The sequence below is a fragment of the Alexandromys fortis genome, unplaced genomic scaffold (genome assembly GCF_014885135.2).
Source record: "Alexandromys fortis isolate MF-2015 unplaced genomic scaffold, M_Fortis_MF-2015_v1.1 scaffold_44, whole genome shotgun sequence".
NCBI lineage: Eukaryota > Metazoa > Chordata > Mammalia > Rodentia > Cricetidae > Alexandromys > Alexandromys fortis.
This window is the reverse complement of record NW_026067921.1, coordinates 95,567-148,902: the sequence shown is the minus strand read 5'-3', so window position 1 is coordinate 148,902 and position 53,336 is coordinate 95,567. Positions and strand designations below refer to the sequence as shown.

The 53,336-nt window shown below is 38.8% G+C and overlaps 1 protein-coding gene across 3 annotated transcripts; it reads right to left on the bottom strand.

Moving 5' to 3' along the window:
* Positions 1–27,710: 27,710 nt before the first annotated feature.
* On the bottom strand, positions 27,711–46,215 carry LOC126501163 (zinc finger protein 431-like). 3 transcript variants are annotated; one of them, XM_050141686.1, is made up of 4 exons: positions 46,091–46,215; positions 32,701–32,827; positions 32,437–32,497; positions 27,711–31,272 (listed from the first exon to the last, which is right to left on the bottom strand). In XM_050141686.1, the coding sequence occupies exons 1-4, from the start codon at positions 46,115–46,117 to the stop codon at positions 29,979–29,981; spliced, it is 1,509 nt and encodes a 502-aa protein (XP_049997643.1). In that variant the 5' UTR covers positions 46,118–46,215; the 3' UTR covers positions 27,711–29,978. The 3 variants fall into 3 exon arrangements, with proteins under 3 accessions (XP_049997643.1, XP_049997644.1, XP_049997645.1); XM_050141687.1 differs by lacking the exon at positions 32,437–32,497 and having other exon boundaries at positions 30,518–31,272; XM_050141688.1 differs by having other exon boundaries at positions 31,130–32,497.
* Between the last annotated feature and the right edge of the window lie 7,121 nt (positions 46,216–53,336).

The following is a 53,336-nucleotide window of genomic DNA, read 5'->3' as shown; positions in this document are numbered from 1 at the left end:
TGTTATTCCTTGGAAACTACAGCTCCCAGACTTCTCCTGGATTACCGTCACCTGTGTGCGCGCTGGCCGCGCCCAGGTGAGGGTCATTCCTCCCAGATAACCTTGCGCCCCCTGTTAAAAGCGAGGGTCCACGAGGTTTCGCCCTCTTGGCCTTTTTCTCCCCCTACCCTTGTGTGTCTCGCACGTCCCATCCCTTATTGTGTTCCCCTCTCCCCATTAAAGCGCACCCATGTGGGAGCCGCGTGTCTCGTCTTTTCCTTTTGCGTCTCGTCTATCCTGTGTTTGTCCACACACCCACGCCACCGCCATTTTTAAAGGAATAATAGACATGAACAAAAGAATTTTTACAATTTCGAGGTAAAACTCAGATATAAATTGCCATTCTTTACCATTTCCATTAACTGAGTTTTTTAGTTACACTAGTGTTTATATTAAAGTCATTGTTCTTCCCTGGTGCTCCCTGATGGTGCTTACTGAGCTCTGCCCTTCCCCTGATACTGCCAGTTTCACATAGCAGGGATGGTGTGGAACAGAAAAGTCACTTACACCCCATCCCTTAATAGTTAACTCAACTCACATCAATTGCTGGTCATGAGTGATGGGGGTTATCTAAAAGCTGACCCTCATTTTGCAGAGGGAATCTGTTTGCAGAGGGCCACTACAGCCTTGCAGATAAAGCTGTGGGTTGTAAAGCAAAGTAACCCACTGTTAATAGTTAATCCTTAAGCTGCTGAGAAAACTACTGAAAGCCTACTCTCATTCTCCTAGGCTTTACAACTTTATATTCCTTTATTTCTACATTCTTTTTTCTGGAATCTACATTTCTATATTCTTATTCTTTGACTCTTCAAACTGTCCCCAGGGATAGCTAGTAGGAAGGAAGCAGAACTCCTTAAGTACTCAACGGGACTTAGAACCCAGGACAGGCCACTGAAACTGTAACACAAGCTGAAGCCCTTTCCCTGTACAACTAGAATGAATCATAATTTAATTTTATTAGAAGTACTATTGTAAAATGAGAAAGCTAATTTATTAATTTTAAAATATTGAAGCATAAATAAAACATTTTTATCTGAGTCTTTTCAAACCCCATCAATCTTGAGTGTCTAAATAGATGTCAAAGAGGAGGAAATAGAAGAGCTAGAAAAAATGGGGGTTGGGCAGATTTCTCAATTCCTCTCTGATCCTTCTGCTCACATTTTCGGGACAGATTGAAAAGCCAACCTAATGGTCTGTGGAGCAATAGATACCATGCCCTCAGTGGACATGTGGCTTCCTCTTTCAGGGTGATGTGTCCCTCTGTGGTTTTTACAGTCTTCCAAAACTATGGTTTTATGATTTTTAGTTTTCATTTCTTATTATTCAGAGTAAATAAGTTTTGCAAGAAATCCAGATCTCCTATCATCTATCTATCTATCTATCTATCTATCTATCTATCTATCTATCTATCATCTATCTATCTATCCATCATCTATCTATCTATCAATCTATCATCATCATCTATCTATCTATTTTGGCTATTGAAGACAGGGTTTCTCTATAGCTTTGGAGCCTGTCCTGGAACTTGCTCTGTAGACCAGGCTGACCTTGAACTCAAAAATCTGCCTGCCTCTGCTCCCAAGTGCTGGGATTAAAGGCTTGCCCCACCACTGCCCAGCCTAGATCTCCTTTTCTAATCATAAAGGATGTGGTAGGAACTGTCCAGGTACCCTCTTCAGGGTCAAGGCACCTGCCAACTCGCTTCATTACCAGCATGGGGCTTCTGAGACATGGAACTTCCTGTCCAGGTTATGCTATTTCTTATAGAGTGGCTGAATACAGGAACTGATGGAAAGGCTCAGTCCAACACCTAGATTTAGAACCCTCCTCAAAACCATTTTATCTCTACTGTTCCTTGTAGTATTAGCTGGATACTGGTTGTTACTACATTATGAGCCCTTCTCTTCTGCCTGATTTTTGCCTCATCCTGTCTCATACAGGGAAGTCTCTGACCAACAAGGTTTCCACTCACATACATTGCACCCTCTTGGAGCTCTAGTTTGCCAGGAATCTAAACTATCTGGATCGTCAGTTAAATTTTCTCTTTCTCTGAAAATAGATGATAAAAAATGTTAGCACTTGAACTTTTGTGATTTTTCCTTCCTTGTTTCATCTCTGGTATACCAGAAAATAATCCTCCAAAATTCACAACATGTGGGTATTTACTCCTGTTAACTACTATTCAATAACAAAGAGCCAAACCAACAGAAAAAAAGATTGTTTCCTAAAAGTAGTTTTTGTATTTTTTTTCCATTAAGGACTATATGACAATTAGAATAGATACTATTTGAAAGTTTTGCCATTATGCATTCTTTTTTATAAGCATTTAAAATTTCTATAATGTGATGTTTACTAATTAAAATTAGATGGCTAGAAAATCTATGAAAACAGATATTTTCAGAGGCAATTATAAGGAACAGATTCAATTATGGTAATTCCAAACAATCTAATAGCCATTCTGAGTGTCAAGTTAAAATCTTGATACCTGATACTGTCCATCACTCAGCATCCACATATTTTGCAACTGAGCTGAGAAAGAAACCACACTAGTAGCTTGAACAATAGGCACTAAATATAAGGAATTCTTAACTAGTAAAGAGTATGAACTACTAAAGAGAGTAAGAAGAACTGTAAAGGATATAGGAATAGTGCCATTGCCTCTAGATTGAGATAGAGTGCAAGGAAGGAATTGCCTTTGAACCTCCTCCCAGGTAGTTGAAGAGGGATTTGTTGTGAGCCTCTAAGTGGGCAAAAAGGGTGCTAAGTTACAGGAGGTTAACTTTGGAGAACATGAAGCTGCCTGAAATATACAAGTGAGGGTCACAGGACAGCATATTTCCATAGGTATCCTTCATGTCTCTTTGGTATTGCTTGAATATGAAAAGTCCCCATTAGGTCAACTGTGTTGAGTTCTTGGTGCCAGATGTTGATGATATTTGGGGAAGTGTTGGAAACCATTTGGGAGATGGGTCCTACTGGAGAAAGCAGGACACTAGAGGCATGCTTTTGAAGGTCTGTCCTCCCTCATTCTCTCTTTGTTCGCCATCTTCCATGAGGTGAAGAACCTCCTCTACCACGTTCTTCTGCCACCATAATGACACCAAGTTCATAAAGCTAAGCAACCATGAAATGAATACACTTGTTGTATGACATTCCCTGGGAAAAGGTGATAAAGTGTCTGCTTTATCCAAATAAGTCAGTGACAACAGACCAAGAAAATTATTCTACTTAACTGCAGCTTCATAAACCAGTGAATTTATGAAGGTTTAGCAGGCTACTTAGAGAAACTTGGGTGACTCAGGCATCCATATTACTGAAAATCCCACACAATCATGAGCAATAAAAGTTGCATCCCTGGAGCTTCCTGTACAATTTGTGGGAAGCTCCACTGAAGAGTTTTATTTCTCCCAGAAAATGTGTGCTGTTTGTGCTTTTTCAGGGAAGAACCACCAGCTTCATAGGCCTCTGAATATTGGGTTTCTTGTGAGTTTCATGAGTCTTCTGCCCCTCCCAAATGTTTCAATGTGTAGGAAGCAGCTATAAAATATCTTTGAAACGATAAACTAAAATAAGGAATTGTTTCATTCTGTTTCATGGCCATTTCCTTCATTAAAAAGGCCACATGTTAAGGATAACAGAAACTTTGAGAATTCTTAAGTGCCCATGACCAGCAGTATAAAATGGAGTAAACAATTTCTCATGGAGGAAACTCTGACCATCTCACTACAGCTTCTGACTAGCTTCCTCAAGATGTGCAGAAAGCTCCAGGATTGTAGTTTTATGAGTCACACAGCTGCTTTTGAGTCATCCCTGATTCTTGTAAGTGACTGCTCACCCTATTCCTGTTAGTAACTTTTTAAAAAAAAAAAAAGTGTTGGTTTAGCAAATTGTTCATTGTTGTAGTGTTTACTTTGGTCTGTAATACATTACTTTTTCTGGGGTGAATAAATGTGTTTGTATTGTGCCTCCCCAGGAAAATTCTGCCACATAACACCATAATGTTTTTGAAAAGGTGGCTAATATGCTTTGCCAGGAAATTGGTGTAGGAGGTCCTTCTGTTTGTGTGTTGCTTTCATTGGTTAATTAGTAAAGAAACTGCTTGGCCTAATAGGGCAGAACTTAGGTAGATGGAGAAGACAGAACTGAATTCTGGGAGGAAGAAAGCAGAGTGCCAGAACCACCATGGAGCTGCCAGAATCACACATGTGAAATCTTTCCTGGTAAGACACAACCTCGTGGTGACATACAGACTATTAAAAATGGGTTAAATCAAGATGTGAAAGCTAGCCAATAAGAGGATAGAACTAATGGGCCAGGCAGTGTTTAAATAAATACAGTTTCTGTGTGATTATTTCAGGGCTAAGCTATCCAGATGGCCAGAACAAGGGGCCCCACTCCCTGTAACAGGAAATATGTTCTCAGATGCCAGAAAAACTTACTGAGAGGTTGCCTATTCTAAGTGTCACAAAATTCAGTAGGTAGACACCCATGTGATGCATTGGTCCATTGTCTGTTGCTATAATAAAATGCTCAATGATGGGTACTTATTATAAGAAAAGGGTTCTGTTTAGCTCACTGTTTTGGATGTTTCCAGGAATAGATTCATATCAGCTCAGCTCTAGTGAGTACCTCAGGCTATTTTTTAAATAGGAGAATGAAGAAAAGAGTGATGTCACATAGTGAGATAGGAATATGGAAACCCAGGAGTTACCAGTCTTTTTTTATTTATATTAACTCACTCTTTCATAAACTTACTGGGACCCTGTGCAAACTGCATCAATGCCTTTCTAATAAACCCTCAAATTCTTCTTCCAACATCACATCACTGAAACCAGTCTTCAAACATATGAAATTCATGGAGACACAGACTATATCTAAATCACAAGATGGGTGCTTGCAAAACGGGTCACTACAGTCTCCATCTAATCCTGCAAAGGGTGGATTGTGATCTGATAGCAATATGATAGAGACAGTATATACTTATTTATAAAATTGAGTCACCATAATCTGAAGAATATTTCTGTTTATTTTAAACAATTACTGCTAAAATTATGACCTAGGATATGCTTTCAGTACCCTTGATATAAAAACTTTGCAGGAAAGAATGGAATAACTTGAAGGTGGACTTTTCTGTCCTGCTAGCCAGTTTTCAAATAACCACACAGAGATGTAATATTAATTATAAATGCTCAGCCGATAACATAGGCTCAGTTTTAGCTAACTCTTATAGTTAAATTAACCTATCTCTATTAATCTATGTGCTGTCCTGAGTCTTGTTTACCTCATGTATGTACTTTTCATCCTGCTTACTCTGTGTCTCATGGCATCTCCTCAGACTCCACCCTTTTTCTCCCCAGCATTCTCTCTGCCTGGAAAGTCCTGCCTAACCACTGCCTAGCCAATCAGCCTTTTATTAACAATGAGAACAGCACATATTCACAGTGTACAAAAGGATTATTCCACAGCAGCAACTGGTGTTATTCATTGGACTCGTTTTTTGCTGCTCCCTTGCCCATTCTCTCAACAAGGCTGTGTCTTGCTATGTAACCACCTGATTCTTTCATTGTCCTTCATGACTTTACTTTCCCTGAAAAATTTTGTTCCTACTACATACCATTGACTTGTTTTGTTTATTACTGTTGAGTGTGAGCTCCATGAAGGTCAGGAATTTTTCTTTTGTTCATTGTTATCTTCCCAGCATCTAGAAGAGGGCTGGGCACATTCTAGTAACCTAAGAATGTTTGTTGAATGAATAAGTGGTCTGCCATGAATGGAGTAGTAAGAGTACAAAATGACAGATTTTAGACTGAAGGTAGAATTTAACTACCACAATAAAGAGGAATCCAGACTTTTAAAGCTAAAATGTAGTGAGGAGGCAGCAGGCTGCATTCCTACTGCCTGGCTCCCAGCTGCCTGGCTAGCTTATGCCCTGAAATAACAACACACAAATTGTATTCATTTAAACACTGAATGGCCCATTATCCTCTTACTCACTGACTCTCACATCTAGATTAACCCATTTCTATTAATGTGTGTAGCACCACGAGGTGGTGGCTTGCTGGGAAGATTCTAACCTACGTCCATCTTGGGCCAGAGCTCATGGCATCTGCCTCATTGCCTTCTTCCCAGCATTCTCTCTGTCTACTCCACCCACCTAATTTTCTGCCCTATTAAAAGGCCAAGGCAGTCTATTTATTAACCAATGAACCAATGAAAGTAACACATAGACAGATGACAGAGATGTAATATTAATTATACATCACTAAAGTTTTCAGAAGTCGAAGAAACAGAACATTGTTTAGTGCCACCAAAATGCACAAATGTTGTGGTTTCAGTAAATGTCTCCCAAAGGCCTATTATTAAAGGCATGGTCCCCATTCATTGGCATTCTCTCTCTCTCTCTCTCTCTCTCTCTCTCTCTCTCTCTCTCTCTCTCTCGTGTGTGTGTATGTGTGTGTGCGTGTATGTATGTATGTGTGTGTTTGCATGAATGTTTGTATGTGTTTAGGTATATACATGTCAGGGTGCCTGTATGGAGGAGGTCAAAGGACAATTTTGAATGTCAGAAATCACTTTTTGTTATTTGCTGCTGTATATGCCAGTCTACCTGGCCTGTGAGCTTCTGGGGACTGTCCTGTCTCTTCTTCCAGTATCTCTAAAGAAACACTAGAATTATAGAACTGAACTGCACCTGTCTTTACATGGGTTCTGGACATTTGAACTCAATTCTTCATGATTACACACTGTAGTCTTTCATCCCAGGCTCAACTTTCCCTCTCTTTTTTGAATTATCTCATATATTCTTTCTGCTCTGAAAAGCTGAGTAGCACAATGGTATTTGTTTTTATATATTGGAATGATAAAGAGGACTTTCATTATGACTTGGGTTCAGACCTCTAAGCTTTATCTTCCTTTTAATTCAAAAGGTATTTAAAAATTGTCCTGGTCTGAGTACTATTAGGCAGAATTCCTGGATTCAAGGATAATAAAATAATACTGCAAGTCAAATGAGAAGTTGGAATGATCTTGGATTTACACAATGGTGCTTTTCTTTGGGAAACTAAGCTGCTGTGGAATAATCTTTGTATACTGTAAATATGTATTATTTTCATTGGTTAATAAAGAGCTGACTGGCTTATAGCTGGGCAGGAAGAGACTGCTCAGAAGAGCCAGATTAGGAGAATGCAGGGAAGAAGAAGGGCAGAATCCACGAAATCTGAAGCCAGACTCAGAGGAAGCTGTAGATAAACATGCCATGCTGGAAAAGGTACTGTCTTGTAGAGTGTAGATAAGAAATATGGATTAATTTAAGTGTAAGAGTTAGCTAGTAATAAGTCTCAGATATTGACTGAAGATTTGTAATTAATATTAAGTCTCCATGTTGGTTTTTTGAGAACTGGTGTGTGGGAAAAATGTCCACCAACACTAAGCTTTATATGTTTCTGTGACATACAGCACAAAAGTTTCTACAGTTATGTTAGGGTAGTGTGGGGTGACTTCTGTCTATGTGTTGATTTTATTGATTAATGAATAAAGAACTGCTTTGAGCCTATGACAGGGAAGAACAGAACTAGGCGGAGAAAGCTAGGCTGTATGTTGGGAGAAAGAAGGGCAGAGTCAGAGAGAGGCCATGAATCCCACCGAAGACAGACACTACGAATTCTAGATAGTAAGCCATAGTAACATGGCAATGGACAGATTACTAGAAATGGCTTAAATTAATATATAAGAGTTAGCAAATAAAAAGCTAGAGCTAGTGGGCCAAGTAGTGATTTAATTAATACAGTTTCTGTGTGATTATCTTAGTTCTGGGCAACTGGGACAAACAAGAAATCTCCACTGACAAATTGGCACACCAACATGGTGGACTAAATCCATGTAAAACCTGAGAGGGTTTGGGAAATGAACTCTAGGCACACACAAAAAGTGTGAAATGCATGGGTGGTTCAACATATACAAGTTAATAAATGTAAGAAACAAAATAAATGTACTTGAAGATTTAAAAACACATGGACATTTCCTATATAAATAAAAAGACTTGACGGACAATTAATAAAAACTCAGAGAGAGAAATTGGAATTCAATCTGAAGATCCAAAAAAAAAAAAAAAAAAAAAAAACCAAAAAAACAAAAAAAAAAAAAAAAACACCAGTCACTGACTGGCTCTATCTTGATCTCAGTCTGAAAATGGTTATTCTGCCTCCAGGAATCTCAGAATGAGACTGTATCTGAGAACTGTTTTCTCCCATTTTATAATCCGCTCTAGTTCTGGGGTTAAAGGTATACACCACTGGGAGAGTATGTGCCATCCAGTCTCTATGACAACTATGTGGCTACTTAGATTAAAGGTGTGTGTTACCACTGCTTACCAGAGGGGCTGTTTTATTATTCATCTTCAGGCAATCTTTATTTATTAAAATAAAATGGAATGCCACTACAGACTTTGACAAAATGCAACCAACATTTCTTCATGATGAATGTCCTATAAATCTAGAGGTAGAGTGTAGTAGGAGCTGCGGGCTGTCTTTCTGCCACCCGGCTCCCAGCCGCCTGGCTAGCTTATGCCCCAAAATAACAACACACAAACTGTATTCATATAAACACTGCTTGGCCCATTTCTATTAATGTTTGTAGCACCACAAGGTGGTTACTTATCTTGCCTAACCCATATTTAGTAATCTGTGTAGCACCAGTCTTACCGGGAAAGATTCAGCATGTTTGATCTGGCAGCTTGCTTCATTGCGTCTGCCCGGGAGAGGGGAGGCAGGGCGTCTGAGCTCACTTCCTCTTCCTCCCAGCATTCTGTTCTGTTTACTCCACCCACCTATGTTCTAACCTATCAGGCCAAGCAGTTTCTTTATTAATTAACCAATGACCTTCCTCCATCAGTAGAGAGAACATCCCTCAACATAATGAAAGCTATATATGAGAAACCCACAGCCAACATCATTCTAAATGGATAAATGCTGGAAATAACTCTACTGGAATAAGGAATGAGACAGGGATGTCCACTATCCCTACTCCTTTTCTCAAAATACTGACTGAAAAAATAAGGCAAGAGAAAGAAATCAGAGGATACAAATAATAAAATGAGCAGTCAAGCAATCCCTATTTGCAGATGTCATGGATCATATACATTAGAAACCTCTAAAATTCTTACAGAAAATTCCTTGAAATAAAAGCAGCATGAAGGAGCATACAGAATAAACTTTCATAAATCAGTAGTTTTCCCCATATAATGAGAGCAAAGATACACAGAAGATTATGAGTACAAAACCATTAAAAAATAACCTCAAAGAAAATGCAGTATCTAGGACTAAACCTAACCACAGAAATATAATACCATGATAATAAAAATTTTAAATTTCTGAAGAAAGAGAGAAAAACACTAGAAAAAGGAAAGACATTCTAGATGTATAGATTAATAAAATTAACATTGTGAAAATAACCATTCTACCAAAAGGTATGTACAGATTCAACACAATCCCAATGAAGAGCCTCTTTTATTATTCACAGAATAGAAAAAAGTGCCCTAAAATTCACATGAAACCACAAAAGACTCTAGATAACCAAAGTAATCCTGAACAAAAAGAACAATGTTGAGGAACTACAATTCCAGATCTTAAGATATATGACAGAACCATAGTAATAAAAAGAATATGGTACTGGCACAAAATATACATATAGTCCAACTGAACAAATTTGAAGAACCAAACATAGGTAAAGGAAACTATATCCACTTAATATTTGACAATGACACCAAAAACATAAGCTGGAAAAAATGAAAGCATCTACAACAAATTTGCTCAGAAAACTGGACATCCACACACAGAAAAGTAAAATTAGATCTTTATCTTTCACCTAGCACAAAAACTAGTTTTCAGTGGATCAAAGAACTAAGATAAAACCAAAATCATTCAAGCTGCTAGAAGAAAGCATAGGTAGCACCCCACATGGTATAGGCATAAAGTTCTGCACAGGACACCATTTACCAAGAATCAAGGCTAAGAATTGACAAGTGGGACTAATTGAAACAAAAAAAATTTCTGTACAGCAAAAGAAACAATCAATGTTGTGAAGAGGAAGCCAACAAATTGGAGACAATCTTTACTAGTTAGATTGTGAGGGATCACAAATATGAACCTATTCCACCTTGACTGGAAGTCAGAGAGTTTGAGCTTATTTTTGCTCTTTCAAAGTTGTTAACACACTCACCTAGGATGTGGTTATTTGGTGTTTTGGACATTAAGATGATCCATAGAGGTGGATCAGCTCCACCATGACCAAAGGTCAGACAATTCAAGCATATTCCTGTTCCTTCATCTAAATAGGAGGTTTGACATTGGGAGTGACTCCCTGCAGGATACTTGATCTAGGGTGCTCAAGACTCAAGAAATAATGGCTTGATGTCTCAAGTATTGAAGCAAGTACCTGTTCTGGTTGTCCTTTGTGTCATGTTAAAGCAGTCTTTTCACTTCTTCCCCCACCTTTGGAAAATAAAGGCATATAAAAATAAATGTGTATGAAAAGTAAATACAAACTAATTCAGTATTCACTGAGATGCCCTCCTGATAATATCCGGTGTCTCTGGATTTCTTTCATATCTCCATTCCTCCTACCTAACATTTCTAACCTACGTGTCTCTACCCTAGAATGTACAAACCCATCATGGCTGAACCATGGCAGAAGTCACCCCACAAAAGGTGGCTTATGACACTAGATACTGACAGAGGATGTATATCTAGAATATATAAACAACTAAAACACCAAAGCAATAAAAACAAGGAACAGAGGTGGAGAGATGGCTCAGATGTGAAGAGCACAGACTGCTCTTCCAGAGGTCCTAAATTCACTTCCCAGAAACTACATGGTGACTCACAACCATCTATAGTGGGATCTGGTGCCCTCTTCTGGCCTGCAGGCATATATTCAGGCAGAATACTATATACATAATAAGTAAACAAATCTAAAAAAATTAAAAGAACAAATGATTCATTACTTTTTTAATGGGCCTTGCACCTGAACATAGAGTTCTCAAAAGAAGAAAAACATTGGCTAAAAATTATCTCACAAAATATTCATTGTCCCTAAGAATTAGAAAAATAAAAATTAGAACAACCTTCATATTGCTTTTTACCACAAACAGAATGGCAAATATTAACAAAGCAACCAACAACAAATCCTTAAGGGGATTCAGGGAAACTCAGCACCCATTCAATGTTGGTGGGTATAATGGTTTGAATAAGAATGACCCCCATAAACCTATTTGAGTACTTAGTCATCAGGTAATCTGAAACTATGTTCCCTGGTCATGTTCAATAATAATTGCCCCCATAATATACTATTTTTATTCCCTTTAAGGAAAATTGTATTGTTTAATTTTGAGATGCTATAATTTTACTAACAATATAGCAAGAAGTCAGCCTGTTTATTTAGATATGGATCTGCAAGAAGAACTCATAAAATACCAAATAAATTCACCACAGATGCTGAGGACTTTGACTCATCCCTCTCAAGTGCAAAGACTCTCCTTTAAAATCTGTAATTACCATAGCATAGTGTATATAATTAATTCTCTACTTTTGCCTTCTTATTCTTTGGGTACCTTTGTTTATAGCCTACATGCTACTGACCCTGTTATCAGTGCCTATGAATGGCAATAGATAGACTTTGTCTTTGAAGGCCCTGTAAAAGAGGAAAATATTAGATATTTGGTGTGTGGCCTGGTGATGGAGGTGGGTCTTGTATCTTATCTGTTGCTTTCATTGATTAACTAATGAAGAAAACTGCTTGGCCTGATAGGACAGAAAATTAGGTAGGTAGAGTAGACAGAACAGAATGCTGGGAAAAAGAAGCCGAGTCAGGCAGTCGCCATGATTCTCCCACCCAACACAGATACAGGTTAAGATCTTCCCTGGTAAGCCACCTCATGGGCTACACAGATTATTAAAAATGGGTTAGATCAATATGTAAGAGCTAGCCAATAAGAGGCTGGAACTAATGGACAAGGCAGTGTTTAAAAGAATACAGTTTCTATGTAATTATTTCAGATAAAGCTAGCCATGTGGGCAGCTGGGTGCCAGGAACGTAGCCCGCCACTCCTACTTCAACAGCCTGGTATCTTAAAGATATTTTGAGATTATTTTCTAATTTGAAAGATCCATCTGTGTACATAGAGAATACTTTTCCTTCATAGGGCTTAGTAATAGGCAAGTATTTCTTCCTGTTAGCAAAGATAATTTGCAAGGTGTGTATTCCATCACAGCTATCCAATATTACTAATGTAGGGCAACCATGGGCAAAAGTAAACAAATAAGAGTGACTTTGTTTTAATAAACGTCCTTTAAGGCTCAAGAAATGGGCCAACTGGCCTTTCACTTTGGCAATGTTTTAACAAACTACCTAAGTAGTATATCCCATGAAAAATTTGACCATGGGCTCATGTAGTATACTTTCTGATGTTTCCAAAGTCAGTGGTTCTAACCTTGAGCAAAAAATTTGGACCTGGTTCAACAATATTAACAAAGAATAATAATCATAAAAGTAGCCACTTTTCATCTCCAGAAACACATTAGTAACTCCATAATAGTCCACTATCTCAGGGACACACTGACAATGTTAAAAGAACAGTAGTATTACAATGAAACTCGCTTTGAAAATGTGCCCTTAAAATATGTCTTAGGATTTCTATTGCAGAGAGCAAACACCATTACCAAAAAGCAAATCAGGGAGAAAAGGGTTTATTCAGCGTACACTTCCACATTGATGGTCATCACTGAAGTAAGTCAGGAACTCAAACAGAGCAGGCTCCTAAAGGCAGATGCAGAGGCCAGGGAAGAGTGCTGCTTACTGGCTTGCTTCTCTTGGCTTGCTCAGACTGCTTTCTTATAGAACCCAGGACCAGCAGCCCCGGAAATAGCACCACCAACAATGGGCTGGGCCCTCCTCCATTGATTACAAATTGAGAAAATTTCTTACAGCTGGATCTCATGGAGGTATTTCCTCAACTGAAACTCCTTCCTCTCAAATGACTCCAGCTTGTGTGAAGCTGACACACAAAACCAGCTAGTACAACTGATTCCTTGTCAACTTGACATACAAACACATCACTATTAAGCCACAACCCTTCCTTATTCATCCCCAAGATCTCACATAAAAATCATAAATACTTTTAAAAGTTACATGTTTTTACAAATTCAAACACATTAAAATTTCAATCCCTTTAAAATATTCAATCGCTTTTAAAAGTTCAAGTCTTTCATATGTGGGCTCCTTTAAAAATACTTTATTAATTCATGATGGAAAAAATCCTGGCACAGTCACATTCAAATCAAAACAAAACTAAATTCAAACCATCCAGTATCTGAGGTCTACTCACAATCTTCTGGACTCCTCCAATGCCTTGGGTCACTTTTTTTTTTTTTTTTTACAGTTCCTCCCTGTGCAGCATACACAGCTTGTCTTCTAGGCTCTGGCTGACTCCACAGGAAAACATTATGACAGATGTTAAAGAAAACTGGAACATTATAAGAAAATACTTAAGAATTCTATACTATCTATTATTAAGTTAGAAAATGTTAAAGAAAAGGAAAAATTCCTAACTTCATTCACTACTAATACTAAAATAAGAAGAGATCATTAAGTTAAACAGACCCAAAACAAATAAAAAATTTGAAACAATATTGACAATCTTCTGGAGTACAGGATATTCAGTACAAGACATTCATGTAGGATTCACAAGAGAATTCTACCAAACTTTTAAAGCACTACAACAAATACTTCTTAAATTATGCTAATAAAAGCAGAAATGGGAGGTGCACTTCCCTATGCATTCTTCAAAGTCAGTATTAATCTGAATGCACAAGCCAGCTAAAGACAAACACAAAAGAGAATACTATAGGCTGATATCCTTAAAAAGTATAGACGCAAAATTCTAAATGAAGCCAGGCGGTGATGGCACACACCTTTAATCCCAACACTCAGGAGGCAGAGGAAGGCAGATCTCTATGAGTTTGAGGCCAGCCTGGTCTACAAGAGCTAATTCCAGGACAGGCTCCAAAGTTACAGTGAATCCCTGTCTCAGAAAACCGAAAATAAGAATAAAATTCTAAATAAAATACTAGCAAAATGAATACAGGAATATATCAAAAATATTATCTAGTTGCCATAGTACCATAAAATAATGTGCAAACTGACAAGTAAGAGAAACAGTCATTAGTCTTAGCCAGTGATCATGCCTATGAAGTTTGTTGGGCAGTGCATCTACTGTGAATACATTTGCAATGCAACTCTTGCACCTAAACCTCTGGGAAAAAATGCCAAAGGGGCAGAAAGATAGCAAGAACCAGAGGACACGGACGTCTTCTCTGAGACTGTTTCTCCTATGAATATATGCTTAAACGAGATCTTAACGATTGCAGTATCAATAGAGATGCTGAAGCAGAAGGGAAGATTTTAACTATAGTAACCCTTAGATCAGTTAGTCTCAAGCTATGGTTGCAACCCCTTTGGGGGGCCAAATGCTCCTTTCACAAGAGTCTCCTAATAAATATCATGCATATCAGATATTTACATTATGATTCATAGCAGTAGCAAAATTGCAGTCATGGAGTAACAATGAAAATAATTTTATGGTTGCAGGTCACCAGAACATGAGGAATTAAGGGATTGTGGCATTAGGAAGAGCCCAGGAAAAAAACTAGGACAGACCAGGTGTGCGTTCTCTCTTGTGGCATGAGTTTCCCCTTATAACAATTAAAATATAATTGTTTATCTTTAAATAACAGTGTAAAAAACCACCTATGAGTGAGTACATGTGATAATTGTCTTTCTATGTCATATCTGTCTCTAGCTGTAATTCCATGGCTTCTCCCCTGACTCCACCTTCCTCATCCCAGCATTCAGTTTAGTTTTCCCCACCTAGCTCTGTTCTACCCTGTCAGGCCAAGTCAGTTTCTTTATTAACCAATGGTGTTCACAGCATACAGAGGGGAATCCCACATCAATAGGCCAACAAGTTTAGAATTGATATAAGCCTCTGTGTATTTATTTGGGAGTGAATGACTGTGGGATCAGGCAAGACAGAAATTTCTATCTACAGAATAGTTTTATTGTTGTTTTGGGGGGTAGTTCGAGAGAGAGTTTCTTTGTCTTTCCCTGATTATCCTGGAACTTGTTCTGTGGAACAGACTGGCCTCAAACTCCTAGAGATCCTCTTGTCTCTGCCTCCTGAGTTCCAGGATTGAAGGTGTGCACCATGATTCTTGGCCTTTGTTGTCATTTTAAAAATTTGCTTGTATAATATCGGTTGAGATTTTAAATTCTGAGGTCTTCTTCATAATACTCTTCATGGACTGGAAAGAGGATTCAGTGCACTTTCTCTCTCAGGTTTGGTCCTGGAGAGAACGACTGGAGAGATGACTCCAGGTTTGGTCTTAGAGAAAGGACCCTGGGGAAATGGCTCACTTCCCCAGCACTTGTTCTCACAGAGGACCAGGTTTGGTTTCTAACACCCACATAGTGGTTCACAACTCTCTATAACTTCAGTTTCTAGTGCTATGTGATGTCCTCTTCTGGCCTCCAAGGGCACCATATACACATGGTGGATTTACATACTTTTAGACAAAACGTGCATACACATAAAAACTTTTCAAAAAACACTCTTCAAAAGCCCTGCATGTATAAGAAGTATATGTCAGTGAGATATACTTTCTGTAGGGAGTGAAACTGTCAGATCTTGACATTAGAGCAAAGAATATTCCTTGTCTTCAAATCATTGCTTTTTAGTTGCTGGAGGCACTTGTGTGCATGTAATTGTGCGTTTTATTATCATCTCCTTTTTGTTTGTTTAACATTTATTCTTTGGCACAAGAAAAAGCACTCACAAAGTTCTGCTAGCATTGTCTAACTAGATTCAAGTTTCAGCTTTGGATTTATTAGATGTCCCTAAGATGATAGTGTGAGACTATGTTAATGAAATGAACTAAATGTCCAAGACTGTACCTGATCCATAGTGATGTATCTAAATGTAACAGGAAGAGCAGGCTGCTCGTCATCCCAGCCACCCAGATATTTTACACCCAAAATAACCATACAGAAACTGTATTAATTAAATTATTGTTTGACCCATTAGCTCCAGCCTCTTATTGGCTAACTCTCACATCTTGATTTAACCCATTTCTATTAATCTGTATATCACCATGAGGTGGTGGCTTACCAGGAAAGATTCAGCATGTCTGATCTGGCGGCTCCATGGCGGCCGTCTCACTCTGCTTTCTTTCTCCCAGAATTCAGTTCTGTTTTCTCTGCCTACCTAAGTTCTGCCCTATTAGGCCATGCAGTTTCTTTATTGATTAACCAATGAAAGCAACACATAAACAGAAGAACCTCCTACACCATCTATATATGGCTGTTTTGTACTTGTTTAAGTAACTAAATGATGGAGGTGGGTCTTGTATCTTATCTGTTGATTTCATTGGTTAATAATAAAGAAACTGCCTCGGCCCTCATAGGACAGAAAATTAGGTAGGCGGAGTAGACAGAGGAGAATGCTGGGAAAAAGAAGCTGAGTGAGTGAGTCGCCATGATGCTCCCACTCCAGACAGACGCAGGTTAAGATCCTCTCTGGTAAGCCAGCTCATGGGCTACACAGAATATTAGAAATGGGTTAGAACAATATGTAAGAGCTAGCCAATAAGAAACTGGACCTAGCCGGGCCAGACAGTGTTTGAAAGAATACAGTTTCCGTGTAATTATTTCTGGGTATAAACTAGCCATGCGGGCGGCCGGGTGCCGGGGACGCAGCCCTGCCGCTCCTATTTCAACAACTAAATAGATTCTGTAGGACAGTAGCTGTGGAAGGCTGCTTCTTCTAATGGTACTGAATATTTTTAATAAAATATGCTTGGTGTCCATGAATTTTTAAGAAGGCGTTTAAAATATTAGAATTTGGTCAGCACTCTGACTTAATATCTTATCTCTAAAATTTATTAGACTAATAATTTCTATATATGTAGTTAATAAGGGCTAAATATATTAACACTATTATGTAAGCAAACTCTCAAGCACTGGGCCTGCATGCAGGAGCCACCATGCCTGGCTTTTTTATGTGGGTTCTGGAAATTGAACACAGGTTGTCATGCTTTTACTTCAGGTGCTATATATGCCAGCCCTTTAGATACATGCCATTTTACTGGAAAAAGTGTTTTTCCAGTTCAAGGTGAATACACACAGGTACACTCTAATGGCATGAAACTGCACTTACCTATTCTGGTAGCTATAGCTTATCACGTTCCTTTTCAGTTGATAATTTTTTAATCTTCAGAACAGGATGCTTATTTTGTTTCTTAAAGATAGTGCATTTGGACTCTGTGTTGATAGGAAGTCAGACTACCAGTTACCTACAGTGTTTTCCAGATTTCAGAGTGGAGGCAAAGCCCAATTTTCAGTGTCTAATACTGACATCTAAATTTAGAACCATATGCTGTTGTTATGCAGAGCTTCTTGCATCTCTAGCTCTTTACATTTTAGCCCCCCATTTAAAATTGTATATTTTAGATTGTAGACCTAAAATCATATAAACATAGAGAAATTGAAACTTAGAGAAGAGTTATTTTTTCCCCTGAAGGGAAAACTTAGGTCTCAGTTCTCAGGTCCCAATGTTTTAATTTAATGTAGACTGAATAACATAGTGCCAAAATGAGTTCTGAGTCCCAAAGAGTAAAACAGTCGAATGTTCAGTCTGTGTTTCTATGTCTGGCTCCTAGGTAAACAGGATTCACTGTGTCTGGGGACTGACAGCCCCTTCTAACTCAGAAGGTGGTCGCCTGGCCCCTTTTGAAGTTAAAATGGCTTAGGCCATCCTGACAGGTCATCAGGATATACAAATGTCTTCTGCTTCTTCCATTGTAACTGTGAGGTCACCTGGGGAAGAGCTGTCTTTAAGGTAGTGACTCAATGTACGCGACTTGGGGCATCTCGCTACCTAGGCAACAGAATGCTGACATGGGAGGTCACAGAGTTGTCTGTGTGAGCTAATCTTTTGTATCATGTTAATGGAGCCTTTTGTTACCTTCTCCCCAAGTTTATGTTGGGTATAAAAGCTGTGGAAAATAAACACAGATGATTCCAGGGTCTGAGTGATTCCTGAAATACCCTCCTGATACTGTCTTATGTTTTCTGTCAACAGTTTATTTTATTCCAAGTTAATTATATTTATGTTTTTATTTTTCAGACTTATTTATTTTTATGTGCATTGCTGTTTTGCCTGCTTGTATGTCTGTGTGAGGGTGTCAGGTCACCTGGAGTTGGAGAAAAATCCATAGGGCTTGCTGGCTACCAGATAAAATTAAATCAAATTTAAAAAGTTGAGTAAAATAAAAAATAAGCTAAAGGCATAGGAATATGGAGTTTCCTCAGAAAACTGTAAAGGATCCACTTTGAAAAGCAGCTTCTCCCTACCCCATCTGCTTATTTCCAGCTACTGAGTGTTGATGTCACAGACATGGGCCAGAATACTGAGTTTCTGCAGTTCAGAGGATGGAGACCAGGACTTTGGGCATCCGGGCAAGAGTTCCTTCCTCCCCCATAAGCCAGGCCCCCAGCACCACCGCCCAGTCAATTTTACTTTTCTTCTTTTCTTTCTTTCTTTCTGGTACTGGGGAGGCAGAGGCAGGCTGACCCATGAGTTGGATGCAAGCCTGGTCTGCAGAGCCTGGTCTACAGAGCCTGGTCTACAGAGCAAGTTCTATGACAGCAAGGATGACACAGATAGACTCTGTCAAAAAACAGAAAACATAACAAAAAGGTAAAATTAAGTGGTCATAAAAAGAAATATAATTCTCTTGGAATCAATCAATCAAATAATCAATCAAACAAGGAACAGCAGTGCTGAGAATCTGGTTTATGAGGGAAAGAGTAAGCCCTGGGCTCTAGGCAGCTCCATGCCATTAAGGTCTCTTTTTTATTACTTTATGAAAGACCCTACAGACCCCCTCCTCAAAACCCGCAGCTAGCATGCTCCAAGGAGAACGTCTTGTTTACTTGAGAGATTCTAGCCTGCTCTCATGAGAACATCACATTTGCTTAGGAAAGCAGGAGGTCTACGAGATAGGATGACTGCAAAACAGGGTATCTATAAAGATAGGACACAAAGCAGGATGGCTGAAAAACAGGATACCTATAAGATAAGAACAGGATATCTATTGCCAGACATCCATGCTGGCAGAGGAAAACCATTCATGCCACACACACACACCCCCCCCTCATTCCACCCGACCGACTTTTCTGCTTCTGTAAACTTGCTTTTTGCTCTTTCCTATAAAAAGCCAGCCCTCCAGTCGGCAGGCGCAAGTCCTCCGAAAGACTTTGTCGCCCGCAGGTACCTGTGTTTAACCAATAAACCTCTTTATTTGAGACAGTGTTTCTCAATGTGTAGAACTTATGGTCTAGGATTTTTTTTTTTTTTTCTGTTTTTCAGGCCAAATTTGAACCCAGAGATCCAGTTGCCTCTACTTCCAGAGTGCTGGGATTAAAGGCATGCATGAGCAGCTGGGAAGCAACAAGCGGCCTCCTACTACAGGTAACCATAAAAACTAAAGGGTCAAAAATGAGAAAAAGGCATGAGTCATTTAAAAAAGTAATTTGTTATATAAACTATCCAGGGACTAGAGAACTAGAAAAGCTGAGTTTAATCCCCAGAACCACATAACTGTATGGTGGCACATAGCTGCACTTCAGAGGCTGAAGCAGAGGCAGGTGGACTAGAATGTATTGTAAAATAATGTCCCACCTGTGCTACATGAGATCCTGTCAATTAAAAAAAAAAGGTTGACTTAGTTTTAAGGAAATTGATATGCAATTTCTTCTATTAAAAATAAGATTTTTAGAAATATGTACTATTGTATTTTGCTGGGAGCCGATTCGAGTGGCCGCCATTACAAGATGGCATTTGGCCCCGGCCTCGCTTGATAAATAACTCCGTATTAGGCAATGCAGTGGAACCGTGCCTCTCGCATATGTGCTTAGGGCCAATTCCGTGGCCAGGAGCGTCGGCAGGCGCGCATCGGCCAATGCAGGCATCGTTTCCGTAATAAAGGTTGCAGTTCTTCCAACTTGCTAGTTGTTGTGATCTAGCTGCCGACACTCCCCCTGACCGGCAGGGGAACTTCCTTGTGGTCTGTAATTGAGAGAAGCAGTTGAAGTATCAAAGGTTGCTAGGCAGACTCCCTATATAAGCAGCTGCAGCTCAGAGCTCGGGGCCCCTTGCTTTCTGCTCACCCTTCAACCAAGAGGCTCCAATAAAGCGTGATTTGAGAAGAATCCTCGTCTGGTGGCTGTTCGCCGTAGTATTTTATAGATCAGGCACAAGAAAAGAAGTAAAAATAAAATGTTTGTGCTTAGTTGGGGGTGTCAATATGCTCCTATTGTCTCAGAAAGGTGAGGCATGGGCACAAGTTTGAGGGCAGACTCAAGTACACAGAAAAATCCTTTCTCAAAAATAAGTAAATAAATAAACAAAAGTATACATTCTATCTCATTTCAATTAAATCTGAGCCATTTTATCAATAGAAATAGTTCTGGAAACTGGATTGTTTTATGTCAACTGTGCATGCTTCCCCAAGCTGCAGTGCAACGTCAAGGGCAGATATTTAATGAGAGCTGCAACCAGTCTACCAGGATGAGGAAGTGCTCATGTGGTATGGGAACTGTTGTGGGACATTTCTGAGCATTGCCATGAGCCTCCAGGTCACCAAACAAGACAAGCAGCTGTCTGGATCCATTGGCAGTGTGTCATCTTTTGCCTGGCCCAGTGAGAATCTAATTGCATAAGAACTGGTGGTATCTTTCCCTAAAGGTTTCCAGCTGAAATCCAGGAGACCAAATTACAGGGTTAGGGCTAAGACTGCATGTATCTTTTCCATTTTCCTGGGGATGCTGCTGTTCCTTGGGACACATTTGAGTGGCAATGATGTAGAGGACCATGAACACACTGTAGGGATGAGCATCTGCAACTTGGTGTTCTTAGAGAAAGATTGGTGCTAAGTCCTCAGACTATGTTAGAATACTACAATGAGCTGATCTCCAGTTTTTCATTAGTTTTTTTGCTTGTTCTTTTGCCTAAGACAGGGTTTCTGCAGCCCAGGATAGCTGAACTTCTGATCTTCCTGCATCCAACTCCCAATGCTAGGATTATAGGCATGTAAATCCATGCCCAATCTTGAAATTAATTTTATTTTTAAATAAAAAATAAATAATAAATAATAAATTTTAATAATACTTTAATAATAAGAGATAAAATAAAACAAAAATAATTTATTATACCTAATTAATTGATAGTTGTGACAGGATTTTGCTACGTAGCACTGGCTGTCCTAGAACTCACAAAGTAGACCAGGCTGACTCAGATATCATAGATTTCCAGGCTTCTACAAACCCCAACACACCCAGCCAAAGACACATTTTATAAAATGTGTGGAAGGAAGGCATCTTTTAAAGATAATTTTTGGAAAGTCTTTCAGCTAACTTCCTATATTTTCTGTTAATATGGCAATGTTTTGTTTTATTCCATTGCTGTGATGAATATGGAAACAATCCCAGTGCCCTAAGCCTGCCAGGCAAGTATTGTACACCCCAGGCCATGATCAATGTTTTGGGAGATTATTTAAAAAAAGAATAGATCTGGGCATAGTATTTCATTTCTGTAATCTTGATACTTGGGAGTTTGAAGCAACGTAACTTCAAGTTAAAGTCTAGGGTGACTAAACAGGGAGACAACTTTTTAAACAAAAATAAAAACCTTTCTCAAAGGCATTTTTTGTGAGTTTGATGGGCATCATCCCACATAAGGTCTGGTCTGGAAAGGCATACTCTGAATTATGAGTGGGCTATTTGGATGGGCAGAGCAAGCCTGCATCTCAGGAACTGAGCAGAAATTATTCAGGTAGCTGCATCACTAAAGCCCACCCCAGCATTGGTGACAACTTACAACAACCAGAGAAACTGGAGCACACTGCACAGCCTGAAGGCAGCTCACTAGGTGGGAGAGTGTCTTTCCAGGTGGTAGGTAGGCTGCTTTTTGCTGCTTCCAGGCAGCTGTTGTGGTTTCAGTGGCTTCTGTCAAGCTCAGCTTTCTTCCTTCAGGGTACAGCTCTCAGCTTTTATTATTTGCTCTGGACTTGGCAGTCAGCAATGCCCAACAAACCCGTCTCTGCCTCCCAAAGCCCTGTGGTTTCAGGCGTGCTTGGCAATGCAGGCTTTTTCTATGGCTGCTGGGGTTTGAATTCATGTCCTCATGCTGTGCAGTCATTGAGCCACCTCCGCAGTCACAGAAAGGCTCTTGTATCTCTTCTCTTTGCAGAAATTTGCTAAGTAATTCCAACCTTTACAATAACAACAGCACTGCTTAACACTGGGTTTTACATCCCTACCCAAGAATTCTTCTTGAATGCAAGAGGCATCTATCCATTTACACTGTTCAAAGAATGGCTGAATTTCTGGTGTTTTCCCATGACAATCCTAAGCAGAGAATTGATGTGGGTTTTGTTTGTTTTGTTTTTTTAAAGTCCAACATTAACATTGACTTTTATTGAAAAAGAATTGAAGAAGATAATCCAAGAGAAACAGATAAGCAGAAATTTGAATATCTGGTTTGGTTTCAGTTTGTGTGCTGGGGTTACACACAGTTTACGCCATGTTGAACATTTCTCCACCACTGAGCAACAGCCACTGACTGACATCAAAAGACACTGGGTCTATGTTTGACAACTCTCTCCTGCCAGCTGTAGTAGCTCTGTCATTTCTGCACTAAGAAAACCAAAGGCAGATTCTAGCCTGACTTGAGTTATGTCGTCTCTGGTAAGTCTGGAACACTCAGCCAGGAGCTGGATGATCCATAGGTGTGCTTAGAATAAAGAAAAGATTTCTCAGACTGTCAGTATTACTCAGTGTTAAAATATTTACCTTAAAAGCCTGACAACCTGAGTTTGCTTCTGGGAACCAACAGTTGGAGTTAAGAATAGACTCTACAGTGATTCTTTCGTTTTCATACCCATCTCATGTCACATATCAACACATAAACACACATTACTAACAATATTTTAAAAATAATATAATAGGGGGCTGGAGAGATGGCTCAGCGGTTAAGAGCATTGCCTGCTCTTCCAAAGGTCCTGAGTTCAATTCCCAGCAACCACATGGTGGCTCACAACCATCTATAATGAGGTCTGGTGCCCTCTTCTGGCCTGCAGGGATACAGACAGAACATTGTATACATAATAAATAAATAAATATTAAAAAAAAATAATATAATAATAGTAAATTTATCCTGGGATGGACTTGGGAGTCAGAGGCAGGAAGACCTCTTTGAATTTGAGGCATACATGGCCTACACAGTGAGTTCCAGCAAGGGGAACATAGAAAGATCACTTTTAAAAATTAATAAATAAATAAAAATAGGTTTTAAAAAATGGATCTCGTCCCCAGGAAAACATAATGTTGGGACAGACTTCTTGTGGGGAGATGAAATTTATACTTTCTTTTTTGTTTCTTCCATAGTGTACAACGTTTAGGAATTGTTTCTTGCAATCAGAGCACATGCCGGTACACTGGAGAGAAATGGTACCAGTGTGTGTACTGTACAAAGATAGGTGAGATCTCCTTTAGTGCCAGCCCTCTGTAACTGAAAGCATGATGCCTGAAATAATTCATCTTGGGTAAATAGTTACTTACCAAGTGAATTATGGGCCAAGTAGGACTACATAGTGATATTGTGTCTCAAAAATAAAAGTAAAATAATTTTAAAAGAATTCTTAAGAGATGCTTTAGCCAAGGTCTAGTCTTCGCCTTTGAAGATTTCCTGACTCTGTAATCTTGAAGAAATCCATTAACTTTCCTTTTTAGTTTCCTCCTTGTAAAATGTGGGGAAATTGTATTTTGGGGAGTTCTATCAGTCAGTCTATATAAAATGTGTATCACAATGCCTGATGAATTGTAACCAGTGAAGTATTGGCTGCTAATCATTCTAGAGGGATGTAAAAAAGGTGGCACCTGATCTATGCTCCACAGAACACTGAACATCAGAAGCATATAGTGTAATATTTTAATTGTGTTCTGACAAATAGTTTGCTTGGAGTAAGAGGAAAGAGATAGCTACCAGCTAACCATTGAGGTTTGGAGGACTGTAGACAGAAGAAACAGAAAGTTGATATGGGAGTCCTCTCTGTGTGTTGTGATTACCATTAATGAATAAAGAAACTGCCTTGGCCTGTTGATAGGGCAGAACTTAGGTAGGTGGGGAAAATTGGACTGAATGCTGGGAGGAAGGAGGCAGAGTCAGGGAGCTGCCATGGAGCTGTCAGAGTCAGGCATGCCAAATCTTTGCCAGTAAGCCACTGCCACATGGCAATATACAGATTACTAGAAATGGATTAAATTAGTATAAGAGTTAGCGAATTAGAAGCTAGAGCTAATGGACTAAGCAGTGTTTTAATTAATATAGTTTCTGTGGAGTTATTTTGGTTCTGGGTGGCCAGGATGAACAAGCAGCTCCTCCTTCTGCAGAAAGTGGTAAGGCAGGGCTGAGAGAAGATCTTGGTCCTTTGGGGGAGAGGAACTGAAGATTTAGGATGGCACTAATGCCTGCTCCAGGTTCTCTGACCTTTCAGGTTCTTGCCCCAATATTTGACTCCTGATTTTTTTATTAATAAAGATTCATTAGATTAACGTTGCACCTGGCATCTAGCTCAGGGCACGAATTCAACAGATAGCTGCTTGCCCATGACTTTGCAGCTGCTCGAACCTGCTGGAGGTGCACACAGGAACAGCAGTCACTGGGTCGCTGGCTGACTTTCCTTTCCCCCCCCCAAGCCCTCTGAGTGAGCCTTGGATTTTGCTCTTGCAGCCTCTCTATAGCAATCTACACTAGCTTCAAACCCCACAGGTGCCTGGGTTCCAAATGCTGCTGGAATTAACCCCTTACCCCTGGCCAACTCTGACTTTAGGCAGATCCGTGTTTTTAATTCCTCCACCACCACACATGCTTATTCTGCACAATCCCCTGTATTCACTTTTCACACAGTCCACTCCCTCTCCCTGTGGGTTGTGGGATTCCACTGGACCCTTCCTCAGGCTATTGACACCCAGACAGCTGTCCTCAAACAGGCTGTGCACTGCCTGTGTTCTCCAGCCAGAAGTGCTATGCAGTGACAACCAGCCTTATACTTTACTGTCATCATCAGATCTGGTGGGACAACTTGGAATTCTTAAAAGGGGGAATTAGTTAATGAAAAGCATTTTTTCTCATATTAAAAAATTGGTAACACTATTATGATGGAGGGTGTTAGGTCTCTGTATGATTCAACAATGGATGGTTTAAAAATGGAAGAATTAAATGAGGGGATAATTAACTTACATGGGATTTACATAATGTCAATTATAAACTATTGGTTTGGCAATTCTTCCTTTATACCCAAAAAAGTTGGTTAATGTGAGTGCTAAGATACGGGCCTCAGAAAAGTTTACTAAAGAAAATAATGTGATTTTCACTGATAAGTAACAAGCCTTAGAAAAACTTTCTAAAACAGATAAAAGATATGGAATTTTAAGGGAAAATCAACCTCACCATTATATTATAAAATTATAGAAGAACAGCCCAAGGTTATCAAAAAACAACCTTAATTTATCCTGTCACCCCACAGGGCCAAATGACAGGCATCCCAAAGGCTGTGGAAAAGCTAAATGTAACTAGTTCTACACACTTCAGTTCTTTATAAATGCCTGAAATGTTACCCTTTAAAGTGCCCACTGTTTAAGTCTCAGGTTCTCCTGACAAGTTGCATGTCATCTAGAGTCACACAATTTAGGGCTCCTAACTGAAGGTTTTGCAGGCATAAAGGAAGCAGCTACGATCCACTTCAGATAAGTCAGTCTTCATGCCTTCAAGTTCTTTTTCTCTGCATACAGGAGATATAAACTCCAGGAAGGAGCACACCTGACTTGGGTCCTTATAGAGTCCCATTTTTGCCTATTTACCACATTTAAGATAATCTCAATTTTTGGATTTGATCAAGTAGTCAGTCACTTTTAAAAGACTTGTATTGCCAGTTACAATCCTGAGCATTTTTGTACTCCTACCTCATTTTGGTGGGGATTGAGGCTTGGGATCTTATTTAAGCAAGATGTCTAAGTCAGTTAATGATGCTATCAACTTTCTATTTCTTCTGGATCATCATGACTAAGGTAAAAACCAACACAGGATCATCCATTCATATCATACTGGTGTAATGTAATGTTCATGTGGCTGAACAGATGGACCAACATCTATGAGCATTGGCTGATCATTCCCAGCACCCAAGAAACAGCTCACAACTGTGTAATTACAGGCATGGGGGAAAAGATACTCTCTTGCAGCCTTCACTGGTACTTGACATGCAATTGATGGCAAAATGTAAACACTTAAATTTTATTCTTTTTGAAAATAACATATACATGAAGACATTTTAAAAAAAATCTGGAATCACATATATATCTGCCACTTCACCATTTGCATATCTGGTGCCCTAACAGGGCAGAAGAATGCATCAGATCTCCTGGATCTGGAAATACAAGTAGTTCTGAGTCATCTGATATAGTACTAGGAATCATACTTGGGTACATAAGAGGAACAGTACTATTAAGCAAATTATCCAGATGCCAAATATGTCATTATAATACTAAAAATGAAAATGCCCCATTACTCTTTCTGTCTCCTATCACCTTAAGGTGATGAAAGTCCCCACTAGATGGTTGTCAAAGGATTCAATGGCTTTCTATACTTCTGTGAATAGACTCTCCACATTGCTTCATATTTTGTTTGTTAACACAATTCTATTTATGTGAGCAAAGACAACAAAAGGTTTGGTTGAAACCATTCAGAGTCCAGTCAGATTATTCTAGGATAAGTTCCATAATTTGGGATCTTCTTTTTGACTTTTTTGGAGATATTTTTATATATGCATGGATGTCCACTCTCTCCCAACTGCTAGAATTACAGGCATTCAACTCTAAGTCCAGCTGAGATTTATTTTTAAAATAATCTATCTTTGAATAAGAGTTAAAAGGGGACCATCAATATTTTAATAGAAAAAAACTTCTTAAAATTCTATACTAATAGTTTAAACAGGAATTTCATTTTTATGTTCTCAATAATTGGGCTTTTTGTCTGTTAATTTAATCCATTTAAAAATGTTTGAATTTTGCGTGCGTGTATATATCTTTGCATGATGTGTATATGGCATTGAGAGTACAACTTATAGGTTTCTATTATCTTCTTATCCTACGTGAGTTCTAGAGATGAAAACCAGGGAACCCGTTGGCTGCAAGTGACCTCAATGGTACTTCTTTGGGTTTTAAGATTATTTATGTATGTGCTGGTGTGTGAGGGTGCAAATGCCACAAGTATAGAAATAAGAGGAAAAAATATGTAGGAATAATATGGGTTTCTTAGAGATTGAACTCAGGGCCTCAGGTTCCGCAGCAACAACCTTTACTCATAGAAACTCCTCTCTGGCTTTCACTTGTGGTTTTGAAAAAGGGCTATGGACATGTGTTTGGCCCTCAAAATAAACTAACACTTTCTAAACACAAAAAGCACAAATAAAACAAAAGATAGAAGTATATCATTTTCATTTGCTAGTAGGATTTATTATGCAGTTTTCCCTGTTTTCCATTACCTTTCAAATAAAATGTTTACAATCTGAAAAGACAATACTTTCCTGATGTAATATTTCCACTAATCTCATTTGAGCATCAATGAGACAACTTTGTTTGAAATGTTTATATTGTACAAGGCTGTGACCTCATCTTGATCACTGTATGAAGATAGACAAAAGCAGACTCTTCAAAGTTCTTGTTTCTACATATCTGTAATGGCCTAAAACCCCATAGTCATATTAAAACACACACACACCAGAAATTTTGTCTTAAAATAAAATCTCATTGCAATTACATTATCTGGCATCTCTGAATAATTTATTTAAAAGGAATAAGATGATTTGTCATATGGATAACTGATGAAGATGTAAAGATAAATAAAACTTCAAATTATCTTTGCATATCCATAACACATTAAATTATATTGTGAAATACACAGTTGATTGGTGACTATCTGACCTTATTACATCTCTTCCCTATAGACAAAAATGTGTCTTTGGATACACACATGGGGTATTTAATTTTTTAAAATATTCTCTATTAAGTATTTTAACATTAACATGGTTAAAACATTTTGACAAAACAGCAAACGTTGGGCATACATCATCTCCCCTTGGACTTGTACTTAGGAGACTGACACATGAAGATCATGAGTTCAAATGTATCCCTGGGTAATTACTGACATCCAAGCCAGACTGCATAACAAACAACATTCCAAGAGAATCTGTGAAAAAAATGTGAAAAATAATACCAGGAACAAAAATGCAACACCCTTTCACAGACACCCTTACTTGAAAAGTATGATCACACACTGCCTGATATTTAAACAAAAATGGATCACTTAGATGATGGCCATCTCATTCTATACATTGCAGCAGAAAATTTCTCTCACTGTGAAAGCACAATAGAAGATTAACAAAAGCCACAGATAAGGGCCACAAAATAAACTTCACTAAATGGATTTGCCACACATACAGTACACTTTAATATCTACTTCAAATGTTGCAAAACAGAAGTCACGTGACACAATAGTCTTTAATAAACTTAGTTAATAATTTATTTACTTCAAGGTTACAATGAAAAAGACATAAGACAAGTTTTGTTTTCTTGAAACTGAAGACAATTGTGATGTCTAAAGTTTTTACCAAATCATTTACATGAATAGAGCTTTTCTATTGTATGAGTTCCTCCCTATTTAAGGATATCAATGTGAAAAAGAAAAACTTTAAGATATTTACAGGGCTAGACACATGGATGAGGCTTTAATACAAGTCCATTCCCAGCACCAAGGTTAGGTTTTTGACAACTTCCAGTAATTCCTGCTACAAGAAGCCCTAAAGGTCTAACTTTCTTGGGACCCAGAATGCAATACCATACAAAGACACACTGCCATAGTAAAATTAAAATGAAAACAAATCTTTAAATTGTTTCACTTACGAATGTTTTCTCTTGTAATTCCTGTAACATATAGGTGCTGAGATACCTAAAGGCTCACAGAGTATTTCTCCATCATGAATTGGTTCATGTAACGGAAAGCAAGCATGTAGGCCTGAAGTCAGAGAAATCAATCATTCTCAGTCTGTGTATTATAGGGAAGATTTAGGCAATGCTGCTTTATCACTGGGCATTGACCTAAGAGTTTATATCTACACATCATATTCAGGTTATACTTTCTGCTTCATGCTGCAGATTAAGGGTGTGAATTCTTACTTTCCCACCTCAGCTGTCATGTCTGACCCTTGTTTCCATGCCAGCTGCACAGCAATACTGTATCACTCTTGAACTAAGGCCAAACTAAAACTCTATAAGTTCACTTAGACACGAAGTTTTATCACAGCAACAGAAAAGGCACTAATACACATCCATTAAGTTTTATACCTGGATTCATTATCTCATGTAATTAAAGAGAAATACAAAATCTAAAAGGGTTATCTTATTATTTAAATTCATAGGCCTTTTGTCCATGTGAGTCTTCATGTGTAAACAAATAAAGAGGAATATCATAATGCTTGAACATATTGTTTATATTGTCAGTTTTTTCCTCTAGAATAATCTTGTGTAACTGAATGTAAATGTATTGGCTAAAGATCTTACCAAATCACTTATATTCAGAGTACCTTCAGTATGAGTTTTGTCAGAATCCTAAAGTCTAATTTTATGTTCAGGGGCTTTAACAGACAAATTACACACTAAAGTTTTATTCTTGTATAAAGACTACCATGACTTGCAAAACTTTGCAACATTGATTATATTTAAGTGGTTTCTCTGCAGCATGATTTTTTTCTTATGTTTTCAAAGGTTTCTGATACAAAGGCTTTATCACATTGATTACATATGTTGGATTTATCTCCAGTATGTGTTCTTTTATGTATTTTAAGACTACTGTGTTGTGAAAAAGCTTTACCACATTGACTACATTCATAGGGTTTCTCTCTAGTATGTATTCTTTTATGTATTTGGAGACTACTTTGACAAGTGAAGGCTTTACCACATTGATTACATTCATAGGGTTTCTCTCCAGTATGTGTTCTTTTATGTATTTGGAGATTACTTTGAGACGCAAAGGCTTTACCACATTGATTACATTCATAGGGCTTTTCTCCAGTATGTGTTCTTCTATGCCTTTGAAGATGATTGTGTTGTGCAAAGGCTTTACCACACTGATTACATTCATAGGGTTTCTCTCCAGTATGTGTTCTTTTATGCATTTGAAGATGACTATGACATGCAAATGCTTTACCACACTGATTACATTCATAGGGTTTCTCTCCAGTATGTGTTCTTTCATGATTTTGAAGTTGACTGTGACATGTAAAGCCTTTACCACATTGATTACATTCATAAGGTTTCTCTCCAGTATGTGTTCTTTCATGAATATGAAGATAACTGGGAGATGTAAAGCCTTTACCACACTGATTACATTCATAGGGTTTCACTCCAGTATGTGTTCTTTTATGGATTTGAAGATAACTATGACATGCAAATGCTTTACCACATTGATTACATTCATATGGTTTCTCTCCTGTATGTATTCTTTTATGGATTCGGAGACGGCTTTGACATATAAAGGCTTTACCACATTCATTACATTCATAGGGTTTGTCTCCAGTATGTGTTCTTTTATGTACTTGGAGATTACTTGGATGTGCAAAGGTTTTACCACATTGAGTACATTCATAGGGTTTCTCTCCAGTATGTATTCTTTTATGTATTTGGAGACAACTTTGACGTGCAAAGGTTTTACCACACTGGTTGCATTCATAAGGTTTCTCTCCAGTATGTGTTTTTTTATGTATTTGAAGATGACTGTGACATGCAAATCCTTTAATGCACTGATTACATTCACAGGATTTCTCTCCAGTATGTGTTCTTTTATGTATTTGGAGACGACTATGACATGCAAAGGCTTCATCATATTGAATATCTTCATAGGGTTTCTCTCCAGTATGAATTCTTTTATGACTTTGAAGATGACTTTGATAGGCAAAGGCTTCAACATATTGAGTATATTCAGAGGGTTTCTCTCCCTTATGACTTCTTTCATGCCTGCAAGGTTAATTGACATATGTAAAAGTTTTACCACATTCATAACACTGTTGAATCTTTATATCTGAATGAATTAATTTTACAATTTGGTCTAACTGTATAGAGTAATCAGAAATTAATCTTTTATCACTTTGTTTACACTCATTTTGTTCTCCTTCATTAAGGGTTGTTTTGTGTATTTGAAGAAACCTGTGGTGGTAGGAGCCTGGCTCCTGTGGTATAACTGGCTCACATTTATGGCATCTACTTTCTCCATGAGATTTTTCACTTATTTGAAGAGAACTGGAAGAATTCAGATCTTTATTCTACTACTTACATTGATAAATTTTCCTATACTGTGAGTCATATTAAATTTGTAAAGTGAACCAGGACAAAGAAAATTATTCACATTCCCAATATTCATAGGGCTTTTTTGCAATGAGTTCATTGATGTATTCTCAATGAAGCTAGAAAACTAATTACTTGTAATCTTGACTCACAATCAATGAATCTACTCAACCTGGGGACTACTACATATCTTCTAATTGTTCTGAGGTGGGGAGAGGTACATTGTTTCTTTCCATATCCCTATGCTCATATGGCTTGTATCCAGAGTAACATAATATACCTATTAAAGGAAGAATAACAAATAAATGTTTCCACATTGCATTCACAGAGTTTGACTTTCTATTCCTCAAAGACATATGGTATAGGAATTAAGGTTTTTCCATAACAAACCACTTTAACTCTTGACTCTAACTACACATCTCACTAAACTTTTCAAAGATAGAACAACTATATGAGTCGCACTAGGTTTACTGCAGTCTATTTGCTTACTGGGTTTTGGACATACACTTATCACTATTCAGTGTGTATGTTTTTGTAAAATAAGAGGTATGAAACTAAATGGATTGGCAGTTCTACAGCATAGATCTGAGGGAGCTATGATTAAAATGGTGACATCTGTAAAGGCATTGATTCCTTGTCTTCCTTCTTAGAAGAATGACTCGCAAACACAATTCACTTACCTGCCATTGAGGAATAGTGTTTTGTGAGAATTTAATTATCATAAATGCCCTGTGAGCTGTGCTTATGAACACTGTTGCTTTAAAAAAAAAAAAACTTCCAGATACATTAAATTATCTTCAGAGGCACATTTGTATCAGCTTGCATATAAAAATTTACCTTCCATGTCTTCGAGAACTTTGACAATGTTCTTCAATATTGTGATCTTCCCATTTGTAGCCTAAAATATAGCACCAGGAAATGTATGATATATTATTGGAAACTGTGAAAAATTCAAGTTGCTATCTTCAGTGATTCTTAGATCCATGCCTGATTTATTCACCTCATTCTCCTCATTCTCAATCAAAATTACAGAAAGGCAGTGATAAGTAAGAAATAGTTTTCCTGTTATTTTAAAACATGAAGGAAAATAAACAGTATTACCTACAGCAGTGAGGTTGATATAGGTCTCCAGCATCACATCTTTGTATAGATTCTTCTGGGAAGGATCCAGCAAAGCCCACTCTTCCCAGGTGAAGTCAACGTGCACATCATTATAGGTCACTGCATCCTAAAATATGCCATACATTATATAACAAAAAGCATGATACTGACAACATTGTAAATGTAAACTTTTTTGACAATATAATCTTATAATTCTGGTGCTTCCTGCACTTACTCTATGACACAGGAATTTTAATAAAATTAAGTCACTTTAGAAGGAAACTGAATAGGAGGTTTACCCCTATCATTTCTGAACATTTTAAATGAATAGCATGATACAAGAGAAATGCCTATTAACAGACAAAGAGAGACAAGCAAACATAAACAGTATTGAGTACACATCACAGAAACTGTATGAACAAATACTAACTATAAAAAAATATACACCAAGCTGGGTGTATTGGCTCATGCCATTAATTCCAGTACTCAGAAGGCACAGGCAGGTATATCTGCCTCTGAGATGAATGTTAGTCTAGTCTCTGCAATCAGTTCCAGAACAGCAAGAATATTAAGAGCTTGTCTCCCCTGGAAAAAAAAGCATCAATCAAACAAAAAATAGGAAGAACTTAGAGGGTTTTGTTTTGTTTTTTACTTAAGTTCCTACAAGGAGTTATGCATTTATTCCAGTTCTGTATTCATCTTCCAGAAATCTGAAGTGCTTCAGTTCAAACTGTAACTTTAATAAATCTTATTAAAAGGAATTGTGCATTTAAACTGTTACAGATAGACAGATGAAAACATTAACAAAGTAAATGTTGATCATAAATAACACAGGGTAGGAGAGATGGTTCAGAAGTTAAGAGCTCTTGCTAGTCCTGCATATAGGTGTACTCAATTGACACTACATATGTGAGTGATCAAATTATCCATTATTCCAAGCTCAGGGGTTCTAAGACTACCCTTTGACTATTGCGAGGACATGCATATGTTGTACATATCCATGTATGCAGGCAAAAAAAATTCATTTAAAAAAATAAAACAAATAGGAAGAATGTCACACACCTGTAATTCAGTTACTCAGAGCCCCGGGCAATATTAATGTCATGAATACTGACATCCTGGGAAAGAAAATGATACCCTCTGCCAAATTTCAAAATTCCAGTTGGGGTTGCAGTTCAGTAAACCAGTGTATGTTTGACGTGAACAAAAATCTATACTCTAGACCTACCATACAATTATATAAACATATATAATTATATTTTAAAAACTTAGGAATGTTGTCCCACCTTTAATACCAGATTTGGAAACAAGAGTCAGGTGAATTTCTGTGTTCAAGGACAGTCTGGTCTACAGAGCAACTTTCAGGACAGTAAGGGCTACTCAGACAAACTGTCTTCAGAAAAAAAATAAAAACAACAAAATTAAAATAAAATCAGGGTAACAAAATAGCTTCTCATTGACTATCAATCACTTTAGTTGTATCTTATGTGATCTATTGATATCATCTGTAATGGTAGTAAAGTCATGGCAGCACAAGAAGGAAGCTGGCTGACTAGTTTCATTCATAACATAGTAGAAACAAAGAACAGGAAATGGGTTGAGACTATAGATATTCAAATCACATCCCCAATGAGAAATGTCCTCCAGAAAGGTTCCTCCAACTAATGTTTCCACAGGCATCACAAAGGAAGCCACCAAGGAGAAATGAATGTTCAAATACATCATTCTATCTGAGAGTTTTTCATTCACTTGACTAGATTCTGACTCAGGTCACTACAGACTCATGGTTATCTAGGAAGAAAATGCATTTAGTCACCTCAATGATCTTCATAGTCTGCAACAGCCCCTACACTCTTCAAATGTCCATAATCTTTTCTGAAACTCAAGACAATCTCTTGACTGTATTATAAAACAAGTTAAATAAATCTGTCCAACATACAATGGCACAGACTGCTCTTTCCCATTGCAAAGGAGAGTAATTGAGACATACCGAGGGAAGATTGGACCAATGCAAGACTGAAACACAGCAGGGCAACCAGATATCTGGGGCTTCTGCTGTGGAATAATCCTCTTATACATGGTAAAGATTTGTCACTCAACTGGTTTGTCCAGTAGCTAGGCAGAAAGTATAGGCAAGGCAGCCAAACTAAGGATGATGGGAAGAAGAAGGGCTGAAGAAGGATGGCTTAAAAGAAATCCCACATTAGCTCAGAATTGAGAATAATAGATGGTTATTTATTTAGGGGTAGGCTTACAAATCAAAATCCTCTGCTGAAACAGAACAGAAACTGAACCCCACAGCCAGAAAAGAGAGCGGACACATGCTTTACATCAGCTGAGAGTTACTATCTAAACTGGACCAGCAGGATACAAGAAAGGTAACTACTGATTTTGACAAGACAAGGTACTACAGTCCTTCAAAATTCCCTGCTTCACAGGAAAGTCTGTCAGACAAGCTAGGGTTGTAGGCCAGAGCTGGATGTCCAACATTGCAAAGGAACTTTGGGTGACTGTTCAGGTAGCTTGAGGTTCTTGTCATTAGGTATTATTTACCTTTTTGGGGCCATTGATGGAGTTGAAGACTAAATAGTTATAATCTTTCTTAGTCACAATAGAAAGTAAATTAGATACAAACTTTAGACTCACTAAGAAAGACAATTAAGTACTTTCTCTAATTTTGCCAAATGCAAATAGATTAGATAGTGTTACTATAATTCTTACTTAATAATTACTTTTGTTGTATATAATTTTACAATTTTAAAGTTAAAACCTTCCTTTTAATTAGACAAAAAAGGGGGAAATGCTGTGAAATAATCTTCTTATATATTGTAAAGATTTGTCATTCAAACTGGTTTAATAAAACACTGATTATCCACTGGCTGGGCAAGAAGTATAGGTGAGATGACCAAACTAAGTATGATGGGATGTTGACAGAGGCTTTCTTACTACCTAGTCCTGCAGCCATTAAGTCCCAAAGAAACACACAGAGGTCTATATTAATTATAAAACTGATTGGCCCATTAGCTCAGGCTTCTTATTAACTCTTATAACTTATATTAGCCCATTATTCTTGTCTGTGTTAGCCATGTGGCTCGGTACCTTTTTTGGTGAGGCATTCACATCTTGCTTCCTCTATGGCTGGGTCACGACTGCAGACTACAACTTACCTCTTCCCAGAATTCTTGTTGCTCCGCCTCTACTTCCTGCCTGGTTATCCCACCTCTACTTTCTGCCTGGCTACTAGACAATCAGTGTTTTATTAAAAATAATACAAGTGACAGGATAAAAGGCCATTGTCCCACAGAACTTATGCCCCTTTAAAAAAACAAGAACTCTGAATCTAATATTCTTTCTTTAGCTTTTTTCTGACCATTATTTATAACAACTTGTAACCAACATTCTAAACAGAAGAAAATATCTATAGTTCATTTTTGGGGAATGTGAGCATAGTTTTTCAGGCTACTTTCTGCTGACTGGGGGCACTGATAATCTTATGGGGACCTAAAGAAAATTTAAAACTGTTTCTCCACAAAAAGTCTCCAAACCAACAAACTCAAGGAATTCATAACATTATATAGTAAATTTTCATAAAATAAAAACTAGTGAAGGTTCATCATTTTCCAGAGAAACAATATAACCAGATTATAACTTAAAAAAAATCATACAATGTAGATAGTACCACTAATAAAAGGAGACACAAAGACAGACCTACAAATTTAACAGGGTCCTTTGAACAAGGATTAGGAGATTCTAACCAAAATTAGAATCAAAGAAATCATAGACCACCATTCACCCTGTGCACTCCAGTTCCTCCAGTTCTCTCCTTTGCCATTAATAGAAAATGGGTGGGGTAGAGATGATTGTTCCACCAAAATTAGATTTGCTTGAAGCCTTCTGATGTTTCTACATTGCAGAAAATAATTTTGACTACTAAAACTATCTCATTCTCTTTTGATAAAGAAAATGATGTCCACTAGGATCATTTATTAAACATTTTGTTTCCTATGATTGATGATTAAATGTAAGTCTGTATTATATACCTAAAGCAACCCATTTGCCTCTAATTGCTTTATAAGTCTTAAAGACTTTTGGAAACAAGTCTATCTCCATTTTTATGTGCATGTTTGTATATGTGTGAGAGAATGTTTTCCATGTATGTACAGGTGACACACCAAAGAGTGTGTCAGATCCCCTGGATCTCGAATAGCAAGTAGTTATGAGCCTCCCAATGTAGCATGAATAATTAAAACCAAAAGACAGAAATTGGGGCTCAACCTGAGAACCAGATAAGCAAAGCAGCCAAGCCACTAAAGAAGTCTTACCTCTACCAAGGCTAGGTGACTACAGACTAAGCAAAGTAAGCAGCAAGAGCCTCTATTCCCTCCCATTTTAAATTCTCTTTAGTGCTGAGATTAATGGTGTATGACTCCCTACTACTAGGATTAAAGGTGTTAGGCACCACCACCTGGATTTGTTTGTATATTGATCTTGTGTAGCCCTGGGTGGCCCTGAATGTACCATCTTCCTCCAACTCCCAAATCCTGAATTAAAGGTGTGTGCCACCACTGCCTGACTTCTAGTGACCTAGTTTTTCCCTTCTGATATTCAGCCAAACTTTATTTATTAAAACATAATATTTATTATATCCAAACTTGGGTGTTGGTATCTGAACAAAAGTCAAGAAGAATACTTGTTGAGTGACATGGGCTGCCCACATACCGTAACTTTTTATCCAACAAACTAAAAGTCTTTCACAGATTAACAACAGAAACCTAAATAAAGAAAGAAGCAAATAAGTGATCCCTGTGAACTTGATGCATCATTATTAAGATGTTGGGACCAGGTAGGCTGCTCATGGACCTGTCCCACTCACTGTTACTCAAGACCCAATATTCAGGGTTGCCTCTATGGCTGCAAGAGAACTCCAGCTGCAGCTTATCTCCCCCCCCCTCCATGTCTCCTGATGATTCCAGAACCATCTCCACCTGCCCTTCCCTTCACAGCTCATATCTGTATCCCAGCACCTAACTGCTTGTCACATCTGCCAGAAGACCAATTTAAGCTGCCCACAGATATAGCGAATTATCTCTTACCCCAGATCTGATTTTCACAGTTGCCCCTATTACTGTAGTACAACACCAGAGGAAACTTCCCCTCCCCCATCTCCTTGCCTCCTCTGTATCCCTAAGATCATTTCTCCTGACCTTCCCTTCCCCTAGTTTCCAACACCAGCAAGCATTTTCCCTTGAACACACCAGCCAAGAAGGCCAGGACAAAGGGCAACACTCAGCCAATACATGCTCTGAAACTCCAGAGACCAAACAGAAAAACTCCAGGAAAAAAAAACTCCCATCCAACCAAGATGAAATCAGAAACCAGCACCTAGACCCATAATCACACCAAAGTCAGATGCCCTAGCATAAAAAAAAAAAAAAAATCAATAGCAGCCAAGGCATGTTACCACAAGAGTTCAGCAGGCCCTGAATATTCTAACATAGCTGAAATACAAGAAAAAGACTGCATGAAGATGATAAAAGCCCTTAAAAAGGAAATTTATTAAATATTCATGAAAATACAAAAAAAATCTTTGTTCCAAACACAAGGTCTCCCTGTTATAATTCTGCTGGCCTTCCTTGTTACCTAGGTACCCTATCCCTTTAAGAGATAAGGTCCACCAACCCCCAACCTCCCCCTCTTTCCAAAGAGGCAAGATGATCTCATGCCTTCTCTCCTCTCCTCTCTCTCACTCTCTAAAGAGGCAACAATTTTCTGTCTCTTCCCCCTTTCCCCCATCTCCTCCTTCTCTATCTCTTTCCCCCATAATCCCCTTATCCTTATACCCTTCCCAATACTCATTAAATAAACTCTATACCTAAGTTCTCTCCACATGGCATAAATATGCTGCTGTTAATACAATTTATGTGTCTAAAACTTATATTTTACAAAGAATTCCCCAGGATCTGAATTGAAGGATTCACCTTAAGCAGGTCAGATGCACCCCTCTTGCTATTTCCTGATCCTGACACCCTCCTCCTCAATTACCAGGACCTAAAGAAATTTTTTTTTTCTTCCTAAACTTAACCTTGTCCTCTACTCTGCTAACACCTTGCCAGGTTCAAGAAATACTGAACAGTTCCACACTACAAATCCTGGACAGGAGTGAGGTAACCAGCTACTGCAGGACATGACCAGCACCTAGCTTTCTCAGGTCCCCCAAGACTCTGACATTCACAAACAAGCAGGAAGCAGTCTTGAGAACTTGACAGCTCCATCCCCTTAGTCTGCAATGACTAGCTCCTTGCCTTTTTATTATAAGAGAAAGATGGACATGTTATAATTCTGTTGGCCTTCCCTGCTACCTGGGTACCCTGTCCCTTTAAGAGACAAGCTTCACCCACCCCTAATCTTCACCCTTCCTGATTTCACACCTTCTCTTCTCATCTCTCTGTGTGTGTCTGTCCTTCTTCTGAAGAGGCAACCATTTTCTCTCCCTTCTCCCCTTCTCTTCTCTCCAACTTTCATAAAAAAAAGATTAATTTACACATTGTTTGACAGTGGTAAACTTCAATATCCTACACTCAACAATAGATAGGTAATCCATACAAAAAGTAAACAGAGAAATATTATAGATAGTAGACTTTATAAACCAAATGAGCCTAACAGATACTATAGAACATTCCACCCAAACAAAAAGAATACATCTTCTCAGTACCACATGTAATTTTTTCCAAAGTTGATGATATACTTGGATACAATACAAGTCTCAACAAGAAAATTGAAATAACTCCCTGTATCCTATCAGAACACCATGGATTACAGTTCAATATTAAAAAAAAAAAACCAGAAACAATAGAAAGCTTACATACTCATGGAAATTGAACAACTCTCTACTGAAGAAAGTGGATCAAGACAGAAATAAAGGAGGAAATTAAACACTTTTTAGAATTCAATGAAAATGCATACACAACATAACCAAACTTGGGGGACACAATCAAAGTGGTGATATAAGGAAACTTCATAGCACTGAGGGCTTACATAAATACAGAAAAAAAGAGACACCTTATACTAGCAACTTAAGAGCAAATATAAAAGCTCTAGAACAAAACAAAGTAAGCATACCCAACAGGAGTAGACAGGAAGAAATTATCAAACTAAGGGCTAAAATTCACAAAATAGAAACAAAGAAAAATACAAAGGATCAATGAAACATGAATTTGGTGCTTTGAGAAAATCAACAAGACAGACAAACCCTTACCCAAACTAACTAAGAGACAGAGAAAGAATATCCTAATTAATAAAATCAAAATTGAAAAGGGGGAGCATAAGAACAGACAATGAGGAAAACTGAAGAATCATAACTACATATTTTAAAAACCTGTACCCCACCAAATTATAAAATAAATGGATAATTTTCTTGGTTAAGTGCCACTTACCAAACTTCAATGAATATCATATAAAAATTTAAATAGAACTATAGCCCCTAGTGAAATGCAACAAGTCATTACAAATCCCCCCCCCCCAAAAGCAGGGCCAGATGGTTTTAGCCCTGAATTTTACCAGATTTTTCAAAGAAGAGTTGAAACCAATATGCCTCAAATTATTCCATGAAATAGAAACAGAAGGAACATTATCAATTCATTTTATTATGCCACAATTACACAGATACCTCCTCCTACTGTGAAACTCTCTCTAGAGTTGCAAATTACAAATACCTACATAAAATTCCACTTTCTAGGCTCCATCTCCTGACCGTTATGATTAAAATTAACTCAGATCTTGTTGAGTAAGCTTTAATAAGCTCTTCTTAAAATCCTGATAGGCAGCCAAATTTGGTTACTGTTGTTCCTTTTGGAAACTACAGCTCCCAGATTCCTCCTGGATTACAGACACCTGCGCGCCCAAAATATTATTCTTTTAAAGCGGGTGTGTGTGTGGAGACAAACACAGGACAGACAAAACACGCACGAAAGGAGAAGACACAGACACGCGGCTCCCACGTGGGTGCACTTTAATGGGGGGGAAGGGGACACGATAAGGGACAGGTGTGCAAGACACACAAGGGTAAAGGGCAAGAGAGAGAGACCTCGTGGAAGCTCGCTTTTTAACGAGAAGCGCAGGATATCTGGGAGAAATGTCCTGCACCTGTGTGCACAGGTGTCCGTAATCCAGGAGGAATCTGGGAGCTGTAGTTTCCAAAAGGAACAACAGTTACCATTACTCTACACATGTTGACCTTCTGTTTTTAAATTCTCCATATCAACCCCTGCAAATGTAGGAATGGCACAATGCATGTGAACAAATGCTCTGTCTCTGCAACCTCTGTTACAGCTCTCATTGGCTGACCTTTTCCCCTTTTAATTCTACAAGAAGCAGTGAACCAAGGTCTTCAGACCTCTCAGTAGTTTTTAACTATTCAGAGGAGTACATGGCATGCACCCCAGAACTCAGAAGCTGAGATAAAAACTGCCATAAATTGGTGGCCAACCTGGGCTAGATAATAAAACAACAGCAGCAAGATTCTCTTCAGGAGAGTAGAGCAGGGCTAAGAATTTCAAGTGACTGAAAAACTCTTAATCCTCAGAATAGAATGAGATTTACAATACTTTAACTACAGCACTCTGGTTCCCATATGGAAAATAACTTTAACAAATTTGTATAGCCACTATGGAAATCAAAATGGCAGTTCCTCAGAAAACTGGGAATAGATCTACCCCAAAATGCTGCTATAGCACTCTTGGGCACATATGCAAAGGATGCTCCATCCAACCCAAAAGACACATTCTCAACTATGTTCATAGCAGCTTTATTTGTAATATCCAGAAAATGGAAACAATTTAGATGTCCCTCAACCAAAGAATGAATAAAGAAGATGTACTATATTGATATAATAGAGTATTACTCAGTTACTAAAATATGGACATCATTTGCAGAAAAATGGATGAAACTCCACCTGCCAAGACATATAGCACTTTTTACCCAATAAACCAAAAGTCTCACAGATAAGGAACAACAAGAACAAAACCTAAATAAATAAATGATCCTTGGGAATATGATGCATCAATACAAGATGCTGTGTATGGTAAATTTGCAGCATGAATTGAATCCAATCCAAAGAAATTTCCCAACAATTTATAACAGGAAAGCTGATTGTTCAATCACAGTGGAAACACTCAGAATGTTCAATGGGATTGTGAAAAAATAGTACAGAGATTGACACAGTATGACTTCTATACTTACCACAATACTACAACAATCAAGAATGTGTAGAATATTTGTGAAAGAAAAAAGGGCATGGAGAGAAAAAGCCAAGAACAAAGGCAGGAAAATATAGTCAACTTTTAATCATAAGTCCAAAGGAAACTCAGTCAGGAAAAGTGTGATCTGAACTAATGTCAGTCAGCTCCCTATGATTCTATCTGTATAAAAATTAAATAAAAACAGACTTCACAACTTCCACAAAAATAACTCAAAATGGCCCTTTAACTGTTATGTTCCTAACCCTCCAGCTACTGATATTTCTTCTAAAGACAGAAGCCCCATGCTCTAGGGCTCTCTCTCTCTGCAAATGGAGGTGATCTCTTGCTATGGATTTATAGCCCCCTATAGCTCCTTGTAGTTTCAGGTAAACCCATCCCCACTGATGCCCAATAGCAAAAGAACACAGAAGAATAATTTAAAATCTGCTTCTTGCCAAATGGATTATTGCACAAGAGGTGAAATCTGACCTATCTACCTGCCCAGCACCATGGACGCTTGAGAAATCTCTGCAGATCAGAAACCCCCCTTTGTCCTCTGGAACTGAACTTCACTGAATCATACCATGGTGGTTTGCTAAAGGATGATCCATAACACCTCTTTCTATCAGGTGCTAAACTATTTGTAACACTTATAAGCCAAACCTGACAGTGGAATGCAATATTCAGAATGTCTAGAAACTAGACCATCATTTTCCAATTCATTTACCTACCACACACCACAAGCAACAACTGCACCCTGGACAGTGATATTACATGCATCATATCCTCCCATGCCAAAGCTTCTGCCTCCCCCTGCCCAGAAAATTCCACACAGGAAGGCTTAGAGGACAAGGGCCACTGCCAAGGTTAGCAGAAGACCAATAGAATCACAGTCTGGCTCATGGCCCATTGAAGTCTCAGCAGAAATGGCAATACAGTAGACCTGCTCTGGAAATCCCACATTCACCATGGCATGGCTGTGGTCTTCCTTACAACTCCCTACAGCAGAAACATAGAAGAATCATGAAAAGAACAAGCTAGGGCCACCCAGCTGGGCCTCTGAATATCAGCAGCTACCATACTGGGTGAACAGAGATCAAATGACTCACACAGCACAGACCTTCCCAGCTCTACTCTTCCAGCCCAGCAAACAGGGCTCCAGTCTAAAAAGTTTTTAATTTTTTTTTGTTGTTGTTTTGTTTTTTGAGACAGGGGTTCTCTGTAGCTTTGGAGCCTATCCTGGGACTAGCTCTTGTAGACCAGGCTGGCCTCAAACTCACAGAGATCAAATACTGATTGTTGTTAAGGCAACAAACAGGCCATGAATTAAAAACAATGAGGAGTCATGATAGGGCTTAGAGGCAAGAAAGAGACTATGGGTATAATGTAGTTTTTATCTCAAATAATTATTGGAGAATTTGAAACAGGCTTTAGGGCCATGTACTCCAGAGACTAGGGATTTGTATTAGAGAACAGCAAGGATTACACACAGCTTTTCTCTCAGCCTGTACATCTTAAATCTGGAAAATAACAGTACTGTTAGGCAGGGCCACAACTTTTTACAAAGATCCTCTACTTTGGTTGAACTAATGTAAGTGCAATAATTTGGTTACACGATAAGTTCAGTCCTTTACCCAGATTCTTGATTGCCATGGTCTGTGGACCTCAAGAAATGGCCAGCCAGGACATTTTTGGAGCATCTAAAATTGATTACCTGACTCCACATTGCTAATATCAAATACCTCTCTTTCTGTATTGTGATTACACCAGCTTCAAAGTTGGTCAATGAAATCAACTCCCCAGTAAAAATCAGAGATATTGGAGGACACACATTCACTGGTGTCTCGTATCCGTCTCACTGAGCTATCAAGGCACAACCTGGAAGGAGTTGCAGCACTGTCTTTCCAGCACTGGGCAGCAGAGGCAGGATTAGGTGTTTGTTCAAAGCAATTCTCAATTCTCAACTTCATAGCTATGGGTAATATTGCTCTAAACAGAATTAAATAAGTTGATAACACTTGAGAAAAAAAGAATAAAATTCTTAATGATCAAGAAACATTGGAGAACAGAAACAAATAAGAGAAATAATGTACATAAAGCAAATGTTAAAAAAAAAACTGATACCTATAAGTGACTTTAAAACGATGACTCCAGCAGTTGACTGCCCACTCTGTCCCCGTCTCCCCGCCCCCCTACAGTGTACACAATAAACTATTCCTCCAACTCTGGTGTGAAGGCAGAAATGTTCCACATGCAAATCCTTTTCCTCTAAGTGCAATGAACAGTCAACTACATTACACAAATGAAAAAAATTAAAACTCTGAGGTGGTAAGGTCATTTAAGAATTTTGGAGGGAGAATATAAAGGACAACAAGGTCATTGGCCTAGAATGGAACAGTCTGAAATGAAGACCACCTGAGTTAACAGAAGAGAGCTTGTCTCAGAAATGCATTTTCCAAAAGGGTGGGAGTTCAGCTGTTCTAGAATTAATATGCCTTCCCAAGGAGAAATTACTCCAGACACTTAGGAGATTAATAAAGAAAATTCTCTTTAATGAGAGCATTTATCTATCTTTGGCTAATGCTCAAAAAGGAGCCAGCCTAGACAGATTTTGCATTCCACACATGCTATCATCCTTAAGTTTCTTTTAGGTTCACGCTCCAGGTTATGCTTTGAACAATTATTAAAGAGGGAAAGGAGACTGCAAGTCTAGCAGATGGGAGTTACACAGCAAAGGTATTGCCAGAATTATTTCTGAAGTACACCAGTGACTTGATACGACAGATCATTCTTCAGTGACTGGGTCCTGAGGTAAAGGTGCCAGTGAATGGGAAAGACAGAGCAAGCAGAAGGTAGAAAAGATAGAAACTAGGGTGGGAGGTCTTACACTAGCTGTGTTTCATGCCAAGTAATCTTTGTAAGAAGAATACCTTCTTGCACACTACTTCCAGGAAGGGGACAGTGGAAGGAAATGGGGAACTTCTATGAAGTCAGCAGAAACTATCACACAATGGGACAAATTCAGGAAGAGGCTAACCAAACAATTCTGCACAACAGGAACACAGGGTATTTCAAGAACAATACTAAGTTGACAGTGCCTTGGGACTGATAACCATAGCTCCACTTGGTGGAAAATCTTGGGTTCTAGGGATCAGAAGCAACCCTCCACAAAGGCCCTGTCCCAGACCATTAACACCTCTGTATTCCTCATTTTAGAGGTGCTCTGTTTTATTATCAGTGCACCAAGGCCTTACAGAAAAGTTCCCAAGGCCTCTGCCCCAGGCTGTTATTCTCTCTTCCAAGAATGTTCCTTCTCCCTGCTTGAGGGCCTATATATCACCCCAGATCAGTCCTCAACACAATAGTGTTTTATCTTTTGAGTACTGGTCACCTGATATCCCTCAGAACTCTGCTTTTCTCAAGAAGAAAACCGGAGCTTTAAGGCACACCAGCCCTTAAGGTCGATTATGACCCAGTAATGCCACCTTGAGCAGCTTGTTAGAGGACTGTTCTTTGATACAGAGATGGGCCTAGTGACTGTAAATCAGGGGTGGCTTCTTTGTAATGGTTTGGAGCCAAATAACGAAAGTATATCTTAGCATTTCTATCTTTGGGGTGTTTTAGGAGCAACCTTCCCTTAGCTAAATTCTACCGTGTGAAATTTACCATCTACTAAGCATTAGTAATTTCTTTATATCAGTTCTACCCCTCTACATCACAGCTAAGTAGTGGAGTGCTAGCCAACACAATGCATACCTTTTACGACCTCCACAAAATTAACTGAATGGATCTTACACGTAAAGGTTAAATGCAAAGTGCTGAACGTCTAGAAGATACAGGAGAAAGTAGGCCTCTCCAAGTTTGACACCCTGTCTTCCCCGGATGCACCGAAAGCATATTGTTGTTTACTACAAATACTTTTCTACACACAGCTCCGTGCTCACAATGCTCTGAATAGATGCAACCCACAGAGCAAAATTATTCAGAGGCCTGTGCCTGAGTCCAAGGAGTTTCACAGACCGCATGGGAACTCACAGGACAGGGAATCTGACTGCAGATTCCTAACCAGGTCCTGTCCCGGGGAGGACCCGCCACACCGGCTCCCGCACCTCCCATTCGCTCTTCCCATCTGGGGACAGCAGCCCCTCCCTCACCATGTCGTGGCTTCCCAGGTCGCCCATGGCCCCCTCACAGCACTCTGCAGCAGCCCTCGCAGCGCGGCACACGAAAACACTGGCACCAGCTCCTCTTCAAAGCCAAACCCGCAACCCGGCTCCCGGAAGTGCCCTGCACTACTTCTGACTGGCAGTTCGGCCTGGAGGCCCTGATTGGCTAGTGATGAGAGCACCTCCTTTAGGGTTACATTGTTCTTAAAGACACAGCACAATGGGTCCTGATCTCGCCCTCCACCCCAGACCCAGATCTTTTCCAAATCTGCAGAGATACGCATTTCAATAGAACTTGCTCCTGTGCTGTCTTCCTGCGCTCCACAGGCACTCTGCGTTTTCCTCCTGGACACTTTGTGATTAGCTTGCAGGACCCGTTCCTCAATGTGGAGTGGAGTGATTTCCTGTCACACAAGTGGAAGGGCGCCCAGAATATTACCAATTTTAAAGAGAGATTTTAAGACACAAAAGGATATGTTTGTTCTCTGGCTTCAGGTGAAGTGAAGGTACTTTTGACCTGTGAGTCACAGGTACTTCAGAGAACCAGGAGACAAATGCAGCAATCAGGTAAGAAAACATAATAACAGCTCTGTCTCCCATCAGAAGTCTGGATGATGGTTCCATTGCATTCAAAGTTTTCTTGACTCTAAAGTGCTGTTGACCCATGTTCATTTTTGTGAAACTAAAGGTGCTGAGGTGGGCATTTGCTCCCCGCACAGTTTGTTCTATAGTTTCTTGAATGAACGTCTCTATAATTTGACAAATAAAGTGGCACATGTGCTTTACCATCTTATTTAGCCATTCTACTCTTGCGGTGTCTGGAAAATGAACCCAGGTGGGCAGATTGCAGGCGCTCACCCTCAGGTGCACTGCTCACTCCTCATCCTCCAACATCACCAGTGCGTAGCACAGGATGCTGGCCTTGAGGCCGTGGCTCCCCGTGGCACCAAACAAGAAGACCAAGCACCAGCAGCACCCAACTGAAGATCAACCCCAGGTAGCCAAGGACATACACCGGCAGCAGCAGCATGAAGCTATGCACCAGCTGCGCCAGCAGCCCTGGCAAGTTCACACTCAGCACGACCTCAGGCTCAAAGTGAGCGTGGGGAGGATGTGGACATAGCAGCCAGTGACTCTTCGGGCCTTGCACAGGGTGCTGACCAGACATCCAGCTCCCAGCCATCTTCGGCTTTCCGAGCCCCAGTGGCTAGGGCCAGTTACACAATGCAGTCTACTCCTGGAACAGAGAGCACTGCCAGCCAGCGCCTGCACCCAAAGGAGGAGTGCCAGTGGGATATGGGTGTTCCCAGTTGCATGCTAGCCAGGACTCCACATCAACAGCTGGCCCCAGGGGCCTTTCCCCGTGGCTACTACTGCATCCACCTGCCTGCTGCCTCCAGAGAGTCAAAGGGTATCAGGAATTGTGAGGACACACTGGACCAGCCAGCTATGGCCTCACTCTGCCAGCTAGGCCCAAGTTCCCATTGCTGGGACCACCTACCAAAGTCCCAGTGGGTCCCGCAGAAGCAACAGTGGACCTGGACCACCAGGCCTCGGACCCTGAGACCCCAGCTTTACTAGTGATGTGCTGCCATCCCTGGACTGGCTGCCAAAGTTCAAAGAGGGCCCTAAGTCACCTTTCATGCACTACTGCAAGGTCTGTGCAGGGCTGCACACCTATCTGGACCACCTGGAAGGACGGAAGCACTCGAAAATGCAGGTGACTCAAATGACAGGCTATCTATTAATCTGTATTTCTTAATTATGCATTACATTTTAAATAAGCTGCCCAAACAGAATTCTTTAAACAAGAGCAGAAATGCATATACACAGTGTAACAAAATCAACCTTAAATATGTATTAATAGACCAAGATCCATACCAGTGCAAACTATTCACCTCTATATCATATCTCCCTTGTGTTTTTCTTGTTCGTTTGTTTGTTTGTTCGTTTTAGAAATTGACTGTGACTGTGACCATTGACCACTTGTAATCAACCACCTTTAAATGAAAATAAACATTATAAACACTCATTTTGGGAATTTGAGTGTTCTCTCCAAACTGCTTCCTGCTGTTTGTTGGGTGAAATATTTTTATGGGTTCATGGAAACCTTTCGAGAGGTCTCGTTCCATCAAACCACATTAGCCTGGAAGGAATCCACAGGTTCTCATCTTCTGTGGAAACAAAAGCAGAACCTCTTTTTCAAAGCAACATATCCTTAGAACCAAATTTTGAAGTCAAGATTGTAATTATTCAGCCACAGATAAGGCTGTACTTCCAGGTTCTAAAGGCAGGCTTGCGTGGACCGGGCCCTCGGGCACAAAGGGCCCTGCGTGACCCACGAGCATGTGTGGTTACATCCAAGTATGACTCAGCTAAACCCTTGTGCGCGTGTGTGAGTCGCTCGTCATCTGCATCATCAGCATGTGGCGTAGTCACGGCAACCCCCTGTGCACATGTGCTAGTTGGATGCTCCATCTCCCTCTATTTCTCTGCACACTGATCCCCAGGCCTGTAAGAACCCCTTTTAATAAACTCCTAAGTGGGTTTTTTTGCATGTTCCATGTTTCCTTCTCACCCACACCAAGTAATTTCATATAAAATATATATGTTGGTTTAGCTTAGCAGCCCCCAGAATTAAATATCTCCCTGAAGTCAAAAAAGTCAAAGAAGACACAAATATATATATATATGTATATATATATACATATATATATATACACATATATATAAAATCTAGGCTCTCTATGTATATTCCATCTTTATGTGACTTATTTTTCTTTACTCCTTTAATCTATGACTGTCTGTACTCTTTAATATTACTTTTACTGTCTCTTTAAAGACTTTGTTTTTTAAAAACCATTTACTTCTTTTTATAACTGTCCATATTTTTTATCCCCTCTCTCCCAAGCCTACATACATTTATACAACACTGTGACCCATTCAAAGGCCTTTTGTTGTCTGAATCTGTCTTTATTGAATATCTGTATTCATTTTCTGACAAGGAGCACTGTTTTTTCTTTGTTTTGTTTTGTTTGTTTTGTTTTTAATACTAAACAGGCATATCAAGGACAAAGGCTGCTTTGCCTTTTGTCCCCACCCAGTCTAACATGGCAGAGGTACATTCACCACCAGTTCTGCAAGCCATGCTCACCTCCTCAGCTCCAGGAACACAGCAGGTTTTAGCACTCTGCTCACAAACCCCAAGTGCTTTAATCCAGGTGTTTCTGTTGAATTTGTCCATATTGGGTTTTGTGCTCTGAGTTGATGAGGATGACTGACCAGGTCTCTTTCTCTTCGTGTTGTAGCCTTTAGCCAACCAGCTGGACCACTTTCCACTTACATACTAAATTCCCTAGGTTTCTAGAAGACTTAGATGGTCATTTTTAGTCTCTCCATCAAGGAGCCAGCTACCAGGAAATATTCAAATATACTCATTTATAAGTTTTTTGGTCAGCCATCATCAGAGAATCTTCCTCTTGCAGCAGATGGGAACAAACACAAAGACCCACAGCCAGACATTGCACAGAGAGTGAGAACCCTTGAAACACTCAGCCCTAAAAAATGGGGTATATCCATGAAATCCAAGCCCTCAGAGCTCAGGGAACGCCATGGAAGAGTTGAAAAATGGTTTATGAGCCGAGGGAATGGTGGACACTAAGAAAACAATGCTCTCTAAATAAACATGAGGAAAGCTTTTATGAATTCACAAAGACTGAAGCAGCATGGACAGAACCTGCAGGGGTCTGCACTAGGTCCTCCAAGTACATATTATTGGTTCCAATTTAATGCTTTTATGGGATTCCAGAGTGTGTGAGTGAGTGTGCCTCTGATCCTTGTGCCTTCTCTTGGAATCTTTGCCCACTATTAATTTTTTTTGTCAACTTTGATGATAATTTTTGCTTCATCTTATCATATTTTAATTTGCTATATTTTTAAAAAATGAATTAACAAATGAAAACCTAGACACTACTATAAAGGTTAAAAACTGAACTGTCACTTATACCTATTGTACTTTTTTCCAATGCAGTAACACTGAATATCCAGGACAGGCTTCATAGTTCCTCTTCACAGCAACAGAAGCCCTAACTAAAACATTTGGTGTGACACAAACACTTTTTCACAACTATTCTCCCCAAAGAGAACATCTTCTATCTTGACTCAAATTATTGCTGGTTTATTTTTGAAGTGTTTTGTAAGCACATTAAAAAATTTAATGGGTTGTTGATCAAAATACTTCAGCAAAGTGTGTATGAAAGTCAGCCTTAATCATCATCCAAAAACCAGTAATATTACTTTTGTCTTGTGTGTAGTGGAGAAATGCTAAAAATATTACTTTAGACCATTTTTCCCCTCTAGCTCTATAACAATTATTCTAATTTATGAAACTCATCATCTTCATGGTAATGGAAATCTTGCAACTTTTTCTTTGTTATTTACCTGACATCATTAAAGTCTTTATTTATTTTGTAAGAAAGACTAAATACTTTATGCCTTAGTATTACTCCCTTTGGGGACTGTGGTAGTTTGAATGTAATTGGCCCCCATAATCTCAAAGGGGGTGGAACTATTAGCAGTTATGACCTCATTGAAGTAGATGTGACTTTGTTGGAGGAAGTGTGTCACCATAAGATCTCCTAGAATCAAGGTTTAGCCTATTGTCAGTCTACTTCCTCCTGCCTTCTGATCAAGATGTAGCCTGAATCATGTCTGCTTGTATGTCACCAGGTTCCTGCCATGATGCTAATAGACTTTACCTCTAAAACTGTAAACTGCTACCTCAATTAAACATTTTCTTTTATAAGAGTTGGCATGGTCATTGTGTCTCTTCACAGCAATAGAAACCCTAACTAAGACAGGGGCCATTTCTTTCAAACCACCACACTATTCACAAAGGAAAAACTAGTTTTCTTTGACATAGTATCACTGGGTATAAGAACCAGTCTTCAGGAGCTATCCCATGCTGAGTAGTAGATAGCCAGTACAAAATGAACTCAATGGCATTTTTGCAGGTTGCTTGTCTCATAATGATTTGTCAGGGCATTTTATTTTTCTTCTTTTTCTTTCTTTTCAGATCTTTTGTGTATGTACTGATGTACATTTTATGGAATTTCTGTGTGTACCACTGTGTCTGTGTATTTCATGTGTTTTTCTTTGGCTGTTTGTCTTCTGTTAATTTGTTTCATCTATACCAGCTGTTCTAAAGCCTAAAGTTTCTCTTTTGTTAAAGGCCATTGCTTAACCCATATAGGTATAGCACAATTAATAAAAACCCAGAGACAGACATTTGGGTTCATCCTGAAGGTCAGAAAAGCAGAACAGCCAGTCACTTCCTCAGTCTGAAATGGCAATCCTGCCTCCAGAAATCTAAGAATTATACTTGTGTGAGAACTGTTTTCTCCCATCTTATATTCCTCTCTAGTGCTGGGATTAAAGGTGGGCACCACTAACACCCCATTTCTATGAAAAACTAATGTGGCTACCGAGATTAAAAATGTATGTCACCACTACCTGGTCTGTAAGGCCAGTATGGTATTTTACTCTCTGAACTTCAGGCAAGCTTTATTTATTAAAATACAAATGAAATATCACAATATATAGGTTTCTTAATTAGCTACTTAAAGGTAGGGCTATTGCTACCTCTGAGATTTTTCCAGTTGTTGTTCTTGTTTTTGTACAGTCTAAATGGTCAGTGACTGTTTTTCATAGGTCCTTATATTATACTTCCCAGAAACATGAGTTGGTTTATGTCCAATTTCTGAGACTGCAGGAATGTTAATCTTGGAATTTCATTGTTGTAAGAGATCACAACCCCATAGTTTCATTGGTATATTAGCCATATATCGCCTCCATCTTCCTCTGTGACCTTCTAGACCTATGCATTCAACTCATCTCTTGCTTTGTTTTAGTTGGGATAGAGTTCCAATCCCTAGGAATTGAACATCTTCCTCCTCAAGAGGCCAATTCTAATGCCAAGATTTTGGAGTAATATAGTCTCACCTGTATCTGTACCTAATATTCTTTCCATTATAATGTTACTTATTCATACTCTCAGCTTTGGTCTTAGATAATTTATAGAAGTCTGCCAATATATGTTTTTTATTTTCTATTAGAATTTTTGATTCATCCTCCATAGTTTTTCTATCATCATGAGAAATATGTTTTTTTATAATAGGCATTGGATTTTCTAATTTTCCTGGGGAGGTGCATCCTCCAAAATTACTGGGAATGACTGAACTGTTTTCAACCTATGAGAGGCCCCCTAAGGAGATTCCCAATGGTAGTGAGTTGTCTTGTTTATCTCTTGTTGATCTACATTCATTGGTCCTTGTTGGCCTTTGCCGTATCTTCTCTATAATCCAAAAGATTAGGGTCTTCTATTTGCATCATTCCCAGAAGAAACATTATTTCTATGAATGCTCTGTCTACAATCCCTTCTCAGAAGGCCTATTCTACCACAATTAAAGCATTTGGTATTTTGATGTCTCCTCATACTTTGAAAGTTGTTTATCCTACCCAAGCCTCAGTGGTATAGCCAAAGAACTGAGCATTGGCTGTGTGTAGGATCCATTCATCCATTGGAGTTGATCTGAACTTTAAGGACCCAAGTATCTTTTTGTATTCTAAATTAGCATTTTCAAAAGCCAGAGATTCAAGGAATACTAGTCTAGCTTCTGGATCTGCTACCCCTATTTGTAGAGCTTTAGTTAATCTTTGCAAAAAGTCACCACATGGTTCTCTTGGACCATTTATATAGCCTTAGTATGCAATATATATTCAATTCTTTTTCCTATTCTTGAATCTTGTCCCAAGCATTCAAGTCCATTGTATAGCATAGGGACAAGATATGTTCACTGTATATAGCTTGACTGTTCAGATCAGCATAATGGCCATCACCAAGAATTTGATCTTGGAAGACCTCAAAATCTCTGATTCTACCTTGATGTTCAAGGACCTTAGCTTCCTCTCTCCAATAACACTTCCACTGTAGCTGTGAACCATCTTCTAATACAACCATCTTTAAATTGAAACCAATCATGTGAAGTAACCTTATTTCTTACAGACCATGTCTTTACCAACTATCTCACATATGGTAAATGCCTGCCATAAGATACTATTGCTTGCTTAATATATTTTAGACCTTTTATACATGTAGGTTCTGCATATCCTTTTGTGTATTTCCTATTTTTCTGGCTTTTCAGAAATAGTAATGAAAGACCCTCAAGGACTCCCC

Excerpts from the sequence above, each read along its gene's own strand:
- LOC126501163 (XM_050141686.1), bottom strand. The coding sequence starts at position 46,117 with ATGGGCGACCTGGGAAGCCACGACATG. Across the intron at positions 32,828-46,090 it reads ACCTGGGAAGCCACGACATG|GATGCAGTGACCTATAATGA; the intron begins GTGAGGGAGGGG and ends GGCATATTTTAG. Across the intron at positions 32,498-32,700 it reads TATCAACCTCACTGCTGTAG|GCTACAAATGGGAAGATCAC; the intron begins GTAATACTGTTT and ends GCTATATTTTAG.